Genomic DNA, 72,089 nt, shown 5'->3' with positions numbered 1-72,089 from the left:
CCCAAAACAAAATGGAAACAAAAGCTTTATTTTATAGTGTTAAGAAGTTGGAAGAACAATTAAACATCTAGTGAATCTTACAGGTTTTAATATATTGAAGTTAGTACTGGCTCTTGTCCCCTCACCATTTAATAATGCCAGTTAATTACCAAGTTCTTTCTATAATTCAGTGACCTTATGTTCTCTTCAACACTTAACTCCGGAATGCTGCTCTCCAAAAACTGTCTAATTAATTGACACTAATGTATACATATGATAAGGTTTAAATGATTATTTTTTCGGAGTTATTTATATTTTGACTGAAAGGAAAACTCCTGCTTAGTTTAATATCAAACTATCAATCTGGAAATATGAAATTTCAAATTTGGTGTGCTTTGTTGGAACAATGTTTCATTCTGGAATATCTTGTTCTGGTTATGGATCCAATTTTTCATCACAGTAGCTCATGCCTATACATAAATTTTATTGAGTTGCAATCTACTAATGATTTAACAGGCAATCATATTCCTCTGAACTGTGTGAAGTTTTTATATAGGAAAACAATAATGACAACAACAGCAGAAATAATTAATTCTGCTTTTGTATTAGTCAGGGTTCTCTTTAGGGACAGAACTAATAGGATAACATATACATATGTTATCCTATTATATACATATATATGTATTCTCTTTTTTATATATATTAAGGGGAGTTTATTAAGTAGTATTAACTCACATGATCACAAAGTCCCATGGTACACAGTCTGAAAGCTGAGGAGCAAGGAAGTCAATCTGAGTTGGAGTCCATTATTTGAGGGCAAGAAGCATCCAGCACAGGATAAAGATGTAGGCTGGGGTGGGGCTAAGCCAGTCTAGCATTTTCAAGTTTTTCTTTCTGCTTTATATTCTCTGGCAGCTGATTAGATGGTGCCCATTCAGATTAAGATTGAGTCTGCCTTCCCCAGCCCACTGTCTCAAATGTTAATCCTCTTGGCAACACCCTCACAGACACATTCAGGGTCAATACTTTGCATCCTTCAATTCAACCAAGTTGACCCTAAGTATTAACCATCACGAGTCCAATTTTTGTCAGCTTGAACATAATCTTCAAATAAAGACAATAATAATGTCATAATTATACCTAACGTAATACAACTATCCTTTATACAACTATAAATGCAGCAATCCCTAATACAAATGCTATTACGTAATGTCAACAATATATAATGTTGATATGAAATCAATAAATCTTATGTCACATAATAGAAGAAAAAGGAAATAAAATGAATATATTTTTTAATACAAATATATACATGCACAGCCATGTTTTTTACAAAAGAAGTAGGAAATATTCATGACAATTAAAGTCCTCATTTCTACAACTGATCATGTGGTCATAGCTGGTATTGATGACTACCTTCTACTATCCATTCTGTATTTCCTTTGCTTTCAGCAAGCACCTCAGCAGGTCATGGTCATTTTCCTTCTGTTGTGACCCAAACCTTCATTGCTAAAGAGTCTGAGCTATTTGCTGTCCTGCCAGGATTGAGCTGTTGTAGTTTCCCATTGGCCTTAATCACAGGGCTTGGTAACACTAAGAGACACCATAGTCAATCTCCTTTATTCCATGAATACTCTTTCTTACCTCCATTATGGAATAGTAGACTGATTTCATCTTGATAGGCCAGGCCAGTCACCCCAGCCAACACTGTAACTCCCTTCTTACCTGTTGACTTAAAGGTAAGAGGATCCCAAAGTGTCCGGGTGGCAATCCTTACTTCATTATCATTCTGTTATCTGGTAGTTATATAGAATTGATTACATAGTTACTTTATAGTGTCTGTGGGCTATATCCTTAAGTGTGCTTTTCTGGTATCAGGTGTCATTCTTTTTAGTGCATATTTAGTGCTCTGTCAAGAAACTCTTACAAGATTTGTCTTGTTAAAACATATTCCCTCAGCATTTTGCTTGTCAGAGAAGGATTTTATTTCTCCTTCACTCATGAGGCATAGTTTGGCAGAACACAAAATTATTGGTTGAAATTCATTTTCTGTAAAGACACGGACAATAGGCCTCCAGTCTCTTTGGGGTTGTATGGTTTCTGCTGAAAAGTCTGCTGCTAGCCTGATGGGGTTCCCCCTGTTGGTTACCTGCCCCTTCTCTCTAGCTGCCTTTAATATTTTTTTATTTTGCATTGTCCTTGGTGAATTGATGACTATGTTCCTTGTAGATGAAGATCTTGTGTAGTATCTATCTGAGGTTCTCTGTAATTCTCCAATTTGCACGTCAACCTCTGGAGGGATTAGAGACATTTTGGGGGACTGTATCATCAAATATATTTTCCAAGTTGCTGTTATCTCTACTTCTCTCTTAGGATTCTCAGTGAGTATAAATTTGGTCTCTTTACATAATCCCATATTTTTCAAAGGTTTTGTTTATTTTTCTCAAAATTTTTTTTGTTATTTTTGTCTAACTGAGTTGATTTGAAGAACCAGTTTTGAACTCTGAGATTCATTCCTGGGCTTGGTCTGTTTTGCTGTTAACACTGTTGATTGTATTATAAAATTATTGTAGTGAATTTTTCAGCTCAAGAAGTTCAGTTTCAGTCTTTCTTAACATTACTATTTTGTCTTTTAGGTCTTGAATTGTTTTACTGGGTTGCTTGGTTTTTTTGAATTGAGTTTCAACATTCCCTTTGATTTCAATTAACTTCATTGCTATCTCAGTTCTTAATTCCATGTCTGACATCTCAGAAAATTTAGATGGGTTAAGAATTATTGCTCCGGTGTTAGTGTGCTCATTTGGAGGTAAGGGGACAGTTTCTTGCTTTTTGAATTGCCAGAATTGTTGTGCTGATTCTTTCTCATATAGGAGGGCTGGTATTCCTTTAATTGTAGTTTAAATTAAGTCCATTGTCTTAATTTCACGATGTTTTCACAGAGCTAAGTCTATGAAAATGTTCTTTGTTATTGAATTCTTGCTCTTCGTTTTGGAGATGAGGATGGAGGGAGAAATTAGTAATTTTTGGTGTTGTAGTTTGGATTTCAGTAGATGGCACTTGAGAGCAACGGACAGTGGATAGGATCTTAGCCATTCAGTTTCTTTGTGTGTACTTGTGTTTTTGTGGTACAAGGGGGAGAGAAGTGACCCCTACAAAAGACCCGCTCATAGGCCTTGTGGAGACATCTCTAATTAATGGCACTGTGCACACAACTTTTGTTGTTGTTGTCATTAAGTATTTCAGGTTGCAGGGGTCCTTTGGGGAGAGGTCTGGTAGGGAAATAGGGCACACTCTTACCAGACCAACACTGTCGAAGGAGGCATGTCTAGGTTCCACACCAGCCTGTGAAACTGTGTGATTCACCCCTCTCAGTTTTCTGAGAGTGTGGGCTCCTTCCCTGTTAAAGTGCTTATCACAGCTCACAGCACCCAGCTCAGCACTGCTGAGCTGCATGACGCAGCCCTGAAGCGCCAGAACCTGCTGTGACTCTTTATACTGGACTCGAGGGGTAGTGTTTCTGGTGTTATTGGGTATCTGAAAGGCTCCCAGGCTTCCGTCATTCACTCTGGTGGAACAAAGCAGTCAGGCTGAGGATCCAGGGCTTAATTGTACACACAATCCTATGTACACCTATGATATGAGGTGGCCAAGCAGGGGCCCTGGGAAGGGCTGGCAGGCAGACAGACCTGCAGGACATATGTGCTCTGGTCCTGTAGGGGAAGCGGGTCCTGCTTTCTCCTCAGCAGGTAGCTGGGGCCAGAGCCTCTCAGAGGGAGATGGGCAGCCCTGGAGGCTAGGCACTGATGACCAGGATCTGCTGGAGCTGACTTGTGCTGAAAGGTCCCCAGCTCTTTGCCTGCGAGAGCTCACAAGTCCTTGGGGTATGGGTTTCCTTGCAGCAGCTAGTAAGACAGTCAGGTGGGAAGGGGTCCCAGGAGAAACTCTAACCAGCATGCACACTGCAGTTGAACCTCAGGAAGTTGATGCTGTTTGCAGCAGGGAGGAACCTGGCCCCTTTTCTTCCTGTGTTGAACCTGGGATCCGAGCTGCCAGACAGGAAGTGCTCTAGAGGAGGGACTCTGTTTCCCCCTTTGTTCTCTTTTCACCCAATAAAACCCTGCTTTACTCACCCTGTAAACCACCTGCTTCACTCACCCTTTAAACCAACTGTGTGCCTAAATTTTTGTGGCCGTGGGATAGATAAGAACTCCATCTTTAGCTGAACTAAGGAAAAGTCCTGCAACACTAGGATCCAAGATGTCTCTGGTGGGGGTAAGCAGTTCCCCAATCCCTTCATTCACCTCTTCCCCAGGTGTCATTCATGGCTGGGAACCAGCCTTGATATTCAGGCACTGTATGTTGGGCCTCAGCTTTCTCTATCTTCAGCCTCACATCTAATTCTTTTTTCCATCCACATTTGGTATTTTGTCTCTGAAGATATAGTTAAACTATGTTGGTGTAGTGAAAGCTGTGGTCCCTCTCTGTGGGAATAGCACTTCCCAGCTGCATCTAGTTAGCCATCTTGGAAAATGTCCTAATCTGATTAAAAAATATATGCCAAAATCATAAAGGCACTCTCACATGTAGCAGGCCTTTAGCTGAGATGTTCTTATGTTGCCTAATCGAACAACAGCCATTGGTGGGACTTTTACTCGGTAAAAATTGTGGCTAAAAGATAGACACTTAGTGCAAACAAATCACACTTAATGTACTTATAAAGACAGCTGTACATGTCTTACTGATTTCTTAAATGATCCTGAAAAAATACTTCCATATTTATCTTCTTAATGTCATAATCAGATGCCATAGTTGGTGACTTGTTCAAAAATTGCTTAGAGATCTTATGAAAAATAGCGCTATTATTCCTGTGATTATTACTTATAAATAAGACCTAACCAAGATTATATAAAATGAACTCTTCACTCAATTTGTGATTGTTGTAAAGTAACTTAAATCAACAGGAATTTAAAAATCCTCTCAACATTAGTGAAAAAAGGTACAAAAGAGACAATGCAGAACAAGGCAGGAAAACAGAAGGATAGAGAAAAATCATGCAATTGTCTGGCTTTTATTATTTATTTGCTTCTTCAAGTAAGGTCACTTTTTTAGATAAAAGTAAATGATTGCCTATGTTTCTGCACACATTAGGTGTGATGGTTACTATTGAGTATCAAGCTGATTGGATTGAATGATGCAAAATATTGTTCCTGGATGTCTCTGTGAGGGTGTTGCCAAAGAAGATTAACATTTGAGTCAGTGGATTTGGAGAGGCAGACACATCCTCAATTTGGGTGTGTACTACCTAATTAGCTGCCAGCATGGCTAGAATAAAGCAGGCAGAAGAACGTGGAAGGATTTGACTTGTTGAGTCTTCTGGCCTTCATTTTTCTCCCATGCTGGATGCTTATTGTCCTTGAATATTGGACTCCAAGTTTTTCAGCTTTTGGACTCTTGGACTTACACCACTGATTTGCCAGGGGCTCTGAGGCCTTTGGCCACAGACTGAAGTCTGCACTGTTGGCTTTCTTACTTTTGATGTCTGGGGACTTGGACTGATCCACCACTGGTTTCTTTGCTCCTCAGCTTGCAGATGGCCTATTGTGGGACTTCACCTTGAGATCATGTGAGTTAATCCTCCTTAATAAACTCCCTTTCATATATACATATATCCTATTACTTCTGTCACTCTACAGAACCCTAATACAGTAGGCATTCAGTTCATTTAAAACATTCCCAGAGAACACTGAAATGGGAACAACGTAGTTTTATTTTATTTGAAAGTCTGATACTTTGAAAATGAGTTTTATCATTTAGATACTTAAACCAAACAACAATAGGAACACATACTATGTTGGCGTGTCTTTATACATACTCTATTATTACACATGTTACAGTACTATCAATACATACATATATTTTGGTCTACCAGACCACAAATGCTTTGTAAGCATCATTATTTCATTATCTCTCTGTCACCAATGGTTTTTTGTACAGAGTAGGTACTCAGTTAATATGTGTTGAATAAATAAAATGACTGTAATGGCAGTCGGTTTATTTTCCATTTTTATAAAGATGAAAATTGATGTTCCTGCAATTATGCATACTTCTGTAATCATGAAATATAAAAGTAGAGCAGCCATCCATTAAAAACCTGATTATCTATACATCAAGAAGCAGCATAATAATAATGCTTTTATCTCCATCATTAAATTATACATAATTACTTTCAAGATTTCACATGTCTAATAAGATTCTGCTACTTAGGGGACCCTTAACTCTGCCAGAATGTCATGAAAATAGATTCATAACTGGTCTTTACAGATCATTTCAACAACAAGTTATATAAACATCTAATGTTTCTCTTGTAGTTGAAAAAAATCTAACTACAATGTCTATGAACTTACTAATCAACTTTACAAATGTTTCAATTTTTATTATAAATGAGACCTTCAAAATTATATAAAATAAAGCAATACAAGTAAATTTATAAGTAGTTACAGGGTGCATGCACATTAGTAAATCAAATTGAGGTTCTGTCACTTAAATATGGTACTAAACTTCATAAGCAAAAAAGAAATAAGATATGTTTCAAACAAGCAAATGCCAAGGGAATTATTTACCATCAGATTTGTCCTACAAGAGCTCCTGAAGGAAGCGCTAAATATTTAGAGACTTTGACCAGCCATTACAAAAACACACTTCAGTATATTGACCAGTGTCACTATAGAGCAACCAGATAAACAAGTCTGCAAAATAACCAGGTAATATCATGATTATATAATCAAGTCCACACATTTCAATACTAAACTTAAATGTAAGCAGACTAAATGTCCTAATTAAAAGACACAGAGTGGGAAGCTGGATAGGAAGAATAACCCAGGATCCTGGGTATGCTGTCTTCAAAAGACTCATCTCACATGCAATAACACCCATAGGCTCAAAATAAAGGGACGATGGAAAATTTATGAAGCAAATGAAAAACAGAAAAAAAACAGGGGTTGCAATCCTAGTTTCTGACAAAACAGACTGGAAACCAACAACGATCAAAAAAGACAAAGAAGGGTATTACATAATGGTAAAGGGTTCAATTCAAAAAGAAAACGTAACTATCCTAAACAACAATGCACCCAACACACAAGCACCCAGATTCATAAAGCAGGCTCTTAGAGACCATCACAGAAACTTAGACTTCCACATAATAATTATGGAAGGCTTCAACACCCCATTGACGGTATTAGATCATTGTGGCAAAAAATTAACAAAGATATTCAGGACCTGAACTCAGCCCCAGATCAAATGAACCTGATAGACATTTACAGAACTCTTCACCCCCAATACAACAGAATATACATTGTTCTCCTTGCCACATGACACATACTCTAAAAGCGATCACATAGTTGGATATAAAATACTCCTCAGCAAGTGTAAAAAGCTGAAATCACAACAACCACTCTCTTGGATTGCAGCACAATTACAATAGAATTCAAGACTAAGAAAGTGCTCAAAACCATACAATTACATGGAAATTAAATAACCTGCTCCTGAATGACTTTGGGGGTAAATAATAAAATTAAGGCAGAAATCAAGAAGTTATTTGAAACTAATGAGAATAAAGATACAATATACCAGAATTTCTTGAATAGAGCTAAGACAGTGTTAAGAGGGAAATTTATAGCACCAAATGCCCACATCAGAAAGTTAGAAATATTTCCATTTAGCAATCTAAAATTACAACTGAAAGAACTAGAGACTCAAGAGCAAACCAAGCCCAAAGCTAGAAAAGACAAGAAATAACCAAAATCAAAGCTGAATGGAAAGAGATTGATACATACACACAAAATCAAAAGAACAGTGAATCCAGGAGTTATTTTTCTGAAAAAAATTATAAAATAGATAAACCAGTAGCTAGATTAAAAAAGAATAAAAGAGAGAAGATCCAAATAAGCACAATTAGAAATGACAAAGGGATTATCACCACTGATACTACAGAAATAAAAACTGATGTGAGAGAATATTATGAGTGTGGATATGCACACATACTAGCATATCTAGAAAAACAGGATAAATTCCAGGACAAATAGTCTCTGAAGATTGAAACAGGAAGAGATTGTGTCTCTGAACAGATCAGTAGTGAGTTTAGAAATCAAAGCAGTAATAAATAGCCTACAAACAAACAAACAAAAGCCCAGGACCAGATGGATTCACAGCCAAATTCTACCAGTTACACAAAGAAGAACTGGTGTTACTCCTGCAGAAACTATTCTAAACAATTGAGGAGGAGGGATTCCTCCATAACTTATTCTATGAGGCCAGCATCATCCTGATACCAAAATCCAGAATAAGCACAACATAAAAAAGAAAACTTCAGGCCAATATCTTCGATGAACAATGATGCAAAAATTCTCAACAAAATACTGGCAAACCAATTCTAGCAGCACATCAAAAAGCTTATGCACCATGAACAGATGTGCTTTATTCCTGTGATCTAAGATTGGTTCAATATATGCAAATCAATGAATGTGATTTATCACATAAACAGAACTAAAGACAAAAAAATACGATCATCTCAATAGATGCAAAAAAGGCTTTTGATAAAATTTAACACCTTGTCATGTTAAAAACTCTCAATAAACTAGGTATTGAAGAAACAAACTTCAAAACAATAAGAGCCATCTGTGACAAAACCACATCAACATCATATTGAATGGGCAATAGCTAGAAACATTCCCTTAGAAAACCGGCACAAGACAAGGATGCTTTTTCCTCACCACTCCTACTGAAAATAGAATTGAAAATCCTGGTCATAGCAATCTGGCAAAAGCAATAAGGATATCCAAATAGGAAGAGAGGAACCAAAATTATCCCTGTTTCCAGATGACATGATTCTATATTTGCAAAACCCCATAGTCTTGGTTCAAAAGCTCTTTAAGCTAATAAATAACGTCAGCAAAGTCTCAGGATACAAAATCAGTGTACAAAAATCACTAGCATTCCTATAAACCAACCACAGACAAGCCAAGAGCCAAATCAGGAATAAAATATCATTCAAAATTACCGTATAAAAAATAAAAAACTAGGAATACAGATAACAAATAGATGAAAGATCTCTACAATGGAAACTGCAAAGCACTGCTCAAATAAATCAGAGATGACACAAACAAATGGAAAAACATTCCATGTTCTTAGATAGGAAGAATCAACATCTTTAAAATGGGCATACTGCCCAAAACAATTTATAGAGTCAATGTTATTCCTATAAAACTACCAATGACATCCTTCGCAGAACTAGAAATAAGCTATTTTAAAATTCACACAAAACCAAAAAGGAGCCTGAATAGCCAAAACAATCCTAAGCAAAAAGAACAAAGCTGGGAGCATCATGATACCCAACTTCAAACTATACTACAGGGCTGCAGTAACCAAAACAGCATGCTAATGGTACAAAAACAAACCCACAAACCAATGGAACAGAATAGAGGTCCCAGAAATAAGGCCACACACTACAACCATGTAATCTTTGAGAAAACTAACAAGAAACAGCAATGGGGAAAGGACTCCCTATTTAATAAATGGTATTGGGATAATTGGCTAGCCAGATACAGAAGACTGAAACTGAACCCCTTACTTAGGCCATACACAACAAATTAATTCAAGATGGACTGGGGACTTAAATGTAAAACTCAAAACTATAAATGCCCCAGAAGACAACCTAGGCAATACCATTCTGGACACTGGAACAGAAGACAAAGATTTCATGATAAGATACCAAAAGCAATTGCAACAAAACCAAAAATTAACAAATGGAGTCTAATTAAACTAAAGACATTCTGCACAACAAAATAAACTATAAGCAGAGTAAACAGACAATCTACAGAATGGGAGAAAATTTTTGCAAACCATTAATCTGACAAAGGTCTAATATCCAGAATCCACAATGAACTTCAAGAAATGTACAAGATAAAAGGCAAGCAGTCCCCTTAAACAGTGAAAAAAGGACAATTACGGGGAACACATGAACACATGGAGGGAAACAATAGACATTTGAGCCTAACAGAGAGTAGATGTGGGAAGTAGGGAGAGGAACAGGAAAAATGACTCTTGGTTACTAAGCTTAACATCTTGGGGACAAAATAATCCGTACAATAAACCCCCATAACATGGGTGTACCTATATAACCTGCACATGTACCCCTGTACCTCAAATAAAAGTTTAAAATATATTAGGCCTACAGTCCAAATTATATCATCATAAAATTTTTCTTTTTTAAAAATTTATTATTTCTATAGCCATTTGTGCTTATTCATATCACAACATATACTTTCAGTTCTCTGGTTAGGCTTGAAAAAAAGTACTGTGTTTATTTTTCCGGATAGAGATAATTACATTTGTAGCACAATAATTGTACCACTGTGAAGCAGAAAAGAAAAAAAAAACAATAAACACAAATTATCACCATTTTATGGTGGCCTTTAGCATAACTACATTAGAAAAGTGTGTGAGGATGTAGTATGATAGAGTGCCAATATAATTTATGTCAACAAATGCTGCACGTAAAAATGATAATATCTTTTTGCCTATATTCAATAATTATGTTACTTTCAATGAAATCCTTGAACAATTGTGAACATTATTTCTCAGGAGTCAATGGACAATACTGAAGATGCTCAATAACATCAGAAAATATATAGTTCTGACTGAAAACCAATATGTACAGTGTAAACAAAATGATTATGTAAAAGCATAAAAATATATATGACATTCAATTTGTCCAAATAAAAGCTGGACAAACTGCTCATTTTCTTCTCAAAACTCAGAGAAACTGATGCAATCCTAATCATGAACATTTTATAGAAATACAGTGCTTGGATGTAATAAAATAATAATCAGAAAAAATGCTGTCCTTAGCTTCAGAATGAGAAAAATATTTATGATGGTAGAGGTTGATAGGTGAATAAATTAATCTCCTTTCTTAGTTTCTAAACTAAAGTATTTTTTAACATTTATATTTATTCTGGCAAATATCTATGTATACAGGAAAAGCATGCCAAAATTATGAATTCATCAATATAATGAACACATATATAATTTCCATTTGACCTTGATGTAGCTGCAGTCCCAAATTGTAGCATCTTCCACATTGCCTAATGCATACTTATTATTTATTTGAACCAGAAAGCTTTCTCTAATGAAAGTTAATGCTCAACGATTTGCTTTATATTTCCTGTCACTTATGCATACTTTTTCATAAGTAATTTTTTTAAATGCATATGCATTTCCACAGATAGATTATAAGAGCCCTGTGAGCAGGAAATGTCCAGTATAATGTGGCTGTAAGAAACAGTAACTCAATAAATGCTTAATAAATGTACATCTTATTAATAGCTTTAAAGAACATGTTGTTGTTGTAATTTTCCCTTTATCAGAAATATGACTTCGAAAGATATCTACACATTTTTAATTTCAATGTAAAAAATGCAAATGTATTAGAAATAAAGTCATATTTTTAGTTCCAAGAATGATGATGAATTCACTGAATTTAGGTTTGCTATTTTTTATTAGGTAATATATTTAGTTTAGCAAATATTTAAATCATACTGAAAGTCAAATCCAATAATGAAATACCAAAGTGGAATATTTCCTTGATTAAAAATGAATTTATAATAAGAACATTTAAGTAATCTAAAATGACATTTAATAATCATATTTTCAAGAAAAATATTATGAAATATTTGTCTCTTCATTTGACTTTGTTTAAGACATACATTCCATGATTCATGTGTAGCAGAATTACTAAACTTCAGGGTCAAAACTGTGTTAGATGAATAATATATAATAAAGGATATAGCATAGTACACAGACTGGATTATGTAAAGTCTTACATTATTCACTTTAGCAGTAAAACTTTCTCGTCATATAGAGTAGATCTTGTATAATCGATTAGTAAAGCAAGGTGCTAATAAAGACAAGTTTTTTGATTCAGTACCCAAATGTATTAGTTAATCATATGAGGACATACATTTTTTTCTTGGTCACACATTATACATTTCTTTTTATTCAGTTATCTTGAAAGTAGTCATGAAAGAAACTACAAAAATGTTGGTGGATAGTTCATTGCAGTTCTTTGTGAGCACTGATTAAGACTCAGTAGCATCAGCGGAAATATGCAAGACTTGGGGGGGAAGATAGCTCTTGAATTCATGAGACATCTTTCCTTGAAGTAAGCATCACATTCTTACACTCTTGTGAAAACTCTGAGTTGCATGTCTGCTTTTATTTGTGACAACTTCATTCCAACTCATAATTCTTTATAGTTAAATTTGACATTTTTAACAAGAATTACAACATGACTGGTACCCATGTTCTCCATAGGTTTTAACTTCACCCTATCAAGGAACTTGAAATCATTAAAAAAAATGGTTCTTCAAAATGACTGCTTTTATCAAACAAATCTCAGTTGGCTTGCAACTTTCTTGACTCCTCAGCTCATCACTATTCAGCATACACTCTGTATTGGCAGATCATCTCCCTATGATTAAGTGATCAAAAACAATGACAACCATAAAATCATAAATTGCAAAATCTTCATTGCCCTTAGAATTTTTTTTTGCAATGCACGTTTTCATGGACAAGTGGACATATGTGAAGTAATAAATCCATGAAAACTGTTTAAGAGGTATTGCAAAAATCAAATTTTAAGTCACAATTTATGTGTATAATGATCAATGCTCACTAAAGTTTTTCTTTGATTTGTTTTCTCTTGGGGTGATGATATTTTAAAATTTTTTTGTTTTGGTTTGTATTTTAAAAATGGAAAGAACATGTTTCTTGGTTAGGGGTTTGCTTTCAGCGCAGGAAAATACTAACATTAATACTGGGGTTAGATTAGTCTCCAGTAAGTGACCATGAAATGGAATGATTTGGAGAGCTGAGTAGGCAATTGTGGGGATTGAATTAAAGTCCTAGAGGTAAATGAATACATTATATTTAGAAATGTGTTACCCAATATTATAACAGTTGGCCACATGTGGGTATTGAACACTAGAGTTGTTGCTAGTCCAAACTATGGTATCCTGTCAGAGTGAAATACACACCACATTTCAAATTTTTATTATGAAGAAAAGATTGTAAAATGTCTCATGATAGGCACATAATAGATTGTGGTCAAGACTGCAGATTATTCACTCAATACCTATTCTCCCATTTCTCTATAATAATAAAAGCTTAGCTGGGTAGCTAAATGTTGCCATGCAGCCTGGTCCCTACCAAGGTAATGTAAATGGAAGTGATATATTCAACCCCATTAAAAGAAAATAAAAATGTCCTCTATTTATCTCTCTTTCTGGCAAGAATTTTGACAAGTGGTCACAATGTGATAGCCATCTTAGGCCACAAGATAAAAGATACATTTTCAGGGTGGCAGAGTAAAAGGATAGAATGAGCCTGAGTCCTAAAAACCATGGTGCTATATCAGCCTTTGAACACTTATGCTAGGACCATTTTGTGACAGTTAAGGTAAATTCTATCTTACCTAATTGATTTTAAATTACTGCATAACACTCTATGATGAGTGTGCAACTACCATAGTTTATATATCCACTTTTGTAGTAATGGACACTCAGGTTGATTCTTGCTCACTACCATCACATATAACACACAATGATGTCCTCATATGGATCTATGTGAAGATTTATTTGGGAATTATCCATGAAAAGGATTGGTTATAAATAGAGTTTGCACATATTTCTTTTGTCTAAGTAGTGCAATTTTTTTAGAATGGTTGCACCAATTTGTACTCCATCAAATAAGTACTTTTGGACTAGAGCATGTGGTGAGACACCATTGCAATCAATAGTTGTATACTAAATTTGGATGGCCGGAACTGAAAAGGGAAAAACATTCAGCCTCATAAAAGCTCCACGAGGGAAGAAAAGGTGCCTATTTTTGTTATCCATCATAGACCCAATGAGTGGCACATAATCGTAGCTCTATAAATTGTTGTTAAAGAAAAATGTTAATATATGGACCCTACAAAAATAAAGTTGTAAATTCCCTGAAAAAAAATCAGACCTTGTAGACTTGAATCACACTTATTAGAGAGATCCTGATGGGGTTCACATTTCTGCTTCAAATACATTTTCTCTCAGGTCTTTGCATTGCTTGCTCTTTCATTCAGATCTCTGCTCAAATGTTTTCTTTGCAGGGAAGACATTTCTGATTATCCTATCTAGAAGAGCACCCCAGCATCTGCATGGATCATACTAAATTCCCTTCCATTATTTCATTTTCATTCAAGTACTAAAACTATATAAATTGTATATATGTATGTACACACACACATACACACACATACATGCACACACACACATATGTTCTGTCTATCCTATTTGTAATACATTCCATGAAGGTAAGGGCTATATTCTCAGTCCCTGGAATACTACAGAAACTGACATAGAGTGAGTACTCAATATATTTGCCCCAGGAATGAATGAACTACCCTTTAATCAATCAGTCACAATCAATATGTATTGAATTACTCCGTGTAGGGTAACCGTGCTAGGCACTGTGAAAAAACTAAGAAGTATCAGACAAATCTATGCTTTCAAACTGCTTGAAGTCTGGTGAAGCAGAAAAAGGCAATGCCTACAAAAAGCTTACTAATGATATTAAGCAGTTTGATACTTCTAATAAGTAGGAGTAGCTTAACTAATAAGTAGGTTATAGGAGCTCATAGTCTGGAAAAACTATATGTAAGTTTCACTGAGAAGAGGAACTTGAGTTACTTAAGTGGGCAAAATGGGAAGTGTAGGGTCTCTAGAGGAAAGGACCTGCATGAGCTTAAATATAACTGAGTTTAAAATAAGAACCACAAAGAAAATATTTCCTCAAATCTGCATACAGCTTTCTAGGTCACAAAGCACTTTCATGCATATTTTATCATTTAATCCTCACAATCATTTTTGAGGTTGGTAGAGAAAAGATTGATAGCCAAATTTATTTTTGAGGAAATTGTATTTTTGAGGCTCAGGTACTATTTGCTCAAGGCTATTTGGTTAGAGTTGGAAGCCAAATTCAGGTTTTATCATGCCTAATCCAGAGCTCTGTCCTCAATAGATGATATCAAGGGACAGAACTATTATACAGCTGGGATCCTGTCTATAAAAATAATTACAAGCTGTACTCCTGGACATGTTTGGATAACTGTGGCTGATTTTGTTATCATTACCTGTGTTTGTCTTATCTCCCCATTAGATTAAGTATATTCAGAGTTGGGTTTTGATCTCTACTTCCTTTGTAATTTCCACAGAGTATCCTACAATTGAGAGGTGTGGATTAGCCTTTCTCTATTATAAAGCAATCTTATAATAAGGGAAAACAAAACAATTTTCTTAAAGAATGTGTTATAGATTAAATTATTTGTAGATTAAACTACAGAGATGTATACAAACACACACATTGCCTATATAATTTCATCAAGAGATGATTGTCTACTGCTAGTGCCTACTCAGATCCTTAAAGACATGTATTTACAAATTATCCTCCTCAAAGATTAAAGGTCAGTGAAACTCTCTCAGTTGCAAATTTTTATAAACCAAAAAGAATCTATTGTATTTATTATATTAATCAGACACTAAATTCCTTAGTACCCCTCTAAACAGAAAATAGATTATTTTAGAAAAGCAGAACACAACATATTGTTTTTATATAAAATTTTGCTTAATATATTGCTAAAATAACTAGGCTCTACCACACTTGAAAACAAAGAAGAGAAACAAATGTTTTGTTTGAATCCATGTCTAGAATATTTCTCCTATTTCTCCCTTTCCTTTCCTTTTGACAGATTAGTGACATAAATTGTTTCTGTATTTTAGATATCATAATAAGGGTTATGGTCATATTACATAATATTTTAAAACTATGAATAAAATAAAATTGAAATATGATTTTAAAGTAATATAAAAATATAAGCCACACCATGGCTAGAGCTGTAACATTAATATTTAACTACATATTTGTCAACTACTCTAAAACAGTTTTTGAAGCTTGAATAAAGAAAAAAATGCCTATAGCTATTGTTAGAAAACTAAAATTACTTCCATATTAGGTTTTATTTATACATTTTTCTTTTCTTTTTTTCAGAAACTAGGCACAGAGAGTTGAGGTATTCATGGCACACTCTCATAATCAATCTATATACAAGGCAGCTTGGCAATTCTCTTTTTTCTTTCCCTTATTCATTCTTGATCTCCATTTCTATTATCCTTAAAAGCTTCTACTCTAATGTGTTTAATATATATCTTTGAATATGTGTGTAATTTTCTAAAATATTAGCATTGTGTTGTCTCTCTGTGTTTAATACACATAAATGGTACTGTGTTATAGAGCTCATTTTATTTCTTGATTTTTAAAATTCACCAATTTTTTCTAATTTTGTGAGATACATAGTATCCTCTTTTATTTTTCCATCTTTTAATTATTATATTGAAATTATTTTCTACATTTGCTTATAGTTATCACTTTATTATATTATAAATAATTAGAAATGCATTAGTAGTTTTCAACTATACATCAGTTGATTAAGTTTTAGAGTGAACACATGCATACACACAACCTAGATTTCATCAGTAATATTTTATTATAATTGGTTCATCACATATCTATTTTTTCAAGTTATTTCATCTATTACCATTTTTACACATCCATTGTACTTTTGTAATGTTTTTAAACATTTTTAAATAACTTATAGGTATTCACCTTAAATATTTCAGGATGCATATCAGCTAGGGATGAATATTTATAAATATATTTTTTATTTAAATTCTATATAAAATATATACAAATAAAATGCCCTAATTTTAAATGTATGTTTTATGAGTTAAGACAATTTATACACCTTTGTAATCCAACCCCATTTAAACTACAGAACATTACTACTACCCTGAATTTTCCCTCATGCCCTTTGCACATAAATCTCTCCTTCCAATGCCCAAGATGCCATTACTTTTATTTTTTGAAATGCAAATTGTTTAGTCTGTTGTATAACTTCATATAAATTGAATCACATAGTATGTAGTTTTGTCTGAGGCTTATTCATTTCTTTTGAAAAATACCTAGGAGTAGAATAAATGAATCATAATGTGGATGTGTGTGTAGAAGAAACAACCAGGACTATTTCCAAAGTGACTGTATGATTTTACATTCCAACTAACAATACCTGAGAAATCAACTTGCTTCCACGTCACCAACAGCTAGTGATGTCAGTCATTTTAACTCTAGCCAGGCTTGAGAGTCAGTAGCAGTATTTCGTGGGTTTTATTTGCATTTTCCTAATGGCACATGATGTGATTATTAACCATTAATATAACTTCTATTGTCAAGTATATATATGAAGTTTTGTCCATTTTTTTTTTTACTGGATTGTTTTCTTTTTATTATTGACTTTTAAAATTTCTTTACTAATCTTGTATACTAGACCTTTTTTAAATATATGCTTTGTGATTGTTTTTGCTCATATTGTGACTTATTTATTTATATTCAGTTATCTTTTTGAGGAACAGAAGTTTTATGTTTTGGCAAATCCTATGTTATTACTTTTTCTTTAAGGTTATTATTTTCTGTATAATTATTACCATTATTACTACTACTAGTTCTAGTAGTATGGAGCATAAGGTAGGTGTTGAAGTTCGTTTTTATCTATGTAAATGTCCAGTTATGTCAGTTTAATTTGCTGAAAAACTTTTCTTTGCTCTATTGGATTGCCTTTGACAAAAATCAAATGATTATAAATGTGTGTGTCTATTTCTCAGCTTTCTGTTTTATTCCAGTGATCTATTTGTTGATCCTTATGGCAAAACCATGTTTTGAGTATTGTAGCTTCACACTAAATCTTGAAATAATAACTAAATCTTCCATCTGTATCGTTCTTATTCGAGATTGCTTTAGATTTGCATATCCGTATAAAATTTAGAATCAATTTGTTACTTTCTGCAAATAACCTGCTTGGATTTTTATTGAGATTGTGTTAAATCTATAGATGAATTTGCAAAGAATAGACAAATTATCACGCTTTGTTCTTAAGTCCATAAATATCTAATATCATACCACTTATTTATGTCTTCTTTACTTTATCTCAGCTATTACATTTTATTTTTTTGTGATAAAATCTTTTACATGTTTTTATTACATTTTTCTAAATACTTTATGCATTCTGATGCTATTGCAAACAAAATTGCTTTTTCATTATTATTTTCCAATTGTTTACTACTAATAAATAAAATACAATTAGTATTTGTGCATTTAATTGATATTCCAAAACTTTGCTAAATTTATTGTTTTTAATATCTCTTTTGCGGATTTATTAAGATTTCTTACATAAAACCGTCTGTGAATAGAGACAGTTTTACTCCTTCCTTTCTGAATTTTGTCTTTAATTTTTACTTTCTTTTTTGCATTGGCTAAAATATACAGTCCAGTGTTGATAAAAATTGGCGAGAGAAGGCATCCTTATATTGTCCCAAACTTAAGGGGAACAGATTTAATTTTGCACCACTTTGTAGGACAGAAAATGCAGATTTCACATAGTGCTTTTTATCAAGTTGAAGATGTTACCTCCTATTTCAAGGTTGCTGAGGGTTTTTATTATGCATTGTTGTCGACTTTTGTCAAATGGTTTTTCTGAATTTGCAGAAATAATCATACTTTTTCTCTTTATTCTGTTTATATGATGAACTGCACTAGTGTATCTTCTAATAAAGAAACATGTCTAAGTAGTATTTCTTTTATGAACACTACTAGAACAAATACTACTTAGTCATGAAGTATCATTTTTATATATTGCTGGATTTAATTTCTTAGAATTTTAAGTATTTTTCATCTATGTTCATGAGGAATATTTCTAAATATTTTGCAATGTATTTGTCAGGTTTTGGTATCAATGTATCTGGCCTCTATATAACAATAGATATGTGGCTATTAAGCTATTTGGTTTAATTTATATAAACTTTAATACATTGCATATTTCAAATAATCTGTTCATTTTATCTAAATTGTCAGGTTTGTTGGCATAAAGTTGATATTATCTTATTATACTTTTAATTTCTCTAATATCTTTAGTAATGTTCCCTTTTACATTTATGATATTGGCAATTTGGTTTTTCTGTTTGTTCCTGTACAGTCTAGCTACAGGTTTATTACATTTCTTGCTATTTTTCAGAGAAATAACTTTTGACTTTGCTATTATTCTCTATTTTAAACAATTTCTATTTTCTTAATATCTGCTCTAATTTTCCAATTTTTTTTTTTTTTTTTAAGACAGGGTCTCAGTATGTCGCCCAGGCTGTAGTCCACTGCAACCTCTGCCTTCTGGGTTCAAGTGATTCTCCTGTCTTAGCCACCCATTTGTGATTCTCCTGTCTTAGCCACCCATTTAGCTGGGATTATGTCCACTGCAACCTCTGCCTTCCGGGTTCAAGTGATTCTCCTGTCTTAGCCACCCATTTAGCTGGGATTACAGGCATGAGCAACCACAGCCTGGCTAAGTTTTGAATTTTTAGTAGAGATGGGGTTTTGCCATGTTGACCAGCCTGGTCTTAAACTCCTGACCTCAAATGATCCATCCACCTTGGCCTCTCAACGTGCTGGGATTACAGGAGTGAGCCACCGTGCCCCACCTGCTCCTATTTTTATGACTTTCTTTCTTCTACTTAATTTGCTTAATTATTGTTTATCTAACTTTGTATGTGGAATTTTAGGTCACTGATTTTTAAACTTTTTGTTATAATATATACATTTATAGTTATAAATTTTTCTCTAAGCACTGCTTTAGCTGAAACAAAATTGTTATATTTTTATTCTTTGTTTCAAAATATTTTCTAATTTCCTATGTGATTTTTGTTTTGACTCATAAATTACTTAGAATTATTTTGTTTAATATGCAGTTTTTAGGGAGTTTCCTAGATATGTTAATTTTATTTCCAATTTAATTCCATTATTTTTTGCATCATACGTGATGCTCTGTATAATTTCACTCATTTTAAATTCATTGAGAAATTTTTTAATGTACCCATGTAGATTATATCCTGGTGAGCATACCTGTTTCTTTAAAACAATACACGATCAGTAGTTGTGGAGAAATTCTCTATTAATATCAATTAGGTTAAGATAGTGGGTAGTATTGTTAAGATGATCTATATTTTTGTCTACTCTATAGGTTGCTAAGAATAGTATTTAAGTTTTCAACTATTCTCATCAATTTTGTCAATTTCTGCCTTATGTATTTTGCAGATTTGTTATTAAGTACATGCATTATTATAACAATTATGCCTTTCTGATGAACTGATCTTTATTATCTCTGGTAGTGATTATTTTACTGGAAGATATTTTGTCTGATTTTATTCTAAACAGTTCAGCCTTCTGATGTCTATAGTTTGTAAGATATAACTTTTCCATCTATTTATTTATATTTTTGTATGTAAAATGTGTTTCTTATAGATGACATATAGTTTGGTGTTATTATTTTATTCCATTTGAAAATCTCTTTTAATTGGATTATTTCATTTAAATTTAATATAATTATTGACATTTTCATTGGTTTTGTGTTTACCCATTTTTTTTGTTTGTTTCTTGGGTCCTCATTACCAGATTTTGGTTGAATTACCTGTATTTGTTTTGTTCTAAATCTATTTAAATTTATCTCTTGGTTTTCAGGTAGACTGCCAATTTTTTGTATGTGTGTGATTCTTCTGTGGTTTATAATACACATCCTAAATTTTTTGGTCTTCTTAAAATCAGTATCATATTACTTCACAAAAAATAAAGAGCATGGCAAACCAAGGGCCCATATACACTCTTTTATTCTTTGTGATTTAATGTGATATTTTTTGAAAATATATAAACCTCTATAATATATTATAATTAATGTTTGCACCAGATAATTTTATGCCTTTTTTAAGAAAAAAAAAGTCCTTTATATTTACTGAGTTCTTTCTCATAGCTGATGTTCTTCTGAATTTGTGAGTTTCCATCTGTTATCATTCCCTTCTGTCTAAAAAAATTTATTTAACATTTGTATAATACAGGTCTGTTTGTGGAAAACTATCTTGGTTTTCTATCTGAACATTTTTGTTTAATTTATATTCTTGAATAATATAATCCTTCAATATAGAATTCTGGATTAACTGTATTTTTTTTTTCGTGTTTTAAGGATGTTGATCTACTTTATTCTGTTTTCCATAGTTTCTAAGAAGTCATTCAAATTGTTGTTCAGTTGAAATTAATAATTAATTTTTTCCAGCTACTTTTACTACTTCATCTTTCATTTTAAGCAGCTTGGTTATGCTAGATTTCTTCACATAAATCATTCTTGGGATCGCTGAATTTGGTGGTCCTGTATTTAAGAATTATTCTTCTTTGGGCTCATGTAGCTTCTTGAATTACTAAATGTATGTCTTTTGCAAAATCTGTAAAATTTTAAGCCATTATATTTTCAATCCTTTTTCACAATCTGTCTCTACTCTCCTTTCAGGACTCTAATTACACATGTATATAATACAGATCTACAAATCCCTGTGAGTATTTTAATTTGCATTTTTCACTTTCTTTTCTTTTTATCCATTATGAAAAATAACTTCTATTGATATACCTTCAAGTTATCTGCTTTCTCCTTAGTCATGACAATTCTTTTAAGCTCATTCTTTAAAGTAACTTCTGATATTGTAATTTTCAGTTGTAGAATTTCTTTTTGATTATATTTTTTTCAAATTTTCTATCTTTTAGTTTGCAATACTTATATTTTCCAATTACTCAATAAGAATAGCTAAAATGGCTTCTTTAAGTTCTTGTTTGCTAATTTAAGCATCTGGGTTGTTTTAGGATTGGTCTCCAATAACTGTCTTTTTTCTTGAAGTTTGATCACGTAATTTTGGCTTGTATTCTCAACATTGCAAAGGTTATACTGAAGAGGCTCTGGATCCTGTTTTATAACTCTGAGGAACTGATGTCTTATCAATTAACTTAGTTGAACTCAAGTAGCAAACTTTTGTCTCTTGGTTGTGAGCTCATTCTTTCATCTTTAGCTGAGCTACTTGTAGTCTTCTCTGTACATACATAATTCTGGGACCAACCAGAGATTTGGGCAGAATTTATATATAGAATAGGGGGCTCCCTTTCTGTGTTTATTTATTTTATGGATTCTCCCCATTACTTTCTAGTGGTTGTGGTTGCCCCAAGCTCTGTCCTCTGGGTCATCAAGCAAAGAAAACAATAGGCTTCTTAGCCCAGTTTTAACCACTAATGATGTAATGATAAATATTTAATACTTGGATATTTGAAAAAAAAAAACAGCAATATTAGCATTTTTGATTACCATGATGTAAATACTCCCACTATAGCCAACTTGAAGCTGCATGTGTCATTAAAAATTGAGTTGAGAAGTGACACTCACAAACAGCTCTCCTGAGCAAATGTGAGTTGGCTCCAGTATGTCAATGTAAACACCTCACAGGGTGATATCTCTGTTATACAATAAATTATCCTAAGGATACAATCCATAAAAATAAGATACTCATGCTTATGACCCTTTTTCCAAATGTCACCCCACCTTCAAACTTCATAATCTGGCTGTTTTTATTACTTTCTATACATATGTTTTGTTAGTTTTCTTGATGCTATGTTGTTTTTATTCCTGTGCCATTTTATGTGTTTTCTTTAATATTTTGTTCATAATTGGTAATTGTTATTTATAGGAGGGTAGGTTCCAGTAAGAAAATAATCATTTGATTATACCACAAATGAAAATCTAACATGCTTTTTGAGATCTAAGCTTATTTGTTAACCCGTATCTGGTTTATTGCTGTAACTACTACTTAGTAGTCCAAGTATGTATTTAACCTATTTATCTCTATTTCTCTTGTGATTATTCCAGTGCTGTCTGTAAAGCCCCCAAATCCATGAATAATGCTATAAACATATCATAATGTATGTCCTTATACATGTATTCTTTTTTTTTTTTTTTTTTGAGACGGAGTCTCACTCTGTTGCCAGGCTGAAGTGCAGTGGCTCGACCTCGGCTCACTGCAACCTCTGCCTCCCAGGTTCAAGCAATTCTCTTGCCTCTGCCTGCTGAGTAACTGGGACTACAGGTGCGCACCATGACACCCAGCTAATTTTTGTATTTTTAGTAGACACAGGATTTTACCATGTTGGCCAGGAGGGTCTCGATCTCTTGACCTCATGATCCACCCACCTCGGCCTCCCAAAGTGCTTGTATTACAGGCATGAGCCACTGCACCCGGCCACATGTGTCCTTATGGAATTATTTGAAGGTTTCTCTAGGGTCCACACTAAAAAGTGGGCCGTATGATACATGTTCCTAGTTTCTTATCCAGTTGTTCTCTTTTTTTTTTTTTTTTATTGCATTTTAGGTTTTGGGGTACATGTGGAAAACATGCAAAGTTGTTGCATAGGTGCATTCATGGCAGTGTGATTTGCTGCCTCCCTCCCCCTCACCCATATCTGGCATTTCTCCCCATGCTATCCCTCCCCAACTCCCCCCCCGCTGTCCCTCCCACTCCCCCGCAACAGACCCCCGTGTATAGTGCTCCCCTCCCTGTGTCCATGTGTTCTCCTTGTTCAACACCCTCCTATGAGTGAGAACATGTGGTGTTTGGTTTTGTGTTCTTGTGTCAGTTTGCTGAGAATGATGGTTTCCAGGTTCATCCATGTCCCTACAAAGGACGCGAACTCCTCATTTTTAATGGCTGCATAATATTCCATGGTGTATATGTGCCACATTTTTCCTGTCCAGTCTATCATCGATGGGCATTTGGGTTGGTTCCAGGTCTTTGCTATTGTAAACTGTGCTGCAATGAACATTCGTGTGCATGTGTCCTTATAGTAGAACGATTTATAATCCTTTGGATATATGCCCAGTAAAGGGATTGCTGGGTCAAATGGAATTTCTATTTCTAGGTCCTTGAGGAATCGCCACACTGTTTTCCACAGTGGTTGAACTAATTTACACTCCCACCAACAGTGTAAAAGTGTTCCTATTTCTCCACATCCTCTCCAGCATCTATTTTCTCCAGATTTTTTAATGATCGCCATTCTAACTGGCATGAGATGGTATCTCAATGTAGTTTTGATTTGCATTTCTCTAATGACCAGTGATGATGAGCATTTTTTCATATGTTTGTTGGCCTCTTGTATGTCTTCTTTTGTAAAGTATCTGTTCATATCCTTCGCCCATTTTTGAATGGGCTTGTTTGTTTTTTTCTTGTAAATCTTTTTTATCTCGTTGTAAATTCTGGATATCAGCCCTTTGTCAGATGGGTAGGCTGCAAAAATTTTTTCCCATTCTGTTGGTTGCCAATTCACTCTATTGACTGTTTCTTTTGCCGTGCAGAAGCTGTGGAGTTTGATTAGGTCCCATTTGTCTATTTTGGCTTTTGTTGCCAATGCTTTTGGTGTTTTGGTCATAAAGTCCTTGCCTACGCCTATGTCCTGAATGGTTTTGCCTAGGTCTCCTTCTAGTGTTTTTATGGTGTTAGGCCTTATGTTTAAGTCTTTAATCCATCTGGAGTCAATTTTAGTGTAAGGTGTCAGGAAGGGGTCGAGTTTCTGCTTTCTGCATATGGTTAGCCAGTTTTCCCAACACCACTTATTGAACAGGGAATCCTTTCCCCATTGCTTGTTTTTATCAGGTTTGTCAAATATCGGGTGGTTGTAGATATGTTGTGTTGCCTCCGACGCCTCTGTTCTGTTCCATTGGTCTATATCTCTGTTTTGGTACCAGTACCATGCTGTTTTGATTACCGTAGGCTTGTAGTAGAGTTTGATGTCCGGTAGTGTGATGCCTCCCGCTTTGTTCTTTTTGCTTAGAATTGACTTGGCTATGCGGGCTCTCTTTTGGTTCCATATGAAGTTTAAGGTGGTTTTTTCCAGTTCTGTGAAGAAGGTCATTGGTAGCTTGATGGGGATAGCGTTGAATCTGTAAATTACTTTGGGCAGTATGGCCATTTTCACGATATTAATTCTTCCTAACCATAAACATGGAATGTTTCTCCATCTGTTTGTGTCCTCTCTTATTTTGTTGAGCAGTGGTTTGTAGTTCTCCTCGAAGAGGTCCTTTACGTTCCTTGTTAGTTGTATTCCTAGGTATTTTATTCTCTTTGTAGCAATTGTGAATGGCAGTTTGTTCTTGATTTGGCTCTCTTTAAGTCTATTATTGGTGTATAGGAATGCTTGTGATTTTTGCACATTGATTTTGTATCCTGAGACTTTGCTGAAGTTGCTTATCAGTTTCAGGAGATTTTGGGCTGAGGCGATAGGGTCTTCTAGATATACAATCATGTCGTCTGCAAATAGAGACAATTTGACTTCCTCCTTTCCTAATTGAATACCCTTTATTTCTTTTTCTTGTCTGATTGCTCTGGCTAGAACTTCCAGTACTATATTGAACAGGAGTCGTGAGAGAGGGCATCCTTGTCTAGTGCCCAATTTCAAAGGGAATGCTTCCAGTTTTTGCCCATTCAGTATGATATTGGCTGTTGGTTTGTCATAAATAGCTTTTATTATTTTGAGGTACGTTCCGTCGATACCTAGTTTATTGAGAGTTTTTAGCATAAAGGGCTGTTGAATTTTGTCGAAGGCCTTCTCTGCATCAATTGAGATAATCATGTGGTTTTTGTCTTTGGTTCTGTTTATGTGGTGAATTACATTTATAGACTTGCGTATATTGAACCAGCCTTGCATCCCCGGGATGAATCCTACTTGATCATGGTGGATAAGCTTTTTGATGTGCTGTTGCAATCGGCTTGCCAGTATTTTATTGAAGATTTTTGCATCTATGTTCATCATGGATATTGGCCTGTAATTTTCTTTTCTTGTTGAGTCTCTGCCGGGTTTTGGTATTAGGATGATGTTGGTCTCATAAAATGATTTGGGAAGGATTCCTTCTTTTTGGATTATTTGAAATAGTTTCAGTAGGAATGGTACCAGTTCCTCTTTGTATGTCTGGTAGAATTCGGCTGTGAACCCATCTGGACCTGGGCTTTTTTTGGGTGGTAGGCTCTTAATTGCTGCCTCGACTTCAGACCTTGTTATTGGTCTATTCAGGGTTTCGACTTCTTCCTGGTTTAGGCTTGGGAGGAGGCAACTGTCCAGGAATTTATCCATTTCTTCCAGGTTTTCTAGTTTATGTGCATAGAGTTGTTTGTAATAATCTCTGATGATGGTTTGAATTTCTCTGGCATCTGTGATGATATCCCCTTTATCATTTTTTACTGCATCTATTTGGTTATTCTCTCTTTTCTTTTTTATTAGTCTGGCTAGTGGTCTGTCTATTTTGTTGATCTTTTCAAAAAACCAGCTCCGGGATTTATTGATTTTTTGAAGGGTTTTTCGTGTCTCTATCTCCTTCAATTCTGCTTTGATCTTAGTTATTTCTTGTCTTCTGCTAGGTTTTGAGTTTTTTTGATCTTGCTCCTCTAGCTCTTTCAATTTTGACGATAGAGTGTCAATTTTAGATCTCTCCTTTCTTCTCATGTGGGCACCTATTGCTATATATTTTCCTCTAGAGACTGCTTTAAATGTGTCCCAGAGATTCTGGTATGTGGTGTCTTCGTTCTCGTTGGTTTCGAAGAACATCTTTATTTCTGCCTTCATTTCAGTGTTTAGCCAGTCAACATTCAGGAGAAAGTTGTTCAATTTCCATGAGGATGTGCGGTTCTGGGTTGGCTTCTGAATTCTGAGTTCTAACTTGATTGCACTGTGGTCTGAGAGACTGTTTGTTATGGTTTCCGTTCTTTTGCATTTGCTGAGGAGTGATTTACTTCCAATTATGTGGTCAATTTTAGAGTAGGTGTGATGTGGTGCTGAGAAGAATGTATATTCTGTGGATTTGGGGTAGAGAGTTCTGCAAATGTCTATTAGGTTTGCTTGTTCCAGATCTGAGTTCAAGTCCTGGATATCCTTGTTAATTTTCTGTCTCGTTGATCTGTCTAATATTGACAATGGGGTGTTGAAGTCTCCCACTATTATTGTGTGGGAGTCTAGGTCTCTTTGTAAGTCTTTAAGAACTTGCCTTATGTATCTAGGTGCTCCTGTATTAGGTGCATATATATTTAGGATCGTTAGCTCTTCTTGTTGCATTGATCCTTTTACCATTATGTAATGTCCTTCTTTGTCTCTTTTGATCTTTGTTGCTTTAAAGTCTATTTTATCAGAGATGAGAATTGCAACTCCTGCTTTTTTTTGCTCTCCATTTGCTTGGTAAATCTTCCTCCATCCCTTTATTTTGAGCCTTTGTGTATCCTTGCTTGTGAGGTGGGTTTCCTGGATACAGCACACGGATGGGTTTTGGCTTTTTATCCAATTTGCCAATCTGTGTCTTTTGATTGGGGCATTTAGTCCGTTTACATTTAGGGTTAATATTGTTATGTGTGAATTTGATCCTGTCATTTTGATGCTAGCTGGCTGTTTTTCCCATTGGTTGATGCAGATTCTTCATTGTGTTGATGCTCTTTACCATTTCGTGCATTTTTGGAGTGGCTGGTGCTGGTTGTTTTTTTCTATGTGTAGTGCCTCCTTCAGGAGCTCTTGTAAAGCTGGTCTGGTGGTGATGAAATCTCTGAGTGCTTGCTTGTTCTCAAAGGATTTTATTTTTCCTTCACTTATGAAGCTTAGTTTGGCTGGATATGAAATTCTGGGTTGAAAGTTCTTTTCTTTAAGGATGTTGAATATCGGCCCCCACTCCCTTCTTGCCTGTAGGGTTTCTGCTGAGAGATCTGCTGTAAGTCTGATGGGCTTCCCTTTGTGGGTAACCCGACCTTTCTCTCTGGCTGCCCTTAGTATTTTCTCCTTCATTTCAACTCTGGCGAATCTGACGATTATGTGCCTTGGGGTTGCTCTTCTAGAGGAATATCTTTGTGGTGTTCTCTGTATTTCCTGGACTTGAATATTGGCCTGCCTTGCTAGGTTGGGGAAGTTTTCCTGGATAATATCCTGAAGAGTATTTTCCAGCTTGGATGCATTCTCTTCGTCACATTCAGGTACACCTATCAAACGTAGATTAGGTCTTTTCACATAGTCCCATATTTCTTGTTGACTCTGTTCATTCCTTTTTACCCTGTTTTCTCTAATCTTGCCTTCTCGTTTTATTTCATTGAGTTGATCTTCAACCTCTGATATCCTTTCTTCTGCTTGGTCAATTCGGCTGTTGAAACTTGTGCATGCTTTGCGAAGTTCTCGTGTTGTGTTTTTCAGCTCCATCAATTCACTCATATTCCTCTCTAAGTTGTCCATTCTCGTTAACATTTCGTCAAGTCTTTTTTCAAGGTTCTTCGTTTCTTTGCATTGGGTTAGAACATGTTCTTTTAGCTCACGGAAGTTTCTTATTATCCACTTTCTGAAAGCTGATTCTGTCATTTCATCACGCTCATTCTCCATCCAGTCTTGTTCCCTTGCTGGTGAGGAGTTGTGCTCCCTTGTAGGAGGAGAGGTGTTCTGGTTTTGGGTGTTTTCATCCTTTTTGCGCTGGTTTCTTCCCATCTTTGTGGATTTATCCACCTATCGACTTTGTAGTTGCTGTCTTTCTGATTTTGGTAATTTTAAGTCTGTAGTAGCTGAACTCATAAACCCCCTTTTCTTCCCCCTAGGTGGTCTGTCCCAGGGAATTAGGGCGTTATGATTTTCCGCTGTTGCAATGGTTTTCCCTGCCCACAAGGTGGCAGCCTAGTCACACTCAGCCTGCAGAGGCTTCGTTGAGCTGCTGTGGGCAAATTGTCCTGGGAACTGCAGGATGTTTCCCAGTGGGTGACGCCCCTCCTCTACAGAGCTGGACCGTCCCGTGTTCAGCCGTGTTTCCGGAGGCGTCCTCTTTGCCCAGGAAACTCTTGGGTTGAGTCCCTGCCTCAGCTCCCGTTTCTGGCCCAGAGGGGATCCGGTCTCGCTCACTCTGCACAAGGGGCCGCTGCTCCCTGCCTCAGGTGCAGGCAGAGCAGCCGCGCCAGTCCAACCAGCGGCGCTGGCAACCCGTGGAGCTTCTCCACCTGTGAATCTCCTGGTCTGTGGGCAGTAAAAATCCGCTGCCCTGTGAGCCGCTGCATCAGCCAAAGCAGCGGCTCTGAGATTCGTGGCGCGCCCTTGCCCGGGAATGTCCTGGCTTGAATCCCTGCTTCAGCTCCCCTTGCTGGCTCAGAGGTGATTCAGTCTCTCTCGCTCTGTACGTGGATCCGCCGCCCCCCACCTCAGGGCATAGGCCGAGCGGCGCGCCGCTCCGCTCAAACCAGCGACGCTGGTGACCCGTGCGGCTCCTCCTCCTGTTAATCCCCTGGTCTGTGGTCAGTAAAAATCTGTCTGGAAATGCGGCGTCCACTCACCCTCTGCGCCTTCTTTTGGAGCTGCGATCCCGACTTCCTCCTAATTGGCCATCTTGAAAACCTCATCCCCAGTTGTTCTCAAGAATGGCTGTCTTATTTTCACTTCCACCAGCTGTGCATTAGGGGTACCAGTTTCTTGTATCTTTTCCAGTACTTGTTATATCAAAGTGATACATTTTTATTGATCATAAATTGGCATGAATTAATTACTTTAATTCACATTTCTCTAATTAACAATAAGTGAAAACATCTCAGAATATACTTACAATCAATCAAGCTTCTCCTTCCACCAATTATAACTATTCATTGTTCATTTTGCTATTGTATTTTCCCTTTTTTGTTAAAAGATAAAAATGTCTTGTATATTCTAGGTATTAATTACTTGCCCATTCTAGATGTTGAACACATTTTCCTATCTGACTCCTTATATTTACTTTTGAGTAAAGATTCTTAAGGATTATATAAATGAATCTATCAATTTTTGTGTCTTGCTATTTTTGCTTTATGACTCTCATTATGCACCCCTTTTCAACTCAAGGCCACAAAAGTTTTCTGCCAAATTATCTTCTTTTAGCATTATAATGTTACCAGTTGTTTCCAAACTTAATAAATAAGAGAAATAGGAAAATATGATAAAATAATTAAGAAGCTCAAAAATTTCTAGACCTCATCCTAGAATCAGTAGGGCTGAGACTACAAATAATGATAGTATATATCTCTGGTGTATAAGGTGGTATTGTGATGCATGTATAGATTGTAGAATGATTACATGGGATAATTAGCATATCCATAACATAAAATATTTATCATTTCTTTGTGCTGATAATATTTTTGTTAATTATAGTCACCATGCTGTGCAATAGAATATCAAAGCGTATTCCCCCTTTCTAACTGTACCTTTCTACCCAATGACCAATATCTCCCCTTTCCCCATCCACAACCCACCTTTAATGACCAGCCTCTGGTAATCACTATTTTACTGTCTAGGTTTTTTTTTTTTAGTTTCTATGGGTTTGACTTTTTTTCAGATTCCACATATAAGTGAGATTATACAGTACTTGTCTCCCAGTGTCTGGCTTATTTCGTTTAGCATAATGTCCTCCAGGTTCATCTGTGTTGTCACAATGGCAGAATTTTCTGTTTTCTAAATGGCTGTAAAGTATCCTATTGTGTACATATACTACATTTTAAAAATCCATTCATTCGCTGATGGGCACTTTGGTTATTTTCATATCTTAGTTATTGTGAATAATGATACAATCAACATGGGAGTGCAGACATCTCTTTGATATACTAATATCAATTCCTTTAAATATATACCCTGTGCCAGCTTCAGTGGCTCACCTCTGTAATTCCAGCACTTTGGGAGGCCAAGGTGGGCAGATCATCTGAGGTCAGGAGTTCAAGACCAGCCTGGCTAACATGGCAAAACCCTGTCTGTACTAAAAACACAACAATTAGTCAGGCATGGTGGGATGTACCTGCAATCCCAGCTACTCGGGAGGCTGAGGCAGAAAAATTGCTTGAACTCAAGAGGCAGAGCCATGATCACACCACTACACTACAGCCTGGGTGACAAAGTGAGATTCCATCTCAAAAAATAAATGCAACAATCCTGCAAGATCTGCACAAGTACCCCAGAACTTAAAGTACAATAAATAAATACATAAAATAAATACACAGAAGTATAATTTCTGGATCATATGCTAATTCAACTTTCAGTTTTCCAAAATGGCTGTACTAATTTACAATAACAACAGTGTACAAGAGTTTCATTTTCTGCATATCCTCTCCAACATTTGTTATTTTTATTCTTTTTGATAATAGCCTATCTTACAGTTGTGAAGCGATATTATCAGGTGGTTGTAATTTGCATTTCTCTGATAAGATATGTTCAGCTTTTTTCAAATACCTGTTTGGCCATTTGTATATCTTCTTTTGAGGGATGTTCATTCTAGTCTTTGTTGTTATTGTTGTTTGTTTGTTTTTGAGTAGTTTATTTGTATATTTTATGTATTAGCTTCTCATACAATGTACGATTTATAAATATTTTCTCCAAATCTGTGGGTTGCCTCTTCAACCCATTGTTTCCTTTGCTGTGAGAAGCTTTTTAGTTGGATGCAATTCCATTTGTCTATTTTGCTTTTGTTTCCTGTGCTTGAGGGGTCATATCCAAGATGTCACTGCCCATATCAATATCATGGAGATTTTTTCCCCTATTTTATCCTAGGAGTTTTACAGTTTCAGATCTTATGTTTAAGATCTGAAATGGTTGACTTAACCATTTTGAGTTGATTATTTTATAAGGAGTGAGATAAACATCCATTTTCATTTTTCTGCATGTGGTTATCCAGTTGTCTTAACACCGTTTATTGAAGAGACTGTCCTTTTCTTATTGGGTGTTCTTGGTAACTTTGTTGCAAATAAACTGACTATAGATGTGGAGATTTATTTCTGAGGTCTCTATCCTAATTTCATCTGTTAATGTGTCTGCTTTTATGCCAGTACCATGCTGTTTTAATTACTACAGCTTTGCAATAAATTTTGAAATCCAGTAGTGTGATGCCTCTAGCTTTATATTTTTTGGTGAGAATTGCTTTGGATATTTGGGATCTTTTATACTTTGTAAAAATTTTAATACAGTTTTTTTTATATTTCTATGAAGAATGACATCAAATTTTGATACGGATTGTATTGAATCTATAGATTTGGTTATTATGATCCTTTTAACAATATAAATTATTCTAGTCCATGACCGTGGACTAGCTTTTTATTTATATACGTCATCTTCAATTTCTTTAATTAATGTTTTATGGTTTTCAGTGTATAGACCTTTCACTTCTTTGGTTACTTTTACTCTAAGTATCTTACTTTATTGGATGCTATTATAAATGAGACTTTTTTCTTAATTTCTTTTTTAAGATAATTTGTGGTTAATGGATAGAATATTGATTTTTTTATGTTGATACTAATGGTCACCGATTTTTTTTAACATAGTACTGGATGTCCTAGGCAATTAGACAAGAGAAGAAAATAAATGCATTCTAATAGGAAAGGAAGAAGTGAAGTTGTCTCTGATTGCTGATGACATCTTATATAGAGAAAACAATAAAGACCTCCCAAGATGGTTATAATTGATAAACTAATTTAGTAAAGTTGCAGGACACAAAAATCAAAATTTAGTTTAGAAAACTAAGCATCTTTAATATATGACTCTAATATGGATTGGATTTGTGCCCCTGCCCAAATCTCATGTCAAATTGTAATCCATAATATTGAGAGTGGCCTGGTGGGAGGTGATTGGATCATGGGGGCAGACATCCCCCTTGTTGGTCTCATGATAAAGTAAGTTCTCACAAGATCTGTTTTTTTTAAAAATGTGTTAGCTCTTCTCCCTTCTCTCTCTCTCTCCTGTTTTTAATGTGAAAATGTGCTTGCTTCCCCTTCTGCCATGATTGTAAGTTTCCTGAGGCCTCCCCAGCCATGCTTTCTGTACAGCCTGTAGAACCATAAGCCCATAACCCCTCTTTCTTTATAAATTACCCAATCTTGTTTTCTGTTTTTTATATAGCAATGCGAGAACAGACTGACACACTTGGTGTTCTGCAAGAACATCCAGCTCAGTTTTCTCATTTTAACCCCAGAAGATGCAAAGGTTTAGAAATAACATGGGGAAAGAAATATCTCCTTCTTTATGAAATCATTTGAATGTAATTTATTAAACAAACATTTATGAAATATCTACTAGGTGCCAGATAACTAGACTAATATGATAAGGTCTACCCTTCATCTCTGTCTATTAATAGTAGTATTCATATATAGAGAGTATATTTTCTGGAACTTCTGGCATTGTTTATAAGATAGCTTCCTTATGCCCCTTGAAGGCTGAGATAACAACACTGGCATAAAAAATCTTTACAGAGGAATGATACAAGCCACCTGGTAACCAGCTATGTCTTTGCATTCCTAACTACAACTCATGTAGGGATAAATGCCAAAACATAACAATGCCTGTTATCACATATTAATGTGAATAGTATGCTGTTAATATGCTGAATAATAACAAAGTATGCTGAATAATAAAATTAGAGGATTAAATAATTTTATATTGCCCTAGAACTTTATTTTTTTTAATTAATCTATATATTTGTATACTTGTGATAGAGGTTCTTCTCATTGTATTTGAATGAGGTCTTCTTTTGATCCTGAACTTAGTAAAGAACTAAGAATATAATGCAATCACCATTTCTTCTTCCAAATTTCAATATTTTCTAAATCTTTTTGTGAGGAAGACTATCGTGTGGTGTTATCTAAGAAAAAGCAGGTCTGAAATGATTTCTAAATAAATACTTTGCCTTGTTTGATTTTCTTTTTCTTTGCTCATCATCATTGCTTGTAAATAATTGTTTCAAGAAATGTACAGCAATTTTATTTTTTCTGATGTAGATGAAGACGTGTCAAACCATCAATGATTTCTTGTCATGAACTTTCACGTAAACACTTTCTAACTTCAACTGCCAATTCTCTTATCTTATTCCAAAATATAAGTCCTTGTTTAATCCTCCTGGAGAACCTATAACAGATATATATATATATATATATATATATATATATATATATATATATGCTTGGATCTTGCCATAAGCACTATATTTTATATAGCTCTTTAGCTTTAAACTGAAAAGGCACCTCATTACAAAATTTGTCACTGAAAATCTATTGTATTTAGAGAAAGTGTATTGACTCTTAAAGTTTTACTAAGAATGTGATTGTTCTTTTCTCTGTTCCTCCTGTGTTATGTAAAATTTAGCTAAATGGTGTTAAATATTTGACAACCTCTAACCAAGTGAACTTCACTTGCATAAATTTACTTCTAGGAGTCTAACATTAGTTTTCATCTCCCATAACAATAATATTTGTCTATATAGTATTGTTTACACATATATAAAATATAAAATCTGTGTACAACATATGCACACAGAGTTTATGTGTACAAAAATCTTATCAGGTTCTAAATACAGTTTTTTCTTAGCACTAGGTTGAAGAAAATGTAGCTCAAATTTTCCATTACACTCATGTTTCTCACTGAATATGAAACACAAAATACATTTCCCCTTTCTCTTTAAGTCAACCCACATTTGGGGTAATTGATTTTTGCCCCTTTGGTTTACTATGAATGGAATACAACCTTTCCCATCTTTAACATGGATAAATACATTCTACTTATAATTGTAGTGATTTTACAGACAAAAACTAGATAACAAGGGGGGTTATCACTTTATCAACAAGCATGCTTTACAGTTTTGAAGGTCTAAATATTCAGTGTCTTCCTGACTTAAATATTTATCTCTCTCTGACATTCCTCTACTATCTAAAATTATCTGATCCTCGGACTAGTCTTAATTTCTTCTTATTTTTCTTTTTAGACAGAGTCTCGCTCTATCAGGGAGGCTAAAGTGCAGTGGTGTAACTTTGGCTCACTATAACCTCCACCTCCCAGGCTTAAGAGATTATCTTACCTCAGACTGCCATGTAGCTGGGATTACAGGCATGTGCCATCACATCTGGCTAATTTTTTTTTTTTTTTTTTTTTTTTTTTTTTTTGTAGAGACAAGGTCTCACTGTGTTGCCCAGGCTGGTTTCTAATTCCTGCACTCAAACAATCTGCCCATCTCAGCCTCCCAAAGTGCTAGGATTACAGGTTTGAGCCACGACACCCAAATTTAGTTTCAATCTCTTGCTTGTTAAGGTGGTTTATGGTATCCAGAAGCTTCAATAGTGCCTTGAATTTTTTTAAATGTAGGGTTAGGGTCATAGAAGAATTCCTCTTAAAATTACATCTTGGAATTAGTATAACAGGTTGATAAGGATCATAGGCTTTATAAACCTCATAGACTAGGGTTTGAAGACTGAGTCTGTCACTTAATAATAGCAGTGACCTTGGGCAAGTAACTTAACTATTTGAGTCTCAGTTTCTTCATGAATAAAATGATGATAGTAATATTTGCCTCTCAAGTATATTTTTAAGAACAAAATGTAATAATATGTATATTAAATGTACAGTAAAGTGCCTTGCATATAATAAGCAGTTAATCATTGTTTTATACATTGGGTGGGATAATTGTAATCCTCCATTACATGTTATTTGTGTTCAGTTCAGCTTAGTTCACCAAACATTTAGTATGTACAAAGCAACAGACTCCGGCTAAGTTAACCCTAGTGACAAAAATATGATTCAGACATGATTTCTGTCATCAAACATCTCACAATCTATAATAATACAAACAATAAATATACAATTCTAATACAGAAGGGTATATGCAATGGCAGATATATATATATATATATATATATATATATATATATATATATATATATAAAATAAGGTGATGAGACTAATCTGGAGCTTTAAGTAACTGTTTCTGACAGAATGTAACATAGCAGATAAGCATACTGTCTCTGAAGCCAGACTATCTGGGTTCCATTCCACCATTTAGGGCAAATCACTAAACCTCTTTGTCCCTCACTTTACCCATGAATAAAATGGAGATGACAGCGGTTCCAGACTCACAGGGTTGGAAGTATTAGGAGTGCTTTAAAAACATCTTGATAATAGTAAGCATACAAGTGTTATCTTAGCTCTCTCTGCTATAATATTTTTAAAGATGAAATAACAACAAAAATGCAATCATTCAAATTTACATATATCTGGGCTGACAGAAATAAAAGTGGATTAAAAATTGCCTACTATATTAGCATGTAATCATATCTAATTTACTAGTTATATGTTATGTCAACAATCAGGACACAGTTACATATAGTACTTGATTCTAAAACATAGAAAAGACTTTAAAAATGAGAAATACTAGTGTTAAATAAGAGAGTTAAAATATCTGCTTTTATACATGCTGTCAAAGTACTGATTATAACTTAACCTCATTATAAAAACTAAACTATACAACCTAAACATAATTTTAGTGGAAATGTAGCTTTTTAACCAGTGATTCTTAAAACTGTACTCAGGTTCTTTGGTTATGCCTCAGAAGGACTGAATAAATAAATACTTTCTGCCAAATACTGAAGATTTGTACTGCCCATTCATTGCTTTACCCTAAATGTTAAATGAGGGATTTTTTTAGAAACCCATTTAGGATTTTATTTCAAAACTTAAAAAATAATATTTTCATGGTTTAAAACATCTTATAAACACTTAATACTTTTAGATATCAATTTTATTGCCCTTAAAGCTTGCTATTGATTGCATCATTTTATAAAATATATCGAGTGATTCATACTGACAACAGGATAATGCTTTTTCTGAACTTCTTTCTACTTATTAAAAAAAAAGAATCTTCTATCAAGACTTGTATAAATTTTTTTCTTCCAAGATGGCAGATTAGAGGCTTTTAGCAAACATTAGTCACTTAGAAATGGAAAGGGAGTACATAAAGATCAACTCTGTGAGCTTTAATTCAAGAAGGAAAATGGGAATCCACTGGAATAGTGAAGGACACCCTAGATCCCAGGGAAGTGAAAGTGAGCAAACAGCACCCATGATGCAATCTGGCTGATAAAAAGAGTGAAGCTCTAATATATGAGAGATGAAGAGAGTCGCCCATAGTGACTTTCCTTTCCACTAAGGGATCCATGCAACTAAGGCCAAGGGAGAGTATTTTGTTTCTTCTAAACCCTGGAGCTAATTTGGGGAGAGGCTTGGAGACTGAGAGGTAAAGATCCTAGATAAAGTTGCTAGCATTTTCCCAGACTTGAGACCAAGCTGAGGAAACCATTTTTAATTCAGGGTTTTACAAAGTCAGTCATTCTTCAGTGACCCATCAGTATGGCCAAGCAGACATTTCAGTTTCAGGCCACAGATAAGAGTGCTTGCTCTGGAGTTGTGTAAGGGTTTCCAAAGCCACAATTGAATGGCAAGTGTGAAAAGCAACCCCATGGTAGGTGCTGGAATGGTTCTCTCTACCATTTTCGGTCTGGAGTCAAATGAGAGTTTCTGCAACCATGGTTTCTCCTGAATAATGAGACTTGCAGACAGAATCAGTTTGGCAATTTGGAAACACTCTGCCTCTGTCATTCCTAGGTGCCTTAGCTTCCTCTGTTGAGATTATGGTACAGCAGGGCACTCTCTGCTTCACCCCCATGCATGTTTTCAGGCATTTGGAGCACCCAATCACACCCAATCACGAGTTAGAAGCCTGAGCTGCCCTACCCTTCCTGAGCAGAGACCTTTTTGTATTGGGACCTTTTCCACTCTATACATAGGCATAACTCCAGGCATTTGGAATACTGCTTCCTTGGATTAGCAACTTAAATTGCCCCACCCTTCCTGTTTAGAGATCCTGGTATACAGGGGGGCCATCTATGCTTCACACCCAGGCATATCTCCATACATTGGAGGCAACTGCTCACTGGGATGAGCAGCCTGAGCCACACCACTCTTCCTGTACAGAGATTGTGGTGCAGCAGGGAAATGAAAGATAGAGAATTCAGAATTTAGATGATAGAAAAACTCAATGAGATCCAAAAGAAAGTTCAAATTCAACACAAAACAGAAAAATAGTCCAAGATTTGAAAGATGTTATACCTATATTAATAAAGAACCAAAAGAACTGCTAGAATTGAAAATATCACTATAAAAATTTCAAAATATATGTGGAAACCTTAATAACAGACAAAATCAAGCAGAAGAAAGAATTTAAAGCTTAAAATGGTCATTCACATCAAAGCAGTCAGACAAAAAGAAAGAAAATAGAATTTATAAAAATGAACAAAGGCTTCAAGAAATACGTAATTTTTTAAAGCCACCAAATATATGACTTATTGGCATTTTTGAGAGAGAAAAAGAGAAAGTAAGCAACACAGAAAATGTATTTGAGGAAGAAATCCAGGGAACTCCCTTGAGATTTGGTAAAAGATGATCATCCTCAAGGCACGCAGTTGTCAGACTATCTAAAGTCAATGTAAAAGAAAAAAATCTTTTACTCTTTTTAAAATTGTACTTTAAGTTCTTAAAGGCATTTATAATACTTATAAAGGGAAACCCATCAAACTGACAGCAGACTTTTCAGCAGAAACCTTACGAGCCAGGAAAGATTAGGGGTCGATTTTTAGCACTGGTAAAATAAAGAAATGCCAGCCAATAATTTTATATCCCATCAAACTAAGCTTCATAGACAAAGAAAAGTCTTTCCTGACAATAAATCTGTAAGGGATTCATCACTTCCAGACTACACCTACAAGAGATGCATAAGTGAGTTCTAACCATGTAAATAGAAGATCAATAATTGCTGCCACAAGACACACACAAGCACATAGCCCACAGACCTTATAATGCAACTATACAATCAACACTACAAAGCAACTTGCTAACAACACTGTGACAGGAATAAAACCTGACATATCAATATTAACCTTGAACCAAAATGGCCTAAATGCCCCATTTAGAAGACATGGAGTGGCAAATTACATTTTAAAAAATAAAAACAAGATCCATCTTTTTTCTTTGTACAAGAGACCCATCTCTCACGTAATGGCACTCATAAGTTCAAAGTAAAGGAATGGGAAAAAATCTATTAAGTATTAAGAGGAAATCTTACAGCACTGAATGCCTACACCAAGAAGGCAGATCACAAATTGATAACCTAACATTGCACCTCAAGGAACTAGACAAACAAGAACAACAACAACAACAACCCAAAGCTAGCAAAAGTAAATAAATAACTAAATTAGAGCTGAATTAAGCAAAATTGAGACCCCCAGAATCATACAGACAATGAAACAAAAACTTGGTTTTTTTTGAAATGATAAACAAGATTGATACACTATTAGCTAGATTAACAAGGAAAAAAAGAGAGAAAATCCAAATAAGCACAATCAGATATAACAAAGATGACATCAAAATAGACCCTGCAGAAATGCATGAGATCCTCATACTATGAATTTCTCTATGCATAAAAATCAGAAAATCTAGAATAAATTGATAAAATTCTGGAAAAAACAACCTCCAAATTTTGAACCAGATATGAACAGATATCCTAAATATGGCAATAAAGAGTAATGAAATTGAATCAGTAATAAAAAACTTACCTATTACCAAAAGTCCTGGACCGGATGGATTCACAACTGAGCTGTTACCTATCTTACTGAAACTATTCAAAAATTTGAGAAGGACAGACTCCTTCTCTCATTCTGCGAAAGCAGTATGATCTTGATACCAAAATCTGGCAGAGACACAACAAAAAAAGAAAACTACAAGACAATATCCTTGATGAGCATACATGTGAAAATCCTCAACAAATACTAGCAAACCAAATCTGACAACACATCAGATAATTAATTCACTACAATTTAGTGGGCTTTATTCTTGAGATGCAAAGATAATTTGACATACATAAATCAATGAATGTGATTCACCGGATAAACAGAATCACAAAGAAAGACCTAGGACCATATCAATAAATTCAGAAAAAGCATTTGATAAAATCTAACATGCCTGTGTGATCAAAATCCTCAGCAAACTAGGCATTGAAGGAACATACGTCAAAATAATAAGAGCCATTTATGACAGACCCACAGCCAACATTACACTGAATAGACAAAAGCTGGAAGAACTGCTTTTAAGAACTGTAGTAAGACAATAATTGCCACTCTCAGCACTCTTATTCAACATATGTTTGTTAGCCACATAAATGTCTTCTTTTGAAAAGTGCCTGTTCATATCCTTAGCCCACTTTTTGATGGGGTTGTTTGTTTTTTTCTTGTAAATTTGTTCTAGTTCTTTGTAGATTCTGGATATTATCCCTTTGTCAGATGGGTAGCTTTCAAAATTTTTTTCCCATTTTGGTGGTTGGTGGTTCACTCTAATGATTTTGCTGTGCAGAAGCTCTTAAGTTTAATTAGATCCCATTTGTCTATTTTTGCTTTTGTTGCCATTGCTTTTGGTGTTTTAGTCATGAAGTCCTTGCCTATTCCTATGTCCTGAATGGTATTGCCTAGGTTTTCTTCTAGGATTTTTTATGGTGTTAGGTCTTATGTTTAAATCTTTAATACATCTAGAGTTAATTTTTATATAAGGTGTCAGAAAGGGGTCCAGTTTCTGCTTTCTGCACATGGTTAGCCAGCTTTCCCGACACCATACTGCTATATGCACACACACACACACACACACATATATATGTAGCAGTATGGTGATTCCTCAAACAGCTCAATACAGAGCTATCATTCAATCCAGGTATCCTATTACTGGGTATATACCCAAAGGACAATAAATAATTCTGTCAAAAAGGTACATGAACTTGTTTGTTTATTGCAGCACTATTCACAATAGCAAAGACATGGAATCAACCTAGATGCTCATCAGTGATGGATTAAAGAAAATGTGATACATATATACCATGTAATACTACATAGCAATAAAAAAGAACAAAATTATATCCTTTGCAGCATCATGGATGTAGCTGCTGGCCATTATCCTAAATAAACTAATGCAGGAATAGAAAAGCAAATATTTTATGTTCTCACTTATAAGTAAGAGCTAAATCATGAGTTCATATGAACATAAAGATGGGAATAATAGACACTGGGGACTGCATAAGGCGGGAGGAATGGAAGCAAGGACTGAAAAACTTCCTGTTGGGTACTATGTTCTCACTATCTTGAGAGTATAATAAAACTTTATTTGACAGTGTTTCTGATGCCTTCTATTTCTAGTTTGGTGGAAAAGTTGGAGTAAATTGAATATTTTTATCAAGACTCTATTTAGTAGAGTCAACCCAAAATTTCTGTAGTGATGCTATCTTTCAATATTTATTAGCACACAAATTACGATTAACTAATAAAAAAGAATTTGCAGCATCGTGTTCATTGTTCTCAACAAGTTTACCTTGAAGATACTTAATGGTCTTAGAAAGTTCAGTTCTTCAACACAAATAGAACAGTATAACCTTCAAGTGCTACTCAAGCACTTTTTGATTTAAGGCCTATAATTTATATGCTATAGAGAAGAGTATTGTGGCAACTAGGTTGGCCTGCTACTAATAGCATGTGGGCAATTTATAGCAAAGAAATGAAAATCAATGGTAAGTTCAAATCGCAACTATTAGCTACTAACATTTTCTGTTGTAGATGAATATCACTGGGTTTAGCATGACTCATTTATTTTCAGTACTCTCTGCCCTCTTGTCATGGGGTCTGTTTTATATTGTTCTGTTTTCTTAGTCCTCAAGTACATAACTATTTTGAATTAGGGGTTGTGTCAGATACAGATATAATTTAAATTATTCCTTTCATAAAGAAATCACATGACAGATATAGAACACAGTTGATATTTTATGTTGAGGAATTTTATTGTTTTGTTTGAAAGCATTCTTTTATACCATATATTCAAGTATGTTACCGGTCGATGTATTGCTTATGTGCAATAATGGTATGTGAGAACATATTCCTTTATTACAAGATATGTCCCTGACACTAGAAGTTATAATGAGATTCAGTGTCTGAAATTGATCAGTGTAATAAGGAAATTGGGGTTATAAATGAACACATTTAAAAGAGATTTAAACAATTCCTTTAACCCTTGTTGAAAAACAGTTTAAATATTAGTTTAATTCTATACCTTTAAAGTTAAACAACCATAATGGAATTGCTGATTTAGAGCCTTGCAAGGGCTCAGAGGTCATTATTGTTCTTAACAAGAATGATCACTATACAAGACAGTGGAGCTAGATATATAAAAATGGAATGACATTAGGTGACTTTTAGATGAACCAGAATCTACATGCGCAGTTCCTTGAATAGATCTGTTAGCAAACACACACAGACTTACACTGTTCTTACTTTTTAAAACTACAAAAAATTAAATATACATTTCAAATCTGCAGAGCATACATGTACGTATGAATCTAACTCATGTTTCTTTTGTTGGCTTGGAGGAAAGTTGCTTTAATAAAATAAATCAACATTAAATATCATTTATTTAGGGCTTTCAGATTACTATCATCTCCATTCTAATAGCCAGGTAAAAGGAAGCCTGACAGACCGTTTAGTGCATATTCTAACTTCTTGTTTTAGTTATAAAGGAAAGAATTGGCTTTTGGAAAAATACAGGAGCATTTGACAAATTAATGGCCCACTAGAGAACATTTAGGGCCTACTTCATAGCAGCAGAACTCCCTGAAGAATAAATCATAATATATCTTTTTAAATGTAAGCCAAGAAGAGGGCATGCAGTAACTTTAGCAAATGAAAAATAGTATAAGTAGATAAAAATTTAAAGCACAAGAATGCTACAGTAACATCAAATATTATGAATGTCATGGAAAAATAATATACTTGGGAGACTCAGAATAAATCAAGTGGTACCTTAAAGAGTTAAGAAAAATTGCATAAGAGATTATATCACCTGACTTTCTTCTCTGCCACAAGACAAAGGTATCAGTTGCTTCATACGCCTGTGGAAGAAGACAACAGTGTTATCTGTACTATCATTTCCCTTACAGTTAAGAGTATTCAAAATGTAAGTTTCACTATGCAAGAACCAACCTGATCAACATCTTTTTCATTATTCCCCCTCTGTGGCCACAGAAAAAGCTATTATATATTTCAATATGTCCATAAATGAACAAGAATTATTTTGAAAAATGGTTCCACCTTGTTACGGTTGGATATGGTTTGTCCCCCAGAAAAAAACTCATGTTGAAATTTGATCCTCAGTGAAGTAGTATTGGGAAATAGGACCTAATGGGAGATGTTAGGAACATGAAGGCAAATCCTCCATAAATATCTTGGTGCCATTTTCATGGTACTGAGCAAGTTTTCACTCTAGCAAGACTGGATTCGTTTTCACAGGAATGGATTATTTCCCATGAGAATGGGTTGTTATACATTCAAGATAGCTCTCCAATTTTGCTTTTCGCACACATCTGCTTCCTGTTTGACCTTCTGCCATGTTGTGACACAAAATGAAAGACAACCAGAATGTGAACAGATACTGGCACCATGCTTCTTGAATTTCTCAGTTGGCAGAATCATGAGTTAAATAAACATCTTTTTTTTTTTTTAAATACCCATCCTATGGTATCCTGTTACAGCAACACTGTACAGATTAAGAGACTATACCATATCTCAAAGAATCATACCAGTATGCCTTTATATAACAAAAAATTGCCTATGTTAGAGACTTGTGAAGCATCTTAGAGTTAGTTATTCATCTTCTCCAGTCAGTGATAGAAATCTATTTATTCCTTCTTTTTCTAACAATAGTTGCCTACCGTCCTACCTCTCTGACTAGTCTTCTGTTTTTCTCATACAGACATATATTTTATATCAATATTGGATTTATTCAGTAATAATTTGAATTATTTTTCTAGGGCTTTGGCTTTTCTGACCCTAAGCTCATTTTGACCTTATTTATTCCTACAACATCAATTTAACATTTATATGCTAATGCCTCCAAAGTCTATATATTCAGCCCAAACCTCTTGCATTCTATACATCCACATCCCATTGCCTATTGAACATATCCCCCTGGATGTGTCACAGGAATATCAAACTAATCATGTCAAGAACTGAATCCAACTCTAAATTTAAATATGTTTCTCTTCCAATTTTCCTGGCTTCAGTGACTGGAAAAACTATCATTCATCTGAGCCAAACACTGGGGATCATTTCAAATAAAATTTTCTCAAACATGTTATAAGAAAAAATAATATACTATGAGATAAACACTTTAAAATACAGGATATATTTTGTCATTCAATAATCTACCTCTAGATAATCTACCCCTAAGTACTATCTAAGAATGAATGAGTGCTAAATGTAATTGTAGTCACTCTACACATGAGCACATACTCTTTTTTTCTATCTCTCATGTTATGTGTTTGTCTCTTTGATACATAGATAGTCTTGATTTTCTTTATTTTTGAAGGAAGTTATGCTAGATCTAGACGTTTTATTTGATATTTTCTTCTTTTCATCAGTTTGAATATGTCATCTCATTGTTTTCTGGACAATATGTTTTCTAATATTTCATTTGTAAATTTTATTAAGGGTTTCTTTTATGTGATAAGTTGCTACTCCACTGCTGCATTCAAGATTCTCTGTCTTTTGACAGTTGATTATGATATATTTAGGGTAGAACTTTTTGAATTTGTCTTACTCGAAATTCATTGAACTTCTTCGATATGTAGATTAATGTTTCTAATCAAGTTTGGGAAGATTTTAAACATTATTATTTCAAATATTCTTTCTCTTTTTCCTATACTTCTGTGACCCTCATTATACATATTTTAGTATTCTTGAAGATGTTCCACGGAGCTCTGAGGTTCTGTTCATTTTTATTCAATTTAAAAATTTTTCTCTTCCTCAGACTGGATAATCTCAATTGACTTATCTTAATGTTAACTCATTTGTCCATCTGCTCAAATCTGCCCATGAACTACAATATTGAAAATTTTTATTTCATTGTACTTTATAATTTCAGAATTTCTATTTGATTTTATATTTCTATAGATATTCTATTTTTGATGATATAGTAGTTTCATAACTTCCTCAGTTTTTTAAGATATAATGTCATTTAGTTTTTCAAGATATTTAAAATAGCAAATTTAAAGTAGTTGCCAACTTATGTCCAACATCTGAAATTACTCAGAAAGTTTCTGTTTAATTTTTTATCCCCTGTGTAATGGTCATGCATTATTGTTTATTTGCATTATTTTTTGTTGTTGTTGAACACTACGCATTTTATAATGTGACAACTCTGGAAATGAGATTCTTTCTCCCCCAAGAATTTGTTGCTGTTGCTTGTTGTAATTGTTGTTGTTTTTGTTAGTGAGTTTTCTGAATACATTTTGGAAGTCTGTATTCTTTATTGTGTGTGGCCACTGAAGACAATACTAATGTAGCTTACTGTTCATCTAATGATTTGACAGAAATTATCTTAGACATATAGGACCAATAAGTCTCCTAGTACTTGCCAAAGGGCTCTGTATATTTTGTTAAATGCCTTCAACACTCTACCAGTTAGTTGACAATTCTGGGGTAGCCTTCCCTTTCTGCTAGGACATAGATTCAAGGCTAGTCAGCAGCAAGAGCTTAGGACTCCTCAATACATTTTGAAGTAGGCGCACAATCTTAGCCATTTGCACAACTGGCATGCATGTCACTTTCATGATTCCCAGAAATATGTTGGAGATTTACTTTTTAAAATTTTTGTTTTAAATTTGTGTGGGTTCATATTAGGTGTCTATATTGATTGGGTACCTGAGATGTTTTAATACAGACAAGCAACATGTAATAATCACATTATGAAAAATAAAGTATCTATTTCTTCAAGCATTTATCCTTTTTGTTACAATCTGATTATACTCTCTTAGTTACTGTACAATGTACAGCTAAATTACTGTTGACAGTAGTCACCCTATTGTGCTATCAAATCCTAATTCTTATTCATTATTTCTATCTATTGTACCCATCAACCATGCCCACCTCTCCCCCAGAACCCTCATTACTCACCACAGCCTCTCGTAAAGATTCTTCTATTCTCTATCTCCATGAGTTCAATTTTTTTTCATCTTTAGATCCTACGAATAAGTGAGAACATGTGCTGTTTGTCTTTCTGTGCCTAGCTTATTTCACTTAACATAATGATCTCCGATTCTATCCACGTTATTGCACATGACAGGATCTCATTCTTTTTATGGCTGAATAGTACTCCATTGTGTATAAGTACTACATTTTTTAAATCTATTCTTCTGTTGATGGACACTTAGGGGGCTTCCATATTTTGGCTATTGGGAACAGTGCTGCAAAAAACATGGGAGTACATATATTTTTTGATATGCTGGTTTCCTTTATTTTGAATTTATAGCCAGCAGTGGGATTGCTGGATCATATGGTCCCTGTATTTTTAGATTTTCTGAGGAACCTTCAAACTGTTCATCATAGTGGTTGTACTAATTTACATTCCTACCAACAGTGTATGAGTGTTTCATTTTCTCCGCATCCTTGCCAGCATTTATAATTGCCTGTCTTTTGGATATATGCCATTTTAACTGGAGTGAGCTGACATTTCATAGTACTTTTGATTTGCATTTATCTGATAATCAGTGATATTGAGAACCATTTTATATGCCTGTTTACCATTTGTATGTCTTTTGAGAAATGCCTATTCATATTGTTTGTCTATTTTTGATCAGATTATTAGATTTTGCCCTGTAGAGTTGTTTCAGCTCCTTATATATTCTGGTCATTGACAGTTGTCATATCAGTTATTTGCAAATGTTTTCTCCCATTCTGTGGATTGTCTCTTCATATTGTTGTTTCCTTTGCTGTGCAGAAGTTTTTAACTTGGTGTGATCCCATTTGTCTATTTTTGCTTTGGTTGCCTGTTCTTGTGGGCCATTACTCAAGAAATTTTTGCCCAAATCATTGTTCTGGAGAGTTTCCCGAATGTATTCTTGCAGTTGTTTCACAATGTGAGGTCTTATATTTAAGAATTTAATCCACTTTTATTTTATTTTTGTATATGGTTAGAGACAGTGGTCTAGTTGCATTTTTCTGCTTCTGGATATCTGTTTTTCTCAGCACCATTTATTGAAGAGACTGTCATTTTCCAAGTGTATGTTCTTGCCCCTTTTGTAGAAAATGAGTGCAGTGTAGGTGTGTGGATTTGTTTATTGGTTCTCTGTTCTTTTCTATTCATCTGTGCATCTGTTTTTATGCCAGTACCATGCCTTTTTTGGTTACTACTGGTCTGTATTATAATTTGAAATCAGGCAATGTGATTTCCTTTGGTAATATTCTTTTTGTTTAGACCATTTTTGGTTGCTTTGGGTCTTTGTTATTCCATATAAAGTTTATGACTGTTTTTTTTTTCTATTTCTGTGAAGAGTGTCATTGCTGTTTTGAGAAGAATTGCATTAAATCTATAGATTGCTTTGGTTATTGTGAACATTTTAACAATATATATTTTTCCAATTCATAAATATGGAATACCTTTCCATTTTCTAATATCTTCTTCAATGTCTCTAATCAGTGTTTATAGTTTTTGTTTTGTTTTGTTTTGTTTTTCAGAGATAGTTCACTTATTTGGCTAATTCTTAGGTATTTAATTTTATTTGTGGCTGTTGTAAATGGAATAACATTTTTATTACTTTTTCAAATTTTTCATTATTGGCTTGTAGAAATACTACTGGTGCTTATATGTTGATTTTCTAACCTGCAACTTAATTAAATTTGTCAATATTTTGTTTTAATAGCATTTTGGTGGAGTCTTCAGGTTTTTCCAAATAAATGATCACATCATCTGCAAACAATGATAATTGAACTTCTTCCTTTCCAATTTGGATGACCTTCATTTCTTTCACTGTTCTGACTGCTCTAGCTAGAACTTTCAATGCTATGTTGAATAACAGTGGAGAAAGTAGTCATCCTTGTCATGTTCCGCATCTTAGAGGAAGGCTTTCAGTTTTTTTTTCCCCATTCATTATGACATTAGCTGTATGTAGGTCTTGTCATATATGGCTTTTATTATGTTGAGATATGTTCCTTTTGCCCAGTGTTTTAAGGGTTTTTTTATAATATTGAATTTTACCTAATGCTTTTTCAGCATCAATTGGAATAATCATATGTTTTTTGTTATTTATTCTATTGATATGATGTATTACATGGATTGATTTCAGATGTTGAACCATTCTTGCATCCCTAGGATAAACTTTGCTTGGTAATGACTCATGATCTCTTTAAATTATTATAGGGGGTTTTGTTTGTCTGTTTTTTTGAGATGGAGTTTCACTCTTTTTATCCGGGCTACAGTGTAATGGCACCATCTCAGATCACTGCAACCTCCGCCTCCTGGGTTCAAGTGATTATTGTGCCTCAGCCTCCTAAGTAGCTGGAATTACAGGTGCACACCACCATGCCTGGCTAATTTTTGTATTTTTAGTAGAGACTGGGTTTCACCAGCTTGGCCAGGCTGGTCTCAAACTCCTGACCTTAGGTGATCAACCCTCCTTGGCCTCTCAAAGTGCTGAGATTACAGGCATGAGCCACTGTGCCTGGCTGGCTTACTAGTATTTTGATCAGATTTTTTACCTCAATATTCGTAATTGATACTGGTATATAGTTTTCTTTTTCTTTTTCTTTTCTTTTTTTTTTTTTGAAATGGAGTTTCGCTCTTATTACTCAGGCTGGAGTGCAATGGCGCGATCTCTGCTCACCACAACCTCCACCTCCTGGGTTCAAGCAATTCTCCTACCTCAGCCTCCCGAGTAGCTGGGACTACAGGCTGTATCACCATGCCCAGCTAATTTTTGTATTTTCAGTAGAGACGGGGTTTCACCATGTTGACCAGGATGGTCTCGATCTCTTGACCTAATGATCCACCCACCTCGGCCTCCCAAAGTGCTGGGATTACAGGTGTGAGCCACCGTACCTGGCCTCTTTTTTTTTTTTTTTTTTTTATGTTGCGTTATCTGTTTTTTTTTTTTTTTTTGTATGAGGATAACACTGGCCTCATAGAATGAGTTTGGAAATATTCCCTCCTCCTCTACTTTTTGTAATGTCTTATTTTTCATCTGTAATATTGTTTACTTGAAATATGTACTGTTTTCTTCATTTCAATGTCTTTTATTGTACTCTGATTTTTCTTCTACTAATTTTGGTTTTGGTTTGTTCTTGCTTTTCTATTTCTTTAAGATTAATTGTTTGGTAGTTTGTTTGAAGTTTTTCTTCTTTTTTTATGTAGGCACATATAGCTATAAACTTCCTTCTTAGTACTTCTTTGGCTGTATACCATAGGTTTTGGTATGTTCTGTTTTCTTTATAAATTCTTTCAAGACATTTTTAAATTTCCTTCTTAAATTTTTCATTGCTCCATGGTCATTCAGTAACACATTGTCTAATTTCCATGTATTTGTATAGTCTCCAAAATTCCTCTTGTTATTCATTTCTAATTTTTTTCCATTGTGGTCAAGGAAGATGCTTAATATTATTTAAATTTTTTAAAGTTTTAAAACTTGTTTTGTGACTTAATAGATGGTCTATCTTTGGCAGTAATCCATATGCTGAGGAGAAGGATGTGTATTCTTTGCCACTGGGATGAAATCTTCTGTCAATGTGTATTAAGTCCATTTGGTCTATAATGCAGATTAATTTGATGTTTATTTGCTGATATTTTGTCTGGAAGATCTCCCTAATGCTGGAAGTGGAGTACTGAAGTCTCCAGTTATTATTGTATTTGGATCTATCTCTATCTTTAGCTTGAATAATATTTGCTTTATATATCTGTATGCTCCAGTTTTGGGAGCATATATATTTATAGTTGTTATATCCTCCTACTGGAATCCTTTATCATTATATAGTAACCTTCTTTGTCTCTTCTTATAGCATTTGTACTAAAATCTACCTTTTCTGATGTAAGTATATGTATTCCTGCTCTTTTTGGTTTCTATTGGCAAAGAATATGTTTTTCCATCACTTTTTTTATAGACTACGTGTGTCTTTATAGGTAAATTGTGTTTCTTGTAACAGAACATTAGGTCTTGTTTTTTAATCCATTCAATCACTCTATGTCTTTTAATAAAAGAGTTTAGTCTATTTACATGCAGCGTTATTACTGATAAGTAAGAACTTACTCTTGCCATTTTGTTATTTGTTTTCTCATTGGTTTTTGGTTCTTTCTCCCATCTTATTTTTTGTCTTTGAAAGTTATTTTCTCTTATGATAAAATTTTGTTTCTTGCTTTTTATTTTTTGTGTATTCATATTATTTTTTTGTTTGAGGTTACCATGAGGTTTGCAAATATTCTTATCATCCATTATTATAAATTGATAACAGCTTAACTCTGTGTGCATAAAAAAAAACAAGCAAAAGAATTCTAATAAAAACTCTACATTCTAATTTCATCCTCTTGCTTTTAAACTTTTTGTTTCTCTTTATATATTATTAAACTCAGTTTTGTAAAATAGCTGTGGTAATTCTTGATTGGTTAATTGTATAGTCTCTCCACTTAACATAAGAGTTGTTCACACACCATGGTTACTGTGTTATAATATTCAGTGTTTTTCTTTGTACTTACTATTGCCGGTGAATTTTCTACTGTCAGATAATTTTTGTTGCTTATTAATGTCCTTTTCCTTCTTATTGAATTGATCTCTTTAGCATTTCTTGTAGGACAGTTCTGGGGTTAATAAAATATTTTGTTTGTCTGAAAAGTCTATTACTCCTTTATGTTGGAAAGATATTTTTGCTGGATATACTATTCAAGGTTAACCTTTTCTTTTTTTTTTTTTTTGCCTTCAGTACTTTAAATACGTCATGCCATTCTCTCCTTGTGTGCAAGGTTTTCACTAAAATGTCAGCTGCAAGTTGCATTGGAGCTTCATTGTATGTTATTGTTTTATTTTATCTTGCTGCTTTTAGGATTCTTTATTTATCTTTGACCTTTGCAAGTTTAATTATTAAATGCCTTGAGGTAGTCTTCTTTAGATTAAATCTGGTTAGGGTTCTATATCCTTTTTGTACATGGATATTGATATCTTTCTCTAGGTTTAGGATGTTATCTTTTATTAAAATTTTGAGTGAACTTTCTACCCCTATCTGTTTCTCTGTATCCTCTTAAGACCATTAACTTTCAGGTTTCTCTTTTGAAGACTATTTTCTTGATCTTGTAGGTGTGCTTCATCCTTTTTATTCTTTTTTTTTTCCTTGTGTCTCCTCTATGTATTTTCAAATAGCCTGTCTTTGATCTCGCTAATACTTTCTTCTGCTTAATCAATTCCACTACTAAAATACTTTGATGAATTCTTCAGTATTGTAATTCCATTATTCAGCTCCAGAGTTTCTGCTTCATTCTTTTTAACTATTTTAATCTGTTTGTTAAATTTCCTAATAGAATTCTGTATTTCTTTCCTGTGTTATATTAAAATCTTTCGAGTTTTCTCAACACAGCTGTTTTGAATTCTCTGTCTGAAAGATTACATATTTAGTTGATTTGGTAAGGTTGTGATTTCTTGTTCGTCTTGAAACTCATAGATATTCCTCTGTGTCTGTGCGTTTAAAGATTTTGGTGTTTATTAACAGTCTTCACAGTCTGGGATTGTTTGTCCTTCTCCTTGTGAAGCCTTTTCAGGCATTTGAAATTACTTGAGTGTTGTGGTCTAGCTATATCTGTTTTAGAAGGCACCCCAAGCCCAGTAATGCTATGGTTCTTGCAAACTCATAGATATACCACCTTGATTCTTGAATCAGATCTAGCAGAATTCTTTGTATTACTAAGGAGGGACTCTTGTTCTCATCCTTTACTTTCTCCCCAACATATGTGGTCTTCCTATTGTGAGCCACCTGAATCTGGGGGTGGGGTTATACAAGGCCCTTGTGGCCACCAACACTAGGACTGCACTGGGTCAGACTTGATGCCTGCACTGCACTGGATCTTGCCCAAAGCCTACTGTAGCCACTCCCTGGCTACTCTGTATGTTCATTGAAGACCCTGGGGTTTTACAATCAGCAGGTTGCAAAGCCAGCCAGGCCTGCATTTTACCCTTTGTGATGGTGAGTTTCTCCAGGCACCAGGCAGGTCCAGAGGTACCATCTGAAAACTAGGAACTATAATAAAAACCATAGGCATATATACCTGGTATTCTAATATACCGTGGCTTAGCTGGCACTCAAAATGCAAGATTCAGTCCTTTCCACTCTCCCTTCTCCCTTCCCTTTACAAACGCAGAGAAAGCTCACCTCATGACCACCCCACCACAGGCCAATGGACCGTACTGCCAGACTACCTCTAACGTTTTCTTAAAGGCCCAAGAGTTTTTCAGTCGCCTGTGGTGAATACTGCCTGGTCTTGGACTCACTCTTCAAGGCAATGGGCCCCCCTCTGACCCAAGGAAGGTCCAGAAATTCCATCCAGGAGCCAAGTCCTGGAAGCAAGGATCCAAAGAACCTTGGTGCTCTATCCTACTGTGGCTGAGCTGGTACCTAGGGTGGAGCTTAAAGTCCCCTTTATTTTTCTCTCCACTTTTGTCAATCATAAAGACCCTTGTTCCATAGCCAACACAGCTAGTAATGTGCTGAGTCTCAACTGAAGCTATCAAGTCTTAGAGTCTAACCCAAGGTCCTTGCTGTAGTATCTGGGTATTTCAGGAGCCAAGCACTCTTCAGTTAGCTGGTGATTAATTCTGCCAAGACTAAGTCCTTCTCTTCAAGAAAGCAGACTTCTTTCTGGCTGAGGGTATTCTAGAAATGTCCTCTCCAAGGTAGGTCCTGAAATAGGGGCCTCACAACTCTGGCCAATGCCCTATCTTGTATGGATGAGCTGGCATCTAGAATGCAAGACAAATCCTTCCCAATGCTTTCCTCTCTTCTCCTCAATCAGAAAAAAGGTATCTTTTTGGTGTGACAATTTGTGCAACCTTGGGTTAGGTGAGGAGTAATGCCAGCACTTCTTTAGCCACCGCAGCTAGTATCCCAGTAGAGAGCACAACACCCACCCCAGTCTTCTGGCTCTTGGCACAGTTCAACAGTAGGTAACTCCTATGAAATACAGTTTTTGTTGTCTAGACACCCTTTCCAGTTAATTATGTTCCCCAGAGCACTTTAGCTTACTGTGGGAAGGCTTCCAGGAACTCAGGTTACAACTGCTGTTATTGATTCCCCTCTGGCTCGGGTTGGCTTAAATCCTCTCTCTGTGGATGCATGTCAACTGACTTTGGTCCAGTTTTTCTTTCTGCTATAAAAGGGCAGTAGTTGTTTCAGTGCCTCACAACTGTTATGCACTCTTCCCCAGAGCACAAGAATGCCCTCTGTGGCATGCCACTGCTGCCAGGGGATGGGAAGGGAGTTATCCTATTCGAGTGTCTCTTCTATCCTTTACAGAGCCTCCTTCAGTAATAAGAAGTTAGAACCAAGTACTGTGAGTGCTCACCTGATATTTGGTTCCTACAAAGGTATTTTTTTTGTGTAGGTACTTGTTAAATTGGTGTCTTTGCAGGGTAGGAGGCATGATCTTTGGAGTCTTCTATTCTGCTGTCTTGCACCAGCCATCCTCTGATGAAGGTTTTCAAAGCCCTATGAACATCTCTTTTCTTACCTTCTCATTTTAATATTTTTACTAGTCCATTTTTTGCCTCAACAACTATCCATTGTCTCAAGAAATTATGAAGTTGAAATATTTGCTCATGATTGTTTTAAACACTTCTCCACAGAAAGGCTTTTTGCACTGGCTGAATCTAAGTCAGGTGAAATAATACAACTTTTCAAGTGTAGTCTTCCTGGGAAACATCAGATAGGCCAAAACTAATAATTATATGTGAATGAGGCTTTGTAAGACCTCCAATCCTGTTTTGATCCCTCACATTGCTATCAGCATGGTAATTTTTACCATGAGCTTTTGATTATCGAGGCTATTGTGGCATTGAGAATGAAAGTAAAAGTTAAAAAAAATAAAATGGAAAGTTCACTATTATCAATGATATTCAGTTATTTATTTATTTGCTTATTTATTTATTTAATATTGATTGAGGCAGAGTCTCATTCTGTTGCAGAAGCTGGAGTGCAGTGCCATGATCTTGGCTCACTGCAACCTCTGTCTCCCAGGTTCAAGTAATTCTCTGCCTTAGCCTCCTGAGTAGCTGTGATTACAAGCACATGCCACCATGTAGAAAGATGAGACAAAAGCCAGATAGTAGGACATAGAAAAGTACATAGAAAGTGAATGTAGTATAATTTGTCTTTTGAGAAATATAGTTGTGAAGCAGAGCAGAAAGAAAAGGAATTGGCTAGGTGCATGGTCAAAGGAAAGTTCATTTTGGGATGCGAGATTCCAGAACATGCAGACATGAAGAGATTAGTGATGCATGACAGAAATGATAACTAAAGGAGCAACCTCCTTGAGAAAGTGAGAAGAGATAAAATCCAGAAATAAAATGAAGAAACTGAATTTTGGTACATAGACTGATACAGATAGGAGCACTACTTTTTCCATTGTAGCAAGAGAAAAATAAGAGGCAATGGGTGCAGGTTATGGTGGGTATACCTGGAGACAGTTGTGGGAATGTAACATATTTCCTGAATAAAGTCTGCTTTTGTTTCAATAAAGAATGATAGGGTCAACAGATGCTAGATTTGTAGCATTCATCGCATAGGGTTGTTGCAAGATGGACTTCGTTAATCTATATGGAGCAGTTCACAATGTGACTGACACATAAAGATTATTTTTAGGAGTTTTGTTATTATTACTCTTGTTATAATACTACAAGATTTCAGAGAATAATTTACCATCAATTTTTCTATCTCTTAATCTTGTGGTAATAGAAGACATGGCATAAGTATTTCAATCCTTCCCTAAAGATAAACAATAGGAAATAAGAGTAACTCATTTCTGTTTCCATGCTGTTTTCTCCATCACTCCTGGATAGATTTTTCTAACTCTTTAGTTTTGTGGTAATAGAAGACATGGCATATGTATGTCACATTCTTCCCTAAATATTCAGAATAAGAAATAAGAGTAACTCATTTCTGTTTCCATGGTGTTTTCTCAATAAGTCCTGGAGAAACACTATACATTAGTAAATAGTGTTTTATTAACTGTATTTGGAGTATATCTTTTATTTCTATTTAAAGGATACCCAGTGTCCTCATCCTACCCTTATGGTATTGGTCAGGTGTCTCTACTCTGTCACTGCAAATAGGCTCCATATCAATGGTATTCACGAGTACTCAATATACTGCCCACATCAGAATCACCTTCAGCACAAGTTACAGATTCTCAGTCTCTACTTCTAAAACAATGGAATAAAATATTTTATGCTGGGTCCTACAAATCTGTATATTTAACAAGCTTATCAGGTGATTGTAATATCACAACCACATTTGAGGACAAATGCTTGAGAATATTTATTCCTCCTGTAGGTTCATCCCATCACACCATTTGTAAAGTGTCTTCTAGGCTAATTTGAAAAACATGCTTATTTTGTTATGGCTCTCAGCTAATGTATAGGAACATTTAATGACTAAACCTGATTGTGACACAAATAGTGAAACTTTCAAGCTACTTCAATTGTTCTTAAAAGGGTCTCATAAATTTTGTCTTCATTAATGCAAAGAAGGTTGATTAGTTCACAAAGAGGCAGAAATGAACTCTGAACATCAGTTTTTGCTTATAGACTATAATTTATATTTTCTTCTTATCTTCTAAAAACCTCATACTAAAACCATATTGAATGTTAGACCACAAAAGACCTTAAAAAATTATATATGTAGAAGTAGATTACTCTTAATTTGTAGTACTCTAAAGCTCAGAAAGGTGTAAGGGGTAACATGCAGAATATTAGTACCTTTTTTTTTTCTTTTTCTCTAGCTTATTTTATTGTAAGAATATGGTATACAATTCATATAACATCCAAAATATGTGTTAATTGACTGTTTGTTATCAGTATGGCTTCCAGTCAACAGTAGGCTTTAGTAGTTATGTTGTGGAGAAGTCAAAAGTTATAAGAATTTTCAACTTCATGGAGTGGGAGGATTGGTACCCTACTCCCCACATTGTTCAAGATTCAACTGTAATTTGCAGTCCCATAGGATCAGCTTGACACTGGAGCTTAGTCTGAAATTGCACCCTTGCTTGGCTTCTTTTCTCTGTTCTGATTTGCTCACTCCTGCATTAGATTTGTTTGGGAACACTTTACTAGACCACTTGTATATGAATCCCCACTTCGGGCTCTATCTCGAGGGGTGCTAAGTTCCTAACGTAAGACGTGAAGGGATAGATTTGTATCAGTTGTTTATAGTTTGAGTCTCCCAGTTTCAGTCCCAACTCTCCTGTCTCTGCTTTTGTACTTGCCAGATCTATTTGCTTTATCAGGTAGGCTTTCTCTCCCCATCAAGGTAGCTCATACTACTGTGGAATTTGCATGTGTTTGTTTCTTTTCTTGGAGTTCATTTCTAAAGTTCAGTGTTCTTCTGGCTATTGAATATGGTCTCCACTGGACAGCCTTCTAAAGCTTTATACTTTGCTACTGATTCCTTCTCAAGCATTAAGGTCTGGATTCCCTATTATGTATTTCAAGTTCTTAAATAATTTTATACATATATATACATATAATTATTATACATTAAAATGTATTTTTGAAGCCAAAGTCCTAGATATTTTCTCCTTCACCCTTACTGCCCCCAGGTTCTCAAAATGTGGATTGCTGCATCAGAATCACCTGTGTCAGCAGGGGTCAGGGCGATTAAAACTATACTTTCAGGGATCATTTCTATAGTTCGTTATTAGTACCTTTTTAAATCCTAGGACATTTCCAGATTTTTACCCAAGTTTAAATAGAATTTAGCAAATTAAATGATTGATTTTTAACAATAACCTCTATGTGTTATTTAAGTAATTCTCCATAAACAAAAGGCAGATGATCTTTAAGCTTATAGAATGTATTATTGTAATACTGTGAACTCTCATCTTTCTTAATTACTCACTGTATGCTGAATTAAGATTTAAAGCTGTAGCGACATCTAGATCCATTTTCCTACTATATTAACTAATTCACAGATAGTGAAAGTTTAGCTTCAGGGTTAGTACTACCCAAGAGACATTTTATTTTAGAGATAAGAAATTTTATATTCTAATAGAAGCCTGCATGTGTTTCCAGCCCATGATATTCTATAAAATTGCTAGCTATGCAGCCAATATTTATGTCATTTAACTCTTTAATATAACATTTATCTTACATAAGTAATTTAAGATTCTGTGACAAGTAAAAGTAACTCAAAGATTTCTTGCTTATATTTTCTTTACAACTTTTATTTTAGGTGTGAGGAACATATGTGCAGGTTTGTCACATGAGTAAATTGCATCTCATGAGAATTGTGTATACAGACAATTTAGTCACCCACATAATCAGCATAATACCAAATAGGTAGTTTTTAAACACTGAAATAGTTTAAATAAATTCAGAGTATAGGTTTCTCTGGTCCTTTCTCAAACAGTATCATTAAAGTACCTTTTACTATAAATGTTATTAAGCGCATGACAGAATATATTCTTTAAAATATTATACTTTTATTTTAGATAAAGGAGGTATATGTGCAAGTTTGTTATATGGGAATATTGCGTGATGCTGAGGTTTGAATTATGGATCCCGTCATGCAGGTAGTAAGCATAGTAGCCAACAGGTAGTTTTTCAACCCACAGCTTTCTTACTTCCTCCCTGGTCTAGTAGTCTTCAGTGTCTGTTTTTCCCATATTTATATCTATGTGTGGTGAATATTAACCTTCCACCTGTAAGAGATAATATGTGGTATTTGGTTTTCTGTTCCTGAGTTAATTTGCTCAAGATTATGGCCTCCAACTGCATCTATGTTGCAGCAAAGAACATGATTTCATTATTTTTTATGACTACATAATATTCCGTGGTATATATGTACCACATTTTCTTTATCCAACCTACTATTGATGGGCACCTGGGTTAGTTCCGTGTCTTTGCTATTGTGAATAGTGCAGAGATTAACTTACAAGTCTACAGGTTTTTGTTTTGTTTTGTTTTGTCTTTGGTGGAGAATAATTTCTTTTCCTTTGGGCATAAACCGAATAATTTCATTCTTTTCCATTGCTGTGGAGTATATGTACCACATTTTCTTTATCCAATTCACTGTTGATGGGCATCTAAGTTGATTTCATCTCTTTGCTATTGTGAACATTGCTACAATGAACAAATGAGTACATGGAGTACATGTGCTTTGGTAAGAAAGATTCATTTTCTTATGAATATATATCCAGTAGTGAAATTGCTGGGTTGAATTATTCTATTATTAATTATTTAATAAATCTCCAAATTGCTTTTTACAGAGGTCGAATTGACTTACATTTCCACGAACATTGTAAGAAATTCCTTTTATTCCACAACTTTGTAAAAGCTTGTTATTTTCTCACTTTTTATAATAGCCATTCCAACTGGTATTAGATGTTATCTCACTGTGGTTTTGATTTGCATTTCCATGGTAATTAATGATACTGATCATTTTTCATATCTTTGTAGGAAACTTGTGTGTCTACTTTTGAGAAGTATTTGTCTATGTCTTTTGCCACTTTTAAATTAGACCATTAGGTGTTCTTTTGCGGAATTATTAACTTCTTTATAGATCCTGCATATTTGGTCTTTGCTCAGATGCATAGTTTGCTTATCTTTCCTATTGTGTAGTTTCTTTATTTCTTTACTTACTTTGTTGATAGTTTCTTTTCTTGTGCAGAAGCTCTTTAGTTTAATTAGATCCCAATTGCCAAATTTTGTCTTTGTGACAACTGCTTTTGAGGGCTTACTCATAAATTATTCCCCAAGGGTAATGTCCAGGATTGTATTTCCTAGGTATTCCTCTAGGATTCTTAGAGTTTGAGGACTTATATTTAAGCTTTTAATCCATCTTGCATTAACTTTTCTTTTTACTATATATATATATAATTTCTTTTCCCTCTTTTTTCTCTAAGCTTTACTTCCCATTTTATTTTGTTGAGTTGATTTTCAATCTCTAATATCCTTTCTTCTACTTGATAGATTCAGCTATTGAAACTTGTGTATACTTCACAAAGTTCTCGTGTTGTGTTTTTCAGCTCCATCAAGTCATTTATATTCTTCTCTAAGCTGTTTATTCTCATTAGCATTTTGTCAAACCGTTTTTCAAGGTTCTTAGTTTCTTTACAATGGGTTAGAACATGTTCTTTTAGCTCAGAGAAGTTTGTTATTACCCACCTTCTGAAGCCTGATTCTGTCAATTCATCAGCCTCATTCTCCATCCAGCTTTGTTCCCTTGCTGGTGAGGAGTTGTGATCTCTTGGTGGAGGAGAGGCATTCTGGTTTTTGGTGTTTTCATCCTTTTTGTGCTGGTTTCTTTCCATCTTTGTGGATTTATCTACCTGTGGTCCTTGTAGTTGGTGACTTTTGGATGGGGTCTCTGAATGGACGTCCTTTTTGTTGATGGTGAAGTTATTTCTTTCTGTTTTTTAGTTTTCCTTCTAAAAGTCAGGCCCCTCTGTTGCAGTACCGCTGGAGGTCCACTCCATACCCTGCTTGCCTGGGAATCACCCATGTGGGGTGCAGAACAGCAAGGATTGCTTCCTGTGCCTTCCTCTGGTATCTTCATCCCAGAAGGGTACCTGCCAGATGTCAGCCAGAACTCTCCTGTATGAGATGATTCTTTGGGTATATAGGCATCAGGGAGCTGCTTGAGGAGGCAATCTGTCCCTTGTCAGAGCTCAAGTGCTATGCTGTGAACTCCGTTGCTTCCTTCAGAGCTGCTGGGCAGGGACACTTAAGTCTGCTGCAGCAGAACTCACAACCGCTCCTTTTCCCAGATGCTCTGTCTCAGAAAGGTGTGGCTTTATTCATAAGTCCCTGACAGGCTGCTGCCTTTTTTCAGAAATGCTCTGCCCAGCAAGGAGGAATTCTAGTCACAGTCTGCCTGCACAGGCATTGTTGAGCTTCTATGGGCTCCTGCCAGCTGCTGTGTAAACTTCTTTGTGCTTTTGTTTACACAGGTAAGATTAGAGCTGCCTTGGTAATGGTGGACACCTCTCCCCCCACGAAGCTTAACTGTCCCTGGTTGAGCTCAAACTACTGTGCTGGCTGCAAAACTTCCAAGCCAGTGGGATTCAGTTTGCTGGTCTTTGTGGGGGTGGAACCCGCAGAGCCAGATCACCTGGCTCCTCACCTTCAGACCCCTTTCTCTCAGGTATATGGGCGACTCTTGTCTCCAAGGTGCTCCAGGCACCAGTGAAAATGGCTGCTCAGATTTGTGCTGTGAACTCACAGCACCTGCTGAATCCGCTGCTCAGATTTGCCCTGGAAACCAGTGGCGCCTATAGGCATGCGGGGATCTTCTGCTCTGTAGGCTGCAAAGACCACAGGAGAAGCGCAGCATCAGAGCTGGCCAGATGTCCCCAGTGGCCCCCATTGAGTAGGAGGAAGTGCCCTCTGGCCCATTGCACTTCCCAGGTGAGGCAGCGCCCCACCCTGCCTCGGTTTGCCCTCCTTGGGCTACACCCACAGTCCAACCAGTCCCATTGAGATTAACCTGGCTCCTTGGTTGGAAATGTGAAGATCACTTGCCGTCTGCATCCCTCTTGCTGGGAAATACAATCTGGAGCTGTTTCTATTTGGCCATCTTGGCAGAAGTCTCGGGCTTTTTTTTTTTAAGTGTTACTATTGGGTCAGAGACTTTATAATTCAAAGAGCTGAAGAGCCACAAAGTGTAACAAGCAGGAGGTAACCAATCTTCTGTAACCTTAAGTAAAGCAAAAAATGAAACAACAAACAAAAAATATTACCAGATATGTTTATTTAATTTCAATATGCAGATTTTAAGGATGAGATTGCTAGTCACACTTCTTCAATACTAACTGCAAAAGTTTAGAAAAGATTATTTGATTCTTTTCTTTTGCAGAATAGTACAACTTTTTCAAACAACAAGAAAAATGCATATCATAAAAATTGTTCTTTTGTTAGCAGTATGAAAGATAGTTTGAAGCACGTGATATCAACTTGGCATCCAGCTGCGTTCTTAATTCTTGCAAATTTTAGATAATTAGTGCCTTTGCAATACTGTAAGTGCCTTTTCCAAAGAATGGCTTTTATTTTCACATTGGAAATTCTGGAAAAAAATTGTAGCATGTTCAGAAATTAAGATCTTCCTCTCTCCTAACCATCCAAAGAAACATTTTATTAAATCATGCCTTATTCTTTCTTAATGGTTTTAAAGCGAAGGTATGGAATTTATCAAACTGTGAAAATACTCCAGAATTTTATCATAAAACTCTCATAACTTTTAATAAAAGATAACTCGTTCTTTCAAAGGCAGAGGATACACTTGAATAGTTAATATATATGGCAATATATTTTAAATATATCCTTTTTTAGCTCCAAAAGGCAATTTTTTGTTTTATTTGATTATGTCTCCTTAATTCACTGTCCTTACTTAATTCATTTTACCAAAACTAATGAATATCTTATTTATATTAACACATGCAAACACATATATTCAATTATAAAAAGGTCAAAAAGTTATGATTCCAAGTATGTTATTAATAATAAATATTGAAATCCATAAGCAGCCTGTGACCATAATCTTTAAGGTTTTCAGAATCAGGGAGGAAGCCCAGATTTTCACAAAGAAGAAAAGGCAGTTTGTACCTAAAGGGAGAAAGGAAACAAACTATTGTATTATTTAGCTATAATAGTCTCCCAGTTGCATGATTTTTTGTATTCTTTTTGTTTGTGAGTGCTATTTGCAGCAATCTATAGTTGTTTTATTTTGATGATTGCAGAAAGAAGAGATGATTGAGGAAAGACTAAATGAAACAAGTTTGACAAGTAATTGCCGTTTGCTGGTATAATTTAAAAGCTGTAACTATCTCAGATGTATCTCTTTTTTTTTACCTTAAAGGCAAATTGCACAAAACAAAGGTAATAGTAACTATAATTTATTAAGCACCTAATATGTGGGCTGCCTTGGTAGGTATTTTACATGCAATAAATTTGCAATGCCTCTTTTAACAGTGAGAAAACTGAGATGGAATGGGTTAAGTAACTGCCTAAGACACACAGGAGACAGGATTCAGTTTAGTTCAGCTTGACTTCAAGCTCCTTTTGTTTCCATCATTTCATGCTGCCTCTCTCAAGCAGCTCATTTTAATCCATGCTGCTGAATAGTCAAGAAAGTATGTTTAATAAAATGACTTAAAAAAAAACATTTTCAAATGAATGGTATGAGATAATAAAAAGGAAAATCCCACTATTCTATGAGTTTTATTTTTCTTAGCTCATACAAAATCCTTCAGCAATATGATTCAGAATCACATTCAAAGCCAAGGATAAGTAGATAGTTCTCCCTTTGTCATTTAAACACCCAAGATGACCTGAGACAATGCCATTTTTACCTTCCCCTCAATAGGGGATGTATTTGGAACTGTAGCAGAAAATTCATCAGATATACTCGAAGTTTATTTTTAACTTGCATCTATTTGAGAATAATATCAGAAAACTTGCTATTTTTAGTCTGTCACATACACAAATATGACTACCAAAAGTTTCTCAATTTTCACTTGCCACTTTAAAAATCAGAATTTTTATATTTTACCTGACATATAGTAGAGATAGATTCAGCTGATAATTCCATATATGGAAACAAAACTGAAATATTTCTTAGTTTTCCTTACCAAAACATATTTTTATCATGTCAATCTTGATTCTTATTTTAAATATTATGCTAAATCTACCTCTTGCACAATCAGTTTTGCAATGGCTATTGATAAAAAGCAATAAAATTCTGAGTTAAGACATAACAATTTCTTTAGTATGGAAGTAAACTTTACTTGGATCATGCCTTTATATAGTTGTCCTAGTCTATTCAGGCTGCTATAACAAAATACCCTAGTCTGGGTTTGCAAAACACAGTCACCCATGGAAACCCAAAGAATGGACTCAGAGACATGGAAAACAGCGGAAGCAAGACTTTTAATGATGGTCTTTGCAAGATCGGGTGTCTGGTGAGTAGGCACACCCAGTATGGTTATAAAAAGCAATTTATCCCCTAGTGAGCAAGTCCCTCCCTCAGTTCCTCCTAGGCTGAGAACTGTAGGGTTACAATCTTCCCAGATATTGCCTAAGTTTCTTTTCTTTATCCTTACTGGTCATTAAGTTGGGGCGTTAGGTATCTTCTTTAGGGTCTTGTCCCTGCATTTTGTTGCAGCACATAATGCATTGTAATCATAATCAGCTTGGGGGCTCTTCGAGTATTTGATCTATGACCCAGGTGGTTAGGCAAGCTGTTAAGAATAGATAAAGTGAGCTATTTTGCAATCTAGTAAACTTTCATTCTAAGCTAAACCCTTTGGTTTGGGTGAGATAACTAAAGAGCTTAGACTAATAGGCACTGGCTATTAAGGCAGGGGCCTAGTGTATCCTGTTCTTCCTTAGTTCACAAGCCCAAGCCTATTTGAGGCACACTGTCTTGAAAGTGGACCACCATATATGTTATTTTCTACATGAGTAATTTATAAACAACAGAAACCTATTGTTCACAGTTCTGGAGGCTGAGAAGTTCAAAATCAAGGTACCGTGTTTGGTGTCATGATCATGGACTTCTCAGTCTCAGATTTAGTCTCTGGTGAGGGCCCACTTCTTCATACATGATACCTTCTATATGTCCTCACATGGTAGAAGGGGTGAATAAACTCCCTCAGGCTTCATTTATTAAGACAATTATCTCATTTATAAGGGCAGAGACCTCATGACCTAATCACTTTCCAATATCCCCACTGCTTAATACCACCAAATTAAGGATTAAGTTTCAACATATGAATTGGAGAGGGGCAAGAATTCAGATCATAGCAATAGTACGTTTGCTATGAATTGGACTAAGTGCTCTTAATTCTCCCAGGTTCTCCATTAGGAAAAGACCAATGGATGGCATTAGCACTCAGGAGCAGAGAAGATCAAAGTACTTATGAAAAGCAGATGATGTTTGAGAGTGAGTTAGCCCTAACGATATAATCTGAAATAGGGGTATATAAAGTTGTTTGAAGAGAAACATAAAATTAATGAAATATTTTAATATGATAACATCTGATGATTAAAACGAATTGAAGGGAAGCCCTTAATACTCAATAAAGGTAGCTAGAAAATCTACCAATATCACAGATCGGAGAATTTTAGAAAAAGTGTTTACATCACTAATATATAAATGGAATAAGTTTTGGAATGACAAATGACAAAAAAATTTAAAAGATTATAAAGTTCTCTAGCACTTTAATTTCTTTATAATTTATCATCAGGGCATCCAGTCGATTTGATGTATGAGAGTTAATGTATCCAATAGGCTTGATTTTACTATTAAATGCTCGTGATCTTCAGCATGTTTCTCTGTCTTTTGAATTTATTGCAAATTGACAGCTGGATCCAGAGATGGATTAGACTCAAATTTGATCCATTTGGCAAGTGAATAGGTAGTTTACGGCAAAAGTAAACAAGTAACAAAATATCTGGTTGTAATGTTGGCATTTATAGGAAAAGAAGAATAATTGTTCTTCAGCTCTCAGAGGTTCTCAGTTGGAATGAACCACTGTAACAAAAGACATGTTAACAATAGAAAAACAAAGAAGTTTATTAACATTTATATTTCATATATACATACATGGTAGGCACCCAGGAAATGAATAGTTCTCGAATAAGTGGTTTTGAATTCCAGCTAATATAGCATCTTTGACAAAAAGTTACCTCTTTAAAGAAGTGATAAGACTGTAGACAAACACTTTGAGTCTCTTGGGGCGGCAACTTCTGGACAGGCAAATAAATAGCAGATAAATGCTAGTTAGAAATGTTTGTTAATGTAAGTTCCTCTGGTATCATCTCTAGATGATAAGGGTATAAAGTTTTCCTCAATACTAACCTTTGTTCTTCCTGGTAGAAGGGAAGGAAATATGTATCTTATCTTTGTAAACCTAAGCCCTTCTTTTAGAAAAACTAGGGGAGGGCAGAGAGCTTTCCTGAACCTCTTCTAAATTGCTTTCAACTCAACAATTCATAATTGGTGTATTCTGGTCTCTCACAAAGTCATTAATACTTAATTTCTATATCAATCATATTGCAAATGGACATATTCAAATACTGTGACTTATTACTCAATATTTCTGGATATATATATATATATGTTTTTGAGACAGAGTCTCACTCTGTCACCCAGGCAGGACTGCAGTACTGAGAGCTTGGCTCACTGCAACCTCTGCCTCACAGGTTCAGCCAATTCTCCTGCCTCAGGCTTCTTAATAGCTTGGATTACAGGCACCCGCCACCACACCTGGCTTTTTTTTTTTTTTTTTTTTTTGTATTTTTTAGTAAAGATGGGTTTTTGCCATGTTGGTCTCGAACTCCTAACCTCAGGTGATCCACCTGCCTCAGCCTCCCAAAGTGCTAGGATTATAGGCGTGAGCCACTGTACCTGGCTGGATATTTTTATAAAAATAAATTTTCCCTCATTAGCTATTTGGCCATCCAATAGTACAGTACATAAAGGAAAGACAGGTATAGTGCTTGATTCTTTCCTTTTATCAGTTTTTAAGCTAATAAACTGTTTCCCTATTATTTTATAAAGGTGACATATTCTTTTGAAATGCCAGCATAATTTGTGAATTTAAGCATATTCCGTGGAATTTAATCATTTGTCATTTTTATTGCCAAAGTCCATATATTTTGGCCAATGAGGGTCTCTTCAAGTTGGCTCTTAAGTCCTTTTAAAATGACCCTAGCATTCTTTACCAGCTTCTATACTATCTGAAATTATAAGAATTTTCAGCCTCATCTTATATATATACATTTTTTGCCCTAAATCTAGAATCAGTCATTTCTTCAAAATATTTTGATTGAGAGAAATAATATTTCAAGACAACAATCTGGGCACTAGGCTTGTTAATTGCTACTGAGTTGGGATTACACCTAAATTTATTACTTAACTAAACTAGGAGATCCTTGGGGATATACACATCTGAAACCTTGAATATGATAGAAATATCAACATGGATTACTGAGGAGAATTAAGACAATGTATACATATGTAATGCTATATAATATAACATATAGTAAATATTTATATATAGCATACACATACATATCCCATTCACATTAAAGCTTACTGTGTGTGTTTTTTTTTTTTTTTTTTTTGAGACGGAGTTTTGCTCTTGTTGCCCAAGCTGCAATGCAATGGTGTGATCTTCGCTCTCTGCAACCTCTGCCTCCTGGGTTGAAGTGATTCTCCTGTCTCAGTCTCCCTAGTAGCTAGGATTACAGGCATGTGCCACCACATCCAGCTAAATTTGTATTTTTAGTAGAGACAGGGTTTCTCCATGTTAGTCAGGCTGGTCTCGAACTCGCAACTTTAGGTGATCTGCCTGCCTTAGCCTGTGAAAATGCTGGGATTACAGGTGTGAGCCACTGCGCCCAGCCAAAGCTTACTGTTTTAATTAACTTATTTTCTACTTATTTATTAATTAATTTCTTTTAGAGATGGATGTCTAACTCTATTGCTGAGGCTGGAGTGCAGTGGTACAAACATAACTTACTGCAACCTCTAACGCCTGGGCTTAAGCAATCCTCCCACCTCAGCCTCTGAACTACCTGGGACTACAGGTACATGCCACCAGGCCCAGATAATTTATTATTTTATTTTTTAGAGATGAGGGTTTCACAATGTTGCTCAGTCTTGTCTTTATCTCTTGGCCTCAAGGAATTCTCTTGCCTTGGCTTCCCAAAGTACTGAGATTACAGGTGAGAGCCACTAAGCCAGGCCTTAACTACTTTTCTATAATATTTGTATCTCCTTTCTTCCACACTGAAAATCCTACTTCTTAAAAAAATAGGAATGATTAATTTTGAAGATGCTATAATTATTCATTATATACATATTAGGCTCAAAATAACAATATTATTACTATCTCTAATATGATTTCTGAAGACATTAAAATATTTTTACATATACTCCCTGTTTTCCATCCAATTTAAAAATAGTTGGACGTAAACATTGTCAAAGCATACAGCCATCACATAATAATACTTTTCACCTTTGCATTCATTTAACCTTAGTTCTGCTGGTAACTAAATATTTAATGTTCACAACCTATTCTTTCGTCGAAGTTCCTCTAATTATTTTGGTTGTATGAAGTTTGTTCTCTGTTATGACTGCTTAGGAAGAATTCATGGGGACAACATTACCTAAGTTTTTGTATATTGATAAAAACTTATGACCTTTATACATGAAATGAAAGTTAGTTTCAGTGGATAGAAAGTCCTTCTCATGCATTTATTTTTCTGAGTATTTTAAAATGTTATCACAGGGGTTATTTTGTCATGAAGCGTTGCTGTCATAGAAGCCTGGTGATACTAATTTTCTTTCTTTCACAAGTCTTCCCTTTATAAGTGTGTGTGTGTGTGTGTGTGTGTTTTGCCAGTTGTACAAAGGATATTTCCTTTCTTTAAAGTTCTTTAATTATACCAGAATATATTTCAATATTTGTAGTTCTCTGTCAGTATTCTCACATATGCACTGTGCTCTTTCAATATGTAGTTTAAAATCTTTTTTACGAAATTTTGTTGAATTAGGATATTTAGTATTTGTTCTGTTCCCTTACCTTGCTTTTCTTTATCAAGAATTTCTAATATCTGTACATTAATTTTTTTCTTGTCCATTTAATTTTTTTCTATGCTTGTTCATTTATTTGCTTATTTTACTTTTTCTTTTTTACTAGAAAATCAACGACATGAACAAATAGTTCTAAAAGAAGAAATACAAGTAGCTAACAAACACATGAAAAATGCTCAACATCACAAATCATCACAGAAATGCAAATTAAAAGCACACTAAGATGTCATCTTACACCACTCAGAATGGCTTTTATTACAAAGTCAAAAATCAAACAGATGTTGACATAGGGTGCAGAGAAAAGGGAAGACTTATACACTGTTGATGGGAATGTAAATTAGTTCAACCTCTGTGGAAAACAATGTAAGCATTATCTCAAATAATTTATAATAGAACTACTATTTAAGCTAGCAATTTCACTAGTGGGTATCTACCCAAAGGAAAAGAAATCATTATATGAAAAACACACCTGCACTGCTATGTTTATCACAGCACCATTCCCAATAGCAAAGTAATGGAGACAACATAAGTGTTCACAAAGAGTTTATTGGATAAAGAAAATTTAGTATGTATACACCATGGAATACTATGCAGCAATAAAAAAGAAGAAAATCATGTTCTTTGCAGCAATATGGTTGGAGCTGGAAGCTATTATCCAAATGAACTAACACAGAAGCAAAAAACCAAATACTGCCTGTTCTCAATTTAAAGTGGGAGCTAAATAAAGTGCACACATAGACATAAGGATACAGAAAATAGACTGGGAACTCCTAATTGGTGAGGATGGAATGCAGATGAGGCTGAAAAATTACCTACTGAGTACAATGTTCATTATTTTGGCGATGAGTACACTAGAAGCCCACCCACTACCCTTACATATGTAATATTCATGCATTAAGCAAGCACATGTACTTCCTAAATTTAAAATAAAAGTTAAAAAATTAAGAAATATTGTATTTCTTCTTCTCTAATGATCAATGCTATTGAGCTTTTCTTCATATGATTGCTGACCACATAAAATTTTCTTTTGAAAAGTGTCTGTTCATGTCATTTGCCTATTTTATAATGGGGTTGTTCATTTTCTTGTAAATTTGTTTAAGTTCTTTACAGATGCTGAATACTGGACCTTTGTCAGATGCATAGTTTGAAATGATTTTCTTCCATTTTGAAGGTTGCCTATGTACTCTGTTGATAGTTTCTTTTGCTTTGTAGAAGCTCTTTAGTTCAATTAGATCACATTTGCCAATTTTTGCATTTGTTGCAATTGCTTTTGGCATCTTTATCATCAAATCTTTGCCTGTGTTAATGGTATTGCCTAGATTATCTTCCAGGATATTTATGGTTTGGAGATTTATATTTAAGTCTTTAATCCATGTTGAGTTAATTTTTGTATATCATGTAAGGAAAAGTTCCAGTTTTAATCTTTTGCATATGACTAGCCAGGTATCTGAGCACCATTCATTGAATAGAGGATCCTATTCATCATTGCTTGTTTTTGTCATGTTTGTGAAAGATCTGATAGTTGTAGGTGTGCGATCTTATTTCTGGGTTCTATATTCTGTTTTCTTTTTCTACATGTCTGTTTTTATACCAGTACCATGTTGTTTTGGTTACTGTAGACTTGTAGTACAGATTGATGTCTGGTAGTGTGATGCTTTCAGCTTTGATTCTTTTGCTTAGGATTTCCTTGACTATTCAGGCTCTTTTTTGATTCCATAAGAATTTAAAAATAGTTTCTTTGCCATTGTGGAGAATCTCAATGGTAATTTAATAGGAATAGCTTTGAATTGATACATTGCTTTAAGCAGTATGGCCATTTTAATGATATTTATGCTTCGTATTCATGAGCATGGAACGTTTTTCCATTTGTGTCTTCTCTGATTTCTTTGAGCATTGAATTGTAGTCCTCCTTGTAGATATCTTTCACCTCTGTAGTTAGCTGTATTCCTGTGTATTTTATTCTTTTTATTATTATTATACTTTAAGTTATGGGAAATGTGCTGTATTCCTATGTATTTTATTCTTTTTATTATTATTATACTTTAAGTTATGGGATACGTGTGCAGAATATGCAGGTTTTTTTAAATAGGTAGGCATGTGCTGTGGTGATTTGTTGCACCCATCAACGAGTCATCTAGGTTTTAAGCCCCACATGCATTAGGTATTTGTCCTAATGCTATCCTTCCCCTTTCCCCTCAGTGCATTTCAGGCCCTGGTATTTGATGTTCCTCTCCCTGTGTCCATGTGTTCTTATTGTTCAACTCCCACTTATGAACGAGAATATGCAGTGTTTGATTGTCTGTTCCTGTGTTAGTTTGCCAAGAATGATGATTTCCAGCATCATCTATGTCCCTAGAAAGGACGTGAACTCATCCTTTTTTATGTCTGCATAGTATTCCATGGCGTATATGTGCCACATTTTCTTTATCCAGTCTATCATTGATGGGCATTTTGGTTGGTTCCAAGTCATGGCTATTGTGAATAGTGCTGCAATGAACATTCGTGTGCATGTGTCTTTATAGTAGAATGATTTATAATCCCTTGGGTATATACCCAGTAATGGGATTGCTGGGTCAAATGGTATTTCTGGTTGTAGATCCTTGAGGAATCGCCCCACTGTCTTTCTTAATGGTTGAACTAATTTATATTCCCACCAACAGTGTAAAAGTGTTCCTATTTCTTTGCATCCTGGCCAGCATCTGTTGTTTTCTGACTTTTTAATGATCGCCATTCTAACTGGCGTAAGATGGTATCTCATTGTGATTTTGATTTGCAATTCTCTAATGACCAGTAATGATGAGCTTTTATTCATATGTTTGTTGGCGGCATCAGTGTATTCTTTTGAGAAGTGTCTGTTTATACCCTTTGCCCACTTTTTGATGGGGTTGTTTTTCTCTTGTAGATTTGTTTAAGTATCTTGTAGATTCTGTATATAAGACCTTTGTCAGATGGATAGATTGCAAAAATTTTCTCCCACTCTGTAGGTTGCCTTTACACTCTGATAATAATTTATGTTGCTGTGCAGAAGCTTTTTAGTTTAATTAGATCTCATTTGTCAATTTTGGCTTTTGTTGCAATTGCTTTTGATGTTTTAGTTATGAAGTCTTTGTCCATTCCTATGTTCTGAATGGTATTACCTAGGATTTCTTCTGGGGTTTTTATGGTTTTCAGACTTATGTTTAAGTCTTTAATCCATCTTGAGTTAATTTTTGTATCAGGTGTAAGGAAGGGGTCCAGTTTCTGTTTTCTGCATATGGCTAGCCAGTTTTCACAGCATCATTTATTAAACAGGGAATCCTTTCCCCATTGCTTGTTTTTGTCACGTTTGTCGAAGATCAGATGGTTGTAGCTATGTGGCATTGTTTCTGAGGCCTCTGTTCTGTTCTACTGTTCTATATATCTGTTTGGGTACCAGTATAATGCTGTTTGCAATATAGTTTGAAGTCAGGTAGCATACTGCCTCCAGCTTTGTTCTTTTTCCTCAGAATTGTCTTAGCTATATGGGCTCTTTTTTTTGTTTCCATATGAAATGTAAAGTACTTTTTTTTCCAATTCTGTGAAGAAAGTAAATGGTAGCTTGATAGGAATAGCATTTAATCTATAAATTACTGTAGGCAGTATGCCCATTTTCCCCATATTGATTCTTTCTATCCATGAACATGGAATTGTTTTTTCCACTTGTTTGTGTTCTCTCTTATTTCCTGGAGCAGTGGTTTGTAGTTCTCCTTGAAGAGGTCCTTCACATCGCTTGTATATTATATTCTTAGGTAATTTATTTTCTTTGTAGCAATTGTGAATTGGAGTTCACTCATGATTTGACTTTCTGTTTGTCTACGATTGGTGTATAGGAATGCTTGTGATTTTTGCACTTTGATTTTGTATCCGGAGACTTTGCTGAAGTTGCTTATCAACTTACGGAGTTTTGGGACTGAGACAATGGTGTTTTCTAAATATACAATAATGTCATCTGCAAACAGAGACACTTTGACTTCCTCTCTTCCTATCTGAATACACTTTATCTTTCTTTTGCCTGATTGCCCTGGCCAGAACTTCCAGTACTATGTTGAATAAAAGTGGTGAGAGAAGGCATCCTTGTCTTGTGCTGGTTTTCAAAGGGAATGCTTCCAGCTTTTGCCCCTTCAGTATGATATTGGCTATGGGTTTATCATAAATAACTTATTATTTTGAGATATCTTTCATCAATATCAAGTTTATTGATTGTTTTTAGCATGAAGGAGTGTTGAATTTATCAAAGGCCTTTTCTAAATCTATTGAGATAATCATGTAGTTTTTGTCCTTGGTTCTATTTATGTAATAGATTACATTTATTGATTAACGTATGTTGAACCACTCTTGCATCCCAGAGGTGAAGCCAACTTGATCATGTTGGATAAGCTTTTTTATGTGCTGCTGGAGTAGGTTTGTCAGTGGGCCCCTGACCCCATCCTCATCTTAGTGGATTTGTCTACCTTTGATTTTTGATGCTGATGACCTTTGGATGGGATTTTTGGATGGTTGTCCTTTTTATTGATGCTGATATTATTGCTTTCT

Source organism: Aotus nancymaae, unplaced genomic scaffold, assembly GCF_030222135.1.
Source record: "Aotus nancymaae isolate 86718 unplaced genomic scaffold, 86718_ANA_hifiasm-v0.15.2.pri h1tg000004l, whole genome shotgun sequence".
NCBI lineage: Eukaryota > Metazoa > Chordata > Mammalia > Primates > Aotidae > Aotus > Aotus nancymaae.
Note: the sequence above shows the minus strand (reverse complement) of the source record.